Source organism: Oncorhynchus mykiss, chromosome 11 (genome assembly GCF_057628025.1).
Source record: "Oncorhynchus mykiss isolate SJ-2025 chromosome 11, ASM5762802v1, whole genome shotgun sequence".
In the NCBI taxonomy this organism is placed as follows: domain Eukaryota; kingdom Metazoa; phylum Chordata; class Actinopteri; order Salmoniformes; family Salmonidae; genus Oncorhynchus; species Oncorhynchus mykiss.
This window is the reverse complement of record NC_143032.1, coordinates 51,440,091-51,506,452: the sequence shown is the minus strand read 5'-3', so window position 1 is coordinate 51,506,452 and position 66,362 is coordinate 51,440,091. Positions and strand designations below refer to the sequence as shown.

The 66,362-nt window shown below is 42.0% G+C and overlaps 4 protein-coding genes and 1 long non-coding RNA gene across 10 annotated transcripts; 2 read left to right on the top strand and 3 right to left on the bottom strand.

Moving 5' to 3' along the window:
* Positions 1-14,999: 14,999 nt before the first annotated feature.
* Positions 15,000-17,705, bottom strand: LOC110535828 (complexin-4). Its single transcript, XM_021621145.3, has 3 exons — positions 17,511-17,705; positions 16,496-16,583; positions 15,000-15,802 (listed from the first exon to the last, which is right to left on the bottom strand). Exons 1-3 carry the CDS (start codon positions 17,573-17,575, stop codon positions 15,575-15,577), a joined length of 381 nt encoding a protein of 126 aa, XP_021476820.1. The 5' UTR covers positions 17,576-17,705; the 3' UTR covers positions 15,000-15,574.
* A 760-nt stretch (positions 17,706-18,465) lies between these two features.
* Positions 18,466-26,728, top strand: emb (embigin). Of its 2 annotated transcripts, XM_021621144.3 has the most exons (9): positions 18,530-18,814; positions 23,031-23,087; positions 23,370-23,553; positions 24,359-24,444; positions 24,749-24,876; positions 25,084-25,369; positions 25,687-25,720; positions 25,855-25,935; positions 26,280-26,728. In XM_021621144.3, the coding sequence occupies exons 1-8, from the start codon at positions 18,745-18,747 to the stop codon at positions 25,913-25,915; spliced, it is 906 nt and encodes a 301-aa protein (XP_021476819.1). In that variant the 5' UTR covers positions 18,530-18,744; the 3' UTR covers positions 25,916-25,935; positions 26,280-26,728. The 2 variants fall into 2 exon arrangements, with proteins under 2 accessions (XP_021476818.1, XP_021476819.1); XM_021621143.3 differs by having other exon boundaries at positions 18,466-18,814; positions 25,855-26,728.
* On the bottom strand, positions 26,178-29,834 carry LOC110535827 (large ribosomal subunit protein mL65). 3 transcript variants are annotated; one of them, XM_036935649.2, is made up of 3 exons: positions 28,638-29,138; positions 28,235-28,411; positions 26,178-27,953 (listed from the first exon to the last, which is right to left on the bottom strand). In XM_036935649.2, exons 1-3 carry the CDS (start codon positions 28,642-28,644, stop codon positions 27,757-27,759), a joined length of 381 nt encoding a protein of 126 aa, XP_036791544.1. In that variant the 5' UTR covers positions 28,645-29,138; the 3' UTR covers positions 26,178-27,756. The 3 variants fall into 3 exon arrangements, 2 of the variants coding, with proteins under 2 accessions (XP_036791544.1, XP_036791543.1); XR_005034660.2 differs by having other exon boundaries at positions 26,883-27,953; positions 28,667-29,227; XM_036935648.2 differs by lacking the exon at positions 28,638-29,138 and adding an exon at positions 29,691-29,834 and having other exon boundaries at positions 26,883-27,953.
* Positions 29,835-36,850: 7,016 nt separating this feature from the next.
* Positions 36,851-42,652, bottom strand: LOC110535825 (uncharacterized). 2 transcript variants are annotated; one of them, XR_016484528.1, is made up of 3 exons: positions 42,552-42,652; positions 40,309-40,406; positions 36,851-37,953 (listed from the first exon to the last, which is right to left on the bottom strand). It is a non-coding gene; the product is annotated as an uncharacterized LOC110535825 (long non-coding RNA). The 2 variants fall into 2 exon arrangements; XR_002475312.3 differs by lacking the exon at positions 42,552-42,652 and adding an exon at positions 40,705-41,495.
* LOC110535824 (long-chain-fatty-acid--CoA ligase ACSBG2) lies at positions 42,557-58,782 on the top strand. 2 transcript variants are annotated; one of them, XM_021621141.3, is made up of 15 exons: positions 42,557-42,709; positions 45,238-45,312; positions 45,447-45,721; positions 48,370-48,641; positions 49,769-49,857; positions 50,301-50,421; positions 50,999-51,079; positions 51,430-51,579; positions 51,854-52,021; positions 52,218-52,399; positions 52,996-53,229; positions 53,457-53,674; positions 55,041-55,180; positions 55,373-55,616; positions 58,111-58,782. In XM_021621141.3, the coding sequence occupies exons 2-15, from the start codon at positions 45,248-45,250 to the stop codon at positions 58,194-58,196; spliced, it is 2,325 nt and encodes a 774-aa protein (XP_021476816.3). In that variant the 5' UTR covers positions 42,557-42,709; positions 45,238-45,247; the 3' UTR covers positions 58,197-58,782. The 2 variants fall into 2 exon arrangements, with proteins under 2 accessions (XP_021476816.3, XP_090046506.1); XM_090190380.1 differs by having other exon boundaries at positions 42,571-42,709; positions 45,511-45,721.
* The last annotated feature ends 7,580 nt before the right edge of the window (positions 58,783-66,362 follow it).

Sequence of the window (66,362 nt, the reverse complement as noted above, 5' to 3'; positions counted from 1 at the left end):
TAGCAACTATAGTCTAATTGCCAACCCGAAATTCACGACAGTCACTGGATTAGGTTACACATCAAAATATCTTGAATCATGCATTCCTGCTTGAACGTGTTAGATGAAACAACTTATTTCTATCCTCAGTAATATATGTATCATGCTTCATAATAAAGCACTATGAATGCACTATATACAACGTTAAGGATGGAGACTTCATACCTGTAGTGTAAACACTTTTCAAGTTACAGTATTTCCTCCATAACCTTTTTAATAACATCAGTTTAATAACATTAGTTTTCTATAGCTCGTCTCTAACCATTCCCCACATTCTTATGTTAGAAATATTGTTCCAGTATTCACTCTTGAGCGTGTTAAAGTTTCAGCGGGAAAACTGTCTGTGAAACAAATGCACATTCCTATGCACATTTGAAGAGGGAGGGGTCTTCTACCTTAATTTACAAAAGGGTGTAGAGGTGTCATAACCCCTACACCAGTTCCCTCCTCTCCTCTTCTGTGGGTGAGAGGAGGTCTGGTTACTGTTCCTCATAGCCAAACTGATCCGACCCATTCTGATCCTCACATGACAGTCATGACAGTGGCCAGAGGGAAGCCACTCCTCAATAAATGGCACATGACAGCCCGCTTGGAGTTTACCAAAAGGCGCATAAAGGACTGGTCTGATGAAACCAAAATGTAACTCTTTGGCCTGAACGCCAAGCATCACGTCTGGCAGAAATCTGGCACCATCTTTACTACGTGAAGCATGGTGGTGGCAGAATCATGCTGTGGGGATGTTTTTCAGTGGCAGGGACTGGGAGACTAGTCAGGATTGAGGGAAAGATGATCATAGCAAACTACAGCGAGATCCATGAGGAAAACCTGCTCCAGAGTGCTCAGTACCTCAGTCTGGGGGGAAGGTTCACCTCCCAACAGCGACAACTACCCTAATCACACAGCCAAGACAACGCAGAAGTGGCTTCAGGACAAGTTTCTGAATGTCCTTGAGTGGGCCAGCCAGAGCCCGGACTTGAACCCAATCGAACATCTTTGGAAAGACCTGAAAATAGCTGTGCAGCGACATCTCCCCATCCAACCTGACAGAGTTTGAGAGGATATGCAAAGATGAATGGAAGAAACTCCTCAAATACTGTAGTGCCAGGCTTGTAGCGTCATACCTAAGAAGACTCGAGGCTGTAATCACTGCCAAAGGTGCTTCAACAAAGGACTGAGGAAAGGGTCTGAATACTTATGTAAATGTGATATTTAAGTTTTACAGATTTTGCAAACATTGTTTTTGATTTGTCATTATAGGGTATTTTTTGTAGGTTGATTAGGGAAAAAAATGATTTAATGCATTTTTTTAATAAAATGTGGTAAAAGTCAATGGGACTGAATACATTCCGAATGCACTGTATATACACACTGAACAAAAATATAAACAGAACGTGCAAAAATTTCAAAGATTTTACTAAGTTACAGTTCATATAAGGAAATCAGTCAATTGAAATAAATTCAATCGGCCCTAATCTATGGATTTCACATGACTGGGAATACAGACAGGCATCCGTTGGTCTCAGATACCTTAAATAAAAGTGTAGGGGTTTGGATCAGAACCAGTCAGTATCTGGTGTGACCACTATTTGCCCCATGCAGCACAACCCATCTCCTTCACCACCATTGTTCCTGTTCCCAAGAATGACTATCGCCCCGTAGCACTCACTTCCGTCATCATGAAGTGCTTTGAGAGACTAGTCAGTGATCATATCACCTCCACCCTACCTGACACACTAAATCCACTCCAATTTGCTTACCGCCCCAAAAGGTCCGCAGACGACGCAATCGCAATCACACTGCACTAACCTATCTGGACAAGAGGAATACCTATGTAAGAATGCTGGTCATCGATTACAGGTCAGAACACCATAGTACTCTCCAAACTCGTCACTAAGCTCGAGAACCTGGGTCTCGACCCCGCCCTGTGCAACTGGGTCCTGGACTTTCTGACGGGCCGCCCCCAGGTGGTGAGTGTAGGAAACAACATCTCCACCTCGCTGAGCCTCAACACTGGGGTGCGGTCTGCAAATTTCCAAATTCACACTTGTATTAATACACAATTGTACATGAAATAGGACACATATAAGCAGCCACCAAATTTAATTAAATGAAGAGTGATCTTGACACTAGACTTACAAATCAACAGTGGACACAACTGCGTGCTACTATCTCTTCTTTCTGTTAGTAAAGGTGGTGATGGAAGAAATGGCAGCAGTTTTACGGGTGCCCAACCAATTGTGCTATTATGTGGGGGGGGGGGGGTTCGGAATATTTAAAAATTATTTTGTACATAATGTTTCTGCAGCCGTATCTTTTTTTATTTTTTAAATAAAAATGTTACACCCTTTTCTCCCCAATTTCGTGGTATCCAATTGTTAGTAGTTACTATCTTGTCTCATCACTACAACTCCCGTACGGGCTCGGGAGAGACGAAGGTCGAAAGCCATGGGTCCTCCGAAACACAACCCAACCAAGGCACACTGCTTCATAACACAGCGCACATCCAACCCGGAAGCCAGCCGCACCAATGTGTCGGAGGAAACACCATGCACCTGGTTAGCGTGCACTGCGCCCGGCCCGCCACAGGAGTCACTAGTACGCGATGAGACAACGATATCCCTACCGGCCAAACCCTCCCTAACCCAGACGACGCTAGGCCAATTGTGCGTCACCCCATGGACCTCCTGGTCGCGGCCGGCTGCGACAGAGCCTGGGCTCGTTGCAACCGTATTTTACAGCAGAAAAGAGCTTCTGGATATCAGGACAGCGATCACTCACCTCGGATTAGACAAAGACTTTTTCAACAACAAGCAAGACTCACAAGATATTCTCCAAACACCCGGTAGGGCCGACATCCCAGTTATTCGCAAGAGGAAGCGACGCAGGTACGAAGAGCCGGAGGACGAAGAGCCGGATGCCTCGTCAGGACCCGAAGAAGGCGAGTAGGAAAGCTGCCATTACCGTCAATATTACTCGCCAACGTGCAATCATTGGACAATAAATTAGACAAGGTACGATCACGAATATCCTTCCAACGGAACATCAAAAACTGCCGCTTTCAAGGTGTGGGATTCTAACCCGGAAGCTTACAAGAAATCCCGCTATGCCCTGCGACGAACCATCAAACAGGCAAAGCGTTTAAATCATACAACATCGGCTCCGACGCTCATCTGATGTGGCAGGGCTCGAAAACTATTACAGACTACAAAGGGAAGCACAGCTGCGAGCTGCCCAGTGACACGAGCCTACCAGATGAGCTAAATAACTTCTATGCTCACTTCGAGGCAGGCAACACTGAGGCATGCATGAGAGCATCAGCTGTCATCAGAGCATCACGCTCTCCGTAGCTGATGTGAGTAAGACCTTTAAACACGTCAACATACACAAGGTTGCGGGGCCAGACGGATTACCAGGACGTGTGCTCCGGACGTGTGCTCAGGACATGTGCTGACCAACTGGCCGGTGTCTTCATTGACATTTTCAACATGTCCCTGATTAAGTCTGTAATACCAACATGTTTCAAGCAGACCACCATAGTCCCTATGCCCAAGAACACAAAGGCAACCTGCCTAAATGACTACAGACCCGTAGCACTCACGTCCATAGCCATGAAGTGCTTTGAAAGGCTGGTAATGGCTCACATCAACACCATTATCCCAGAAACCCTAGACCCACTCCAATTTGCATACCGCCCAAACATATCCACAGATGATGCAATCTCCATTGCACTCCACACTGCCCTTTCCCACCTGGACAAAAAGAACACCTATGTGAGAATGCTATTAATTGAGTACAGCTCAGCGTTCAACACCATAGTACCCTCAAAGTTCATCACTAAGCTAAGGAACCTGGGACAAAACACCTCCCTCTGCAACTGGATCCTGGACTTCCTGACGGGCCGCCTGCAGGTTGTGAGGGTAGGTAGCAACACATCTGCCACGCTGATCCTCAATACCGGAGCTCCCCAGGGGTGCGTTCTCAGTCCCCACCTGTACTCTCTGTTCACCCACGACTGCATGGCCAGGCAACACTCCAACACCATCATTAAGTTTGCAGACGGCACAACAGTGGTAGGCCTGATCACCGACAATGACAAGACAGCCTATAGGGAGGAGGTCAGAGACCTGGCCGGGTGGTGCCAGAATAACAACCTATCCCTTAACGTAACCAAGACTAAGGAGATGATTGTGGACTACAGGAAAAGGAGCACCGAGCACGCCCCCATTCTCATTGATGGGGCTGTAGTGGAGCAGGTTGAGAGCTTCATGTTCCTTGGTGTCAACAACAAACTAGAATGGTCTAAACACACCAAGACAGTCATGAAGAGGGCACGACAAAGCCTATTCCCCCTCAGGAAACTAAAAAGATTTGGCATGGGTCCTGAGATCCTCAAAAGGTTCTACAGCTGCAACATCGAGAGCATCACTGCCTGGTACGGCATTTGCTTGGCCTCCGACCGCAAGGCACTTCAGAGGATAGTGTGTACGGCCCAGTGCCCCAGCCGTCCAGGATCTCTACACCAGGTGGTGTCAGAGGAAGGCCCTAAAAATTGGCAAAGACCACAGCCACCCTAGTCATAGACTGTTCTCTCTACTACCGCATGGCAAGCGGTACCAGAGTGCCAAGTCTAGAACAAAAAGGCTTCTCAACAGTTTTTAGCCCCAAGCCATAAGACTCCTGAACAGGTAACCAAATGGTTACCCGGACAATTTACATTCATGTACATACTACCTCAATTGGCCCGACCAACCAGTGCTCCCGCACATTGGCTAACCGGGCTATCTTCATTATGTCCACCACCCACCAACTCCTCTTTTACGCTACTGCTACTCTCTGTTCATCATATGTACATAGTCACTTTAACCATACCTACATGTACATACTACATCAATAAGACTGACTAATCGGTGTCTGTATATAGCCTTGCTACTGTTATTTTCAAATGACTTTTTACTGTTGTTTTATTTCTTTACTTACCTACACACACAAATACGTTTTTTTCGCACTATTGTTTAGAGCCTGTAAGTAAGCATTTCACTGTAAGCATTTCACCTGTTGTATTCGGCGCACGTGACAAATAAACTTTATTTGATTTGGTGGGTGGTGGATAATCAAAACCAGGCTCCCACCAGCATGTAAAGGTTTCCTTCTCACGGGGGAGAGATCCCTGGACGCACACACAGGTCACAGACGAACATTAGCCTAGAGACTGAAGAGAAAGCAGGCATCCCACTCCCTCATTTTTTTATGTTTCAATGGAAGTCAACGAACTAAGAAGACCAGACCTAGCTGCTATCACCATGGGAGAGACAGGAAGTAGACAGGAATTAAGTAGACAGGAATTTAAATGTTTTTCCAATAGTAAACAGCCTGAGTGAACTATCTTCATTTATACACCATCTTTGATTAGCCCATGACAATCTACCTGTACCTGGACATAACATGTTGTGGAACATTACAAATGTATGAAAACATATAAACACACCATAATTATACAACAATGGCAACTTAGATTAATACAATGTAATCCCATTGAAGATGTGGAATTCATGAGACAAAACAAGTTATATTTAATAATAATATACATTTACATACACCATTGGCCCCCAAATTACACAAATGACCATAGTGGAGTTTGGAGTGTGACTGTTTGAGGTTGTGGACAGGTGCCATTAATACAGGAAACGAGTGGAGGACAGAGGAGCCTCTTAAAGAAGAAGTTACAGGTCTGTGAGAGCCAGAAATCTTGCTTGTTTGTAGGTGACCAAATATTTATTTTCCACCATAATTTGCAAATAAATTCATTAAAAATCCTACAATGTGATTTTCTGGATTTTTTTTCTCATTTTGTCTGTCATAGTTGAAGTGTACCAATGATGAAAATTACAGGCCTCTCTCATCTTTTTAAGTGGGAGAACTTGCAGAATTGGTGGCTGACTAAATACTTTTTTGCCCCACTGTATATCAAATGAATTAGAGATTAACATCAACGAAATACCATTAACCATAAATCTAAGAAATCCCCCAGGCTTGACATACATACTATGCTTCTCTGTATGTAATCTTATGTGTGTGAGTAAATGTGGCAGTCAATTGGACACAAACTTTGCAAACATATTCTACAGGGCTATATTTCCCCTTTATGTGATCTAAGGAGTTTCACTGCAATAGTACAAGAGAGTGCAGTATTGATAAGGAGGAGGGAGCCTACTCTGTACAATTGGAATGATTTGACAGATTATTAATAACAACTTAATTCACTTACTGAAACATATTTAGTGTTTAGCACTTTTACCCAGAATCTCTCCCGGACAGAAACAACTGAAAGACCAAAAACCAATGACCCAAAACAGTTGATAGAAGAGAGATGTGGCTAACAATGTGATCGCTGCACTCGTAACCACTGTCACCACAAACAATCGCTATGAACTGTGGGTCATCGGAAATACGAAAAATGTCAATACAGGGCAGACAAACACAGTTCATTTACAAGGTTATGTGGCGTTGGTTGCTCAGGGCAACACTGAGGTGGGTTGTGAGCTGGGAGTGTGACCTCATGGAAAGGTACGGAATTTGCTCTTGGAGTTCAATAGAAAATATAGTTTGGAGAAAACAGGGAGAAGGGAAGAGCTGCCGGAAAACGTGTGGTGAGACAACATTTGCCCCAGTACCTTTCAATCTGGTGTGCATTCAAAGAAGGAGCACCGACCAGGCCAGTAACTTCTCAGCGCCCCTACCGGAAGTTGTTTTTATTTTGAGGGGGATGAACAAAACAATTTAAGTAACAGGGATCGGGGGGTTGTGGAGGCCAGGTCATCTGATACAGCACTCCATCACTCTCCTTCTTGGTAAAATAGCCCTTACACAGCCTAGAGGTGTGTTGGGTCATTACTTACTGACTTTATTGTCCCCCATGGGGACATTTTGTTGCAGTGTTGTTTAATGTGGCGTTTAAATACAAAACAAAATTGACAATACAACTTTCATAACAGTTACATACCAATACATTAAAAAAATTTTTTTTTGAAGACTAGCCTGCTGGCCTTACTGAGTCGATGGGAACATTCGCCCAAGCTATTTAGTAGGGACGCACCTGCCACAAATGATTGTCTAGTTCTGTTTTTCCTGCTGAGGGATGCCCTATACCTGCGCCCAGAGGGGAGTAGTTCAAAGTCTGGGTACAGGGGGTGGCTTGGGTCTAAAATGATTGTCCCACCAAGCCCAAACCAGATGGGATGGCGTATCGCTGCAGAATGCTGTGGTAGCCATGCTTGTTAAGTGTTCATTGAATGCTAAATAAATCGCAGACAGTATCACCAGCAAAGCACCCCCACACCATAACACTTCCTCCTCCATGCTTTATGGTGGGAAATACGCATGCGGAGATCATCCATTCACCCACACTGCGTCTCACAAAGACACAGCAGTTGAAACCAAAAACCTCCAATTTGGACCCCAGACCATAGGACAAATTTCCACCGGTCTAATGTCCTTTGCTCGTATTTCTTGGCCCAAGCAAGTCTATTTTTCTTATTTGTGTCCTTTAGTAGTGATTTCTTTGCAGCAATTCGACCATGAAGGCCTGATTCACTCAGACTCCTCTGAACAGTTGATGTTGAGAAGTGTCTGTTACTTGAACTCTGTGAAGCATTTATTTGGGCTGCTATTTCTGAGGCTGGTGCAACTCTCAAAACCTTATCCCTGAGAATTACTGTGTATGTGCATGTAGGCATACTTCACAGCCTAAATTCCTGTCAGAAATGCTCTAGAGAGGAGCAAAATGTTTTCTGTAGGCAAACGTGCCTACCCAGTGAACAAAATTGGTAGGCCTTTTTTAAATGTTTTTACGTAAATTTATGAATACATTTTTTATTCCAAGTGCAAATTACAAATATCAAGCACAATTATACAAATTATCAGCAATCAACATCTTACATTACTGCATCAAACACATCTAACGCGAAACAAAACAGACAGGTAAAAACAAGGAGAGTTGAAATACACACAAAAAAGAAAAATAAAGTGCAATTTTAAATCTCTTAATAATGATTAAAGAGGATGTCATTATTTTTGTTATTAATCGGGGATAATGTCTGAAATTAAATCAGAAATAGCCATTTCCTGTTTCAGAATGACAATACACAAAGACAATACACAAAGAAAGGGTCCATAAAGGGTCCATACAGAAATGGTTTGTCGAAATCGCTGCGTAAGAACTTCACTGGCCTGCACAGAACCCTAACCTCAACCCCATCGAACCCCTTTGGGATGAATTGGAACGCCGACTGCGAGCCCAACATCAGTGAATGACCTCGCTAATGCTCTTGTGGCAGAATGGAAGCAAGTTCCCGCAGCAATGTTCCAACATCTAGTGGGAAAGCTTCCCAGAAGAGTAGAGGCTGTTATCGCAGCAAAGGGGGGGATCAACTTCATATTAATGCACATGATTTCAGAATGAGATGTTCAACAAGCAGGTGTCCACATATTTTTGGTCGGGTAGTGTAGCTTCTGAAAACTCTGATTCCAGCAGAGGGAGTCCTTTACTCACCTCAAGCCAGGTTGCAGAGAATTTTTATTTAACCTTTATTTAACCAGGCAAGTCGGCTAAGAACAAATTCTTATTTTCAATGATGGCCTAGGAATAGTGGGTTAACTGCCTTGTCCAGGGGCAGAATAACAGATTTTTACCTTGTCAGCTCAGGGATTCAATATTGCAACGTTTCAGTTACTCGTCCAACGATCTAACCACTAAGCTGCCGCCCCAGAATGATACATAAGGGATGCAAGATGCAGAAGCTTATGGGCTGAGTTCTAGCAGGTTCGTCTTCATCAAGTTTCTGAAGGAACGTCTTCTGGAGGATGAGAAGATCACTGTGTTGCTGGACAAAGTGGCTGAGGGTATGGAGTAATGGACCAATTATGTATTGGTAAAATAATCATAATTTTGCAAATGTTACTATTTGTGTTCATGGAGTATGCAAGTCAATTAATAATAAAATACACAGATTTGCTCTAGTGCAGTACCATGCAAAGTAAGTAAAAGCTAAACAAAAAATATATATATCCTTTCTTACCCTGTATACAGTACCTCCATTAATTGATTATCATGGCAATAATACCTTGCCTGACAAATCTCTTCTGTGAGAGCCTGAGATAATGTTATTGTGGTGTTGTTTGTTTTATCCAGACATGGGCCAGTTCGACGCCACTAAGGGGAAGCAGGCTCTGGAGATCCGCAGCAGCCTATCAGAGCTCAGGGCTCTTGACTGACCCTATTGTGCCTGATGACAGCTCTGACATGGACCTGGCTCACAACCGTCAGTGGGCCAAGGCTCACAGTCAGTGGGGATTTCAGCATTTAAATCTTGGAGGGGCAAACCATTTTTTTGGGGTGGGGGATGCATGCCAGCAAAGCCACTACACAAAATAGCACAACACAACACAACACTAAACAATACATTAATGGTGCACACAAACTGTTAGGGCCTACATCCCAACAGCAGTCCCAACACCTTACCACTGCTACACCTGGCTATCAGCAGAGCCTTGTCTGGCAGCAAAACAGTTAATTCAGCTTAATTTACTGGATTTTCAAAAAACATGGCTGATATGGCTGATTTGCTTAAACAAATGTGGTTTCTACTGACAATTGAGATGTACAAACTGTGGCATAAGGGGACGACAAGCGGATAAAGGGCAATCCGTATTTTCGATTAAGACATTAATGAGCGAGCTAGGACGAACGTAGTTAATATAACTATTTGTTGAGCACTTTTGAAATGGACAGCGACAGAATTCATAACATGGGCCATTCTTACAGTGTTCTCCCTGTACACCAAGTCAGAACCATATGATAAATAAAGGTGGCATATAAGCAGACAATGAAATCTCTTACAATATTGTCACGTTCTGACCTTTATTTCCTTTGTTTTGTCATTATTTAGTATGGTCAGGGCGTGAGTTGGGGTGGGCAGTCTATGTTTGTTTTTCTATGATTTGGGGATTTCTATGTTTCGGCCTAGTATGGTTCTCAATCAGAGGCAGGTGTCGTTAGTTGTCTCTGATTGAGAATCATACTTAGGTAGCCTGGGTTTCACTGTGTGTTTGTGGGTGTTTGTTTCCGTGTCTGTGTTTTTCACCACGCGGTACTGTTTGGGTTTCGTTCATTCCACGTTTATTGTTTTTGTATTCAGTTGTTCATGTGTACTATTTCTTATTAAAAGAACCATGGACACTTACCACGCCGCATATTGGTCCTCCGATCCTTTTCGCCTCTCCTCTTCGGAAGAAGAGGAGGAAATCCCTCACAAATATTCAATGATTACATTTCTCTAAAACAGGTTATAGGCTACATGTGCACCACCAAGTCAGAACAGTAGGAAAATTAAGAGGGGAAAATAGACCAAATTATTATGGTGAAGCACATGGGCTACTAACATCTTACTACACAACATACACTTAGTATTACTTTCTTAGCTACAATATACATATTTCCCTGGCATATTACATCATTTATGCAGCAGCATACAATACATTTTTGGACTCACCTTGTTGTGCTGTGCTCACTTGAACAGGAAGGTTGTGCGGCGGTCCTCCGTGGGCAAATTTTGTCATCAAACATTCTCTGGATTTATGGTGCTTTTTTTATGGTGCTTTTTCCTGAGTTCCCAGTTGTCTTGAACTCACTGAAGTCAGATTTCCCAGTTCCGAGTTTGCCAGTAGATTGTCGACTTGATTCAAGAGGATGACTGCTAGCTAAGATTTTGAAAGTATAATGTTGACATGATCAGTACAATCAAAGCCACTGTAGATATAACGTAGTTTGACGTCATTTTAGCCTTGAGCCTTCTTGGATGGGCACTTCTAATGTAACTCTATGGCGGCACCCAAGGAGCTTGAATTTTTTAGCTCTACCCTTAGATTTGGCGGAGACGTAGTGTCCCCATGAGTGACAGAAACCTGAGCCAATCACGGTGCAACTAGAGAACATTACCAACCCCTACGCTTTGTATTTTCCACTGGCAGCCCCACCACTACAGAAAGCACTGAGCTAGGCTGAAGCACCTGCATTTTGGAGCTGTCTTACTCAAGAAAGCAAAAAATAGACCATAACTGTGTTCGAATACCCATACTAACATACTGTATACTACATACTTAATGAGTATATACTACATACTATTAGTTCATTTTAGTATACTGTAAACTAACAGTATTGTTACAGTTTTATTGTACTAGCACTTCGCCTGCAGAGTTCTCCAACGTTTTGGTCATCTACACCCACATCATGAAGAAACCAGAGGACACGTCCTTCTGCCAGGCCCACGTCACCAACTTCTCCCTGGTGAGATGCTACAGTCTTTCACCCAGTTCAATTATGCAAACTTGTTCCTTCCCCAAGCTCCTGTCACCAATTTCTCACTGTTTCTTTCCTATCCCCTACCCCTTCAAGTGTTCACAGATCTGAAAAGGTGTAACTAATCCAATAGCCTAATCCAATCCATCCATCGAAGCGTTTCAGATCCATGAACACCAAAGGGATAGGAGGATAGGGAAAGGAATTTAAACGCAATATGCCACTGATGCCATGATGTTTCTTCCCAGCTCTGTTCAATACCAATGAGAGCATTTTCCTTTCTTGGGGTTTACTGAAACAACATTAGGAGCATAGGTGGCATTGTGCAGACTGCAGAGTCTGTCTTTACAGACTCTACAGTGCCTTCAGAAAGTATTCATACCTTTTGACTTATTCCATATTGTTGTGTTAAAGCCTGAATTCAACATGGATTCAATATGTTGTATTTCCTCACCCATCTACACACAATACCCCATAATGACAGAGTGAAAACACATTTTTAGAAATGTTTGCCAATTTATTGAAAATGAAATACAGAAATATCTAATTTACATAAGTATTCACACCCTTGAGTCAGTACATGCTAGAATCACCTTTGGCAGTGATTTAAAACTGTGAGGCTATCTGGGTAAGTCTCTAAGAGCTTTGCACACCTAGATTGTACAATATTTGACCATTATTTTTTTTTTTTTATTCTTCAGGCACTGTCAAATTTTCAGGTCTTGCCATAGATTTTCAAGTAGATTTAAGTCAAAACTGTAACTTGGATACACCCTTCACGGTCTTCTTGGTAAGCAACTCCAGTGTAGATTTGGCCTTGTGTTTTAGGTTATTGTCCTGCCTAAATGTGAATTAGTTTCCCAGTGTCTGGTGGAAAACAAACTGTACCAGGTTTTCCTCTAGGATTTTGCCTGTGCTTAGCTCCATTTTGTTTATTTTTTATACTGAAAAACTCCACAGTCCTTAACAGTTACAAGCAAACTCATAACATGATGCAACCACCACTATGCTTGCTGATATGAAGAGTGGTACTCAGTAATATGTTGTATTGGATTTGCCCAAAACATAACACGTTGTATTCAGGACAAAAAAAAGTGAATTGTTTTGCCACATTACTTTAGTGTCTTGTAGCAAGCAGAATGCACACTATGGAATATTTATATTCTGTACAGGTTTCCGTGCCACTTATTATGGAACTTGTTAAGCAAATTTTTACTCCTGAACTTATTTAGGCTTGCCATAACAAAGGGGTTGAATACATATTGTCTCAAGACACTTTAGCTTTTCATTTTTAATCCATTTGTAAAACAATTTTAATTTAAAAGCGTAATTCCACTTTCACATTATGGGGTATTGTGTGTAGACCAGTGACAAAATCTCAATTTAATACATTTTAAATTCAAGCTCTGACACAACAAAATGTTGAAAAAGTTATCTTTTCCTATATGTTGACCCCAAACCGATGAAAAGGAAGGCACCAGAGGAGACTCACATCTTCCTGCTCTCCAGCAGTCTGCCCCAGCACTGCCTGTACACACGTCTCAGCTCTCTACAGAAGCGTACAATATAATCACCACTCTCTACATTCTCACATTACTACTACTTTATTAAACTGTATTTGCCCCTTTTGTTTGATCTCTTGAAAAAAAAACATTTTAAAACTACATTCCTGTAGGAGCAGCTGGTGTCATCTTAGGGCAGTATTCACCTTGGACAAGAGTTTTGATCTCCATTGTAGCTCTAGTATAAAGACATTAGGTCAAAAAAATATTATTCTACTCCTTCATCTCTGTAGAATCTGCTGGGGTTCACAGGGTGTCTACAGTACTCTTTCAAGGCTGTAGATGAGCTGGGGGACTGGACCACGGACGTCAACATCGGCAAGCCCCTGATCGCCATAGACCTACAGTGCACCATGAGGAACAGCTGTCTACAGACCTGCCCCACAGCCCCTAACACAGCCCCAGAGCCAAGCACCTCCACATCCACCACCCTCACCCCCAAGACCATGGCCTTCTCTCCCCACACTGCTCCAACCTTTACCTGGATGTGTACGAGCGTCTACAGGGAGCTGTGGGAGGCTCATGCTGTGTGAGCTCCAAGCTGTATGACAACTGTAGCTCCTCTTGCTTTACTACTAGTGACTCAGTGTTACTGAACTTCACTAACACAGCCAGCATTCCCATAGAGGCCACGGATGACATCAACGAGCTGCAGACGGTCTTCATGAATAGCCTGCAGCTTCACCACAAGTGACGAGGCCCTCTCTGGGGCATTGGTCGCCTGGTGCAGGATCTGTTTGTGCTGTCTAGCCAACTCCGTTGGTCAACAGATCTGGTACCAGGCTATGGCATTGGGTGATTTTGGGGAGGAAACTGACATTACCTAGTGTAGGCCTGCTCTGTAAATCCTGTTGTATTCTATGGGCCTGGCTTAAATGGATATTATATGTATTTTGTACTTTTGACTACAGATGTAGGATCTTAATCTGAGCACTCTTTTATTGCTGAGAATTTTTCTGCACTACAGGAAATGCAAACTTGTAGGGTATTCAAGGTTTTAAAAGGCTTCTAAAGTTAGTAAATTCGATTTTAAAATGTCAGACTTGATTTGCCCTAATGAAAAATGTATCAACCCCTACAACGAACTTCTATTCATTATGATCCACATTTCCTGTTGCTGCAGAAATACGTCTTAATAATGTCAAACTGTTACATATCTCTTGAAAAGTTTGTGGTTTTTGCAAATATCTTTCATTTTATTAGATAATTCTCATATAATGTGTACTATTGAGCTTTGAATAGCTAAATCGGTCGTACACGGAACCCAAACCGGCTGTGCACGTGCGCCATCGTGCATAAATGTATTTTGTCCCCCCACACCAAACGCAATCACGACACGCAGGTTAGAATATCAAAACAAACTCTGAACCAATTCCATTAATTTGTGGACAGGTCAAAAACCATTAAACATTTATGGCAATTTAGCTAGCTAGCTTGCACTTGCTAGCTAATTTGTCCTATTTAGCTAGCTTGCTGTTGCTACCTGAAATGCACAAGGTCCTCTACTCCGACAATTAATCCACACATAAAACGGTCAACGGAATCGTTTCCAGTCATCTCTCTTCCTTCTAGGCTTTATCTTCTCTTGACTTTATATTGCGATTGGCAACTTTCATAAATTAGGTGCATTACCGCCACTGACCTCATTCGTCTTTCAGTCACCCCTGTGGGTATAACCAATGAGGAGATGGTACGTGGGTACCTGCTTCTATAAACCAATGAGGAGATGGGCGAGGCAGGACTTGCAGCGCGATCTGCATCACAAATAGAACTGACTTCTACTTTAGCCCTTGGCAACGCAGACATTCATTGGAGCGCGCGAGCAGTGTGGGTGCAATAATTGAATAATATAGATTTCTAAATTTATTTTGCAACGCTCGTGCACGCAACGCATGCTATGTAGTCAGCCTGTGAACCAGCCTCTTTCATATTCTATAAAGAGATATATATCCTGAAACTTTAAGAGCAGTTTCAGTAAAATGTAATGATTTTATCCACATGGAGGCATTGTCTCTCATTATATAAACCACAGCTCTGAACATGGATTGTTTTTCATGGGGTTCTTATGAAACATCTCTATATTTATTACAAACGTGCTCAAGTACAAAATCCAATTGTATACGGTCCGTTTTACAAAGGCTTTACCAAAGATTCAGAGGAACGTATTTTTTAACATGAAACAATTCAGAGCATTTATAACCGTGATGACATGACATCCTCTTAATTGTACCTTCTTGCAAAGAAGACATGAGGTTTACTGTATATAAAAAAAAATTAAACCGTATTAACCACAACAACAAAAATACTTTTACTGCCATCCCTGTGATGTTTTTCCTGACCTCCTCCCCACAGCTTTCTGAGAAAGACAGATTAAGAGTCATCTCTCCAGGAGAGAGGGCCCTCTATTTACAGATTAACCCATTTAAGACTGGTTAAATTTAGATTGTGTAGTAGGACTACTGTATGTGTTTCGGATAAATCCAAGCCCACAGTCTAGATTAGAATACTTGAAAGCTAGAATATTTCAGGGAAGTTCAACCTTGGAAGTTCTATCTTTGGTCAAACTTGGTGCTTAGGAACTAATCTCAGATCAACTGAACCAGTGTTTCCTCTCATCACATCACATTACAGAGCACTTCTCCTCTGCTTTAGATTTCATCTCAACCATGGTGGCTGAGGCTTTCTCCTTGATCTGGTCCATGTCCATGTTCTGGAGATTCTGTATCTGGCCCAGGATAGAGTCCTTCTCCTCCTCCTCTGTGGCGTCCTCGTCCACCATTTTGAGTAGTTCTTCAGGCACGTCAATGTCGTCCCCTGCCAACTCCATCAGGTTTGCGTCCTGTTCACTCTAAACACAGCAAGCAATGCACTGGTCAGACTGGCTGAAGAGGAATCACTGTTCAGACTGGCTGAGGAGGACATTATCATGCCCAGGCACAGTATAAATATTATCATGTTTAAATTCTATAGTTTTTCTTCCTGGCCCATTTAAAAAAACATATAATAGGCATTTCCTGACCAGGTAAGATTTTGGGTTGGAAGGCACCTGATCCAGGCACGTGGTCCTAAAACATTGCTGTCTCTAGGTCCACCAGCTAAAGAAAACAGCTTAGCATCACATGTGACCCTCTATGACCCTGACAGGGCTTCTGAGATAGATGACATACACACACACAGGGCATTTCAGGCCTGGGGCTCAAACGCAGGACAGCTGCAGTCACTAGGCTTTTTTTATGCCTTAATCTCTTGGCTCTACTCAGGCCTATCTGACTAGCAGGCCATGTGCTCCTGTAAATGTACTCAGTCACGCACTCTGACACTGACCGACACAGCCTCTGTTTCATCATGTTACTCATTTGTGATAATGTGTTCTCGTTTACTGAGAAATTGCATAAGATTATCACCATACGTCATTCACAGGAAATTACAAATGTGGGTCATTTTGCTATTGAGAGGCATTTTTATCTAAGTATTTATGAGCATTTCTCCTCTTGTTTCATATGACATGAGAATGGAGGAGAATGACAGGAGACTGTCTTACCTTTGGTAGTCTGTATTTGTCTCTTAAGCACGTTCTCAGTGTGGCCCTCTCAGCTTTCTTTACCAAGAACTCGGAATCTCTCTCCATTCTGTTTTCAGACAAGAAAAGAAACCATGTTACCAAACCTATGAAAGCGTATTAATATATTGTCCGGCAGTCGATCATATAACTCTTACAAAATTCTTAAAAGGTAAACAGCTTGTATGTGCATTATTTGTTTTCAGAGATAAAAATCTGTTTCTATGCTTCTGTGCGATGATAATTATTCATGGCCATTGCAGTTTCCATATCAATCAATCATATTTTATAGGCGTCAGCTCTAAATAAGATAATGTAGGAAAACAAAACAATATAAATGACTCAGTTTCTGGGGCAGCAGAGTAATATATATATATATATATATATATTATTAATCTCCAGATTATGGCAGCATTGTCAATCCCACCACTCTCAGCAATTGGAGACAGACAGTAATTCTGAAATAATCTGGGTGTGAAGTAATATAGGACTGCATGGAGGTTAGTCTGCCTACCAGTTTGACTCCCCTACTATTTGGTAAAGCATTCTTCATAAAAATGGTAAAATATGTTTCATTGTATTTTCATCAATGTAATTCTCTTGACTAGAGGTACATTTACAGGTGTAAATTGCCGTTATATCTCCCTTACATCTGTTTGGCTTTTTTACTTCACATAGCTAGGATAATAAAAAATTGCTAACATTTTTCAAAAAAGGGAAAGTTTCAAACTAAATGCTCTGCTCTTGCTTGCTATTGAATACATCTAATCCAAAATGTCAATTTTAATAATTCCTATGAGGTTGGCCTCAGATTCAGGAGCATAATTTATTTTACATTTAATTTTAATTGAATAAGAATTGAATCTCTACTTCTTGTATTTGGCTGAATTGAAATGGAATTGACCCCAACCTTGAAGCATTCCTTTGCAGTTGTTTGATTATCACTTTGTATGACTTTTACAGTACTGTAAAATAAGGGCTAGTAGTAGTGACTTACTTTTCCTCCACCACCTGTTTCTGGTACTCCTCTGCCTCCTCTCTAGACATCCCCTCGGTGGACATGGTGACGTCTCCTTTTCCCCTGGTAGAACACTGCAGTAGAGAGCTGGACTGGACAGTGCTCTACTACTGTAGCTCTTCACCAAACTGCTCGACTACTCACTATCAGCCTCAGCAGGGTGAATATCCTACCAGGGGATTTGCAGACAGCACTTTTGTTTTTTCTGTCAAGTTTTGGTCACTGAGTCCCTGGATTCGATTGGTCTCCAAGCGGGCTAAGCCAAGAGAGGCCTCCGACTGGGGGATGGCGCTGTGAAGGGCATGGCTGATCACTGATGGCCCAGGTGACTAAAATCTGAGGAATTTCTGCCAACGCCATGATCTCGATTAATCCTTTTGGGGAAAGATGGTATAAATTTAAACATTTAATATAAGTAATGAAAGTGAAAGTTCACAGGGACTGCTTTTGAGATGGGTACTATTGTGGTTTAGACTGGGACAGTGTTATATTCTACAGACAGGGCGTGGTGCTATACTCACTACTCGTCTCATGCTACGTGTGTGAATTTGACTTTAATCCCCTTACATCACCAACCATAGCCTGAGTGCCCTGTTGGCAACAGAGTGGAATCTGTATACCACTGAGTAAATCACCAGATCTACACTCAATACATTAAACTATACTGTCTTGTCCGAGGTAAACAACTTTAAAGATATACATTTCATTAGAATATAACAACTGTGAATACAGAAATAGCAATGAATACAGAAGTAAACTCAACCGTTGCTAATATTAGCATAGGTGATGTTTATGGTATAAATCTGATATTGCACATATAATTTGAGGGGAATAATGGACAAGGACTTTGGACAGTGATCTCCAAGATGACAGGCATTCTGTACCATGTGACTTACAGCTGTCCTACATCACATCTTACATGACCTGTATATCTGATACTCACTGTAATGTACTTTTTTTGCACCTTCCATGACAAGGTGGCTGTTGCACCATGGGACAGGACTGTCTGTACCCTCGGACTGTGTCTGTATGAATAATAGAGGAACACCAGCAGGCTGATATCTTTGCTGCGTCACCGATGCTGAGGGGAAGAACAAGGAGGGGAGCGAAGGGGATGAGAGAGAGGAGCAGCAGGCAGCTGATGAGAGGGGGATCTTATAGAAAAACTCTATGCAGCAGATAACGCAGGACTAGCTGACTGACTGAAACAACCATGTTTTCGCCCTGGATCCTTTCCCTTCAGCTCATCCTGTTTCCTCTCTTCTGGAGAGGCATCTATACAAGTAAATACAGATTCTGGATTTTATATGTATCAGCTTTGTAGACAGGTCTTTCTGCTTGGCTGGTTGTGATGTGACCTTGTAGCCAGTGGAACAAGTGTGGCTGAGAGTCTTAGCTGCAGCAGTACATCTGCAAATGTGCATTAGATTTCCACAGTAACTGCATTGGTGTGGTGTATTCAATATGCTTCTAATCCTTCAGTATTATGTATCAGTAGGACATTAGACCAATAATTTGGTCTGTTGTATGGATCACCAGAGATGCCATTTTTTTCGTTACTGAGATAATTTTTCGTTACTGGTGGTGTGCTGCTGGCAATGACTTTGAAGTGTGTATTGTAAGCACCCTGTGCTTTACATGACTACCCTTTGTGGCAGTTAACTGCTTAAATGTCAGTTGTATGTCATATACAGTGGGCTCCAAAATTACTAGCACCCCTGACTGGCAATGCACAAACAATACTTTAAAAAATATAAACAATATATTTATAGAGATAAACTCAAAATACCAACATGTGAGAAATACTGTACTTTATTAATGTTTCAATGGAACCAACCAAAATCATTAAATTATTTAATACAAAATACATTTCACCAAAATCAAGGTTTCATAATTATTGGCACTCCTGATTTAGTACTTATTGCAACCATCTCTGGCGAGGATAACAGCATGGAGTCTTTTCCTGTAATGTTTGACAAGGAACACATTTGGAGGGATTTTGGACCATTCCTCTATGCAGATCCTTTCTAGAGCATTCACATTATTGGGTTTGCGCTTATCAACTGCCCTCTTCCACTCAGCCCACAGGTTTTTGATTGGATTGAGGTCCGGCTGAGATGGCAATGGCAGAACATTGATTTTGTTGTCACAGAACCATTTCTGTGTGGATCTTGAGGTATGTTTCGGGTCATTGTCTTGTTGGAAAGTCCACCTACGGCCAAGTCCCAGCCTTCTGACAGAGGCAACCAGATTGTCAGCCAAAATTGCCTGATACTTGGTAGAATTCATTGTGCCATCAATCTTAACCAGTGCCCCTGGACCTCTGGAATTAAAACAGCCTCAAAACATCCCTGACCCCCATCCATATTTCACCGTGGGTATGAGGTGCCTCTCCTTGTATGGATCTCTGTTTAAACGCCAAACATGCCGATGCTGTATCTGACCAAAACATTACATGTTGGTCTCATCTGACCAGAGCACCTTGTTCCAGTCATAATTTAAATGACATTTGGCTCCAAGCACTTGTGTCTGCGTCTTGGGGTCAGAAAGGGCTTTCTTCTGGCAACCCTTCCAAAGAGCCTGTGGATGTGGAGGTGGCGTCTGATGGTGCGTTTTGAAACCTGGTGACCCCAAGACGCCACCAAAGCCTGCAAATTCTTTCACAGTGATTCTTGGGGATTTTGTTGCTTCTCTCACCATCCTCCTCCCGATCCTGGGGGGCAAAATGCATTTGCATCCTCTACCCGTGAGGTTTTCAACTGTTTTGAATTTTCTAATAATTGCCCTGACAGTGCTCAGTGGTATATTCAATCGTGGATCTTCTTGTAGCCATTATGAGATTTATGAAGGTCTACGACCATCTGTCTCTTTTTGAACTGCTAGTTCTTTTGTTTTCTTCATGGTGTTGGATGACAGTAGGATACTGCATGTGTGTTACCTCATTTTTATACCCTAGTGAAACTGGAAGTGATGTAATGGCTCAATAAGACTTAGATAAACTTAAATAAGTGGAATTTAATTTGTGGTTTCATTCTGGTAGATGTTATTTACAATAATCTTTAAGGGTGCCATTAATTGTGAAACCTGGGTTTGGAGGACCTTGATTTTTAAATAAATCAATAAATTATTTTGGTTGGTTCCATTGAAACATTAATAAAGTACAGTATTTCTCACATGGTAGTTTCTCTCTATAATTGTATTGTTTATATTTGTTTGTGCTTTGCCAGTCAGGGGTGCCAGCAATTCTGGAGCCACTGTACATTACTGGGTCATTCCACCAAATTGAGTACCTTTTGGGTAGTGTAACTTAGTAAAAAGAAATACCACATGTTCAACTTAATAAAAAACATAATAAATCATCTCAACAGGTTAAATTGAAAATGACTATAGTATGTGCCTATAAAGTGCCAAATAAAGGGTGACCGTAACAGGGTTGACGATTGAATCTTAAATCAGCCATGAATCACCTTGTGATAGGGGTAATGGAAGCTTGTTGTGTGCAACAGTGAGTGGCAATGGAATATAAGCTTCACAAAAACATTTTAAATTGCTAAAACGTATCTAGCCTGTTTTTCTATATGTAATAGGGTTGACGTGTTGTGCTCAACGCGCTCAGTTTTCCACCACAAAATGGCCAAAAAGTGATTTCTTTAAACACTATTTCACTATTTGAATGTTTCTTTAGAATTGTCTTTAACTAATGGAATAGCTTCAAAATATTATGAGGGACACTCACCGGTCAGTTTATTAGGTACACCCATCTGGTTCCGGGTCGGACCATGCTTTGCCACCAGAACAGCCTGAATTCTTATGGGGGATGGATTCTACAAGTCGGAGACGCTCGACAGGCATGTTGGTCAAAGCTGACGTGATGGCATCACAAAGTTGCTCCAGATTGGACATCAGTACACCAACGCTACAAGGATGTACCGTTGACACCAGGTAGGATGGGGGTCATGGACACATGCTGCTCATTCCAAATCCTGACTCTGCCCTCAGCATGACACAACCGGAACCGGGATTCATCGGACATGGCAATGTTTTTCCACTCCTTAGTTGTCCTGTGTTGGTGATCGCGTGCCCACTGAAGCCGCTTCTTCTTGTTTTTAGCTGATAGGAGTGGAACCCTGTGTGGTCGTCTGCTGCAATAGCCCATTTATGACAAGGATTGATGTGCATTCCGAGATGCCGTTCTGCTGTTGTACTGCGCCGTTATTTGTCTGTTTGTGGCCCACCTATTAGCTTGCAAGATTCTTGCCATTCTCCTTCGACCTCTTTCATCAACAAGCTGTTTTTGCCCACAGGACTGCCGCTGACGGCATGTTATTATTTTTTGTCACATTATTTTCGGGAAACACTAAGACACAGTCGTGTTTGAAAAGCCCAGGAGGGCGGTCGTTTCTGAGATACTGAATCAAGCATGCCTGGCACTGACGATCATAACACGCTCAAAGTTGCTTAGGTCACTAGTTTTGGCCATTCTAATGTTCAATTGGACAGTAACTGAATGCCTCGATGCCTGTCTGCCTGCTTTATATAGCAATCCACGGCCACGTGACTCACTGCCTGTAGGAGCGATCTATTTTCGGGAATAGGGTGGTGTAACTAATAAATTGGCTGGTGAGTGTGAATGAACCACTAACAAATAAGTAATAATCTTCAGAAATGACTCTGTAAAAGCAACAAAATAACTAATGGCATAACTAGCGCTTTAAAATGATGGTGAAAACTTGGAGAAATGTTGAAGTTAAGTGGGTTAACATCTTCCAAGAAGTCACAGAGGGACATATCAAAATGCAGAATTTTTGGCAATTTAGCGAGCATTTGTTCATATTAAAAATGTGATTTATTGAATTTTATATGTGGTCTATATTAAATGGCAGAATTATAACAGGCTTTTATAATGCAATATTGGTGCAGAATTTCAACTTAAAATATCAAAGGGATGCAAAATGTACTCTATTCGTGGATCAACCCTACCCTTCAGTGTTTAGACTACTGAGCTTTGAAAAAATATGTACATACAGTGCCTTCAGAAAGTATTCACACACCTTAACTATTTCCACATTTTATTGTGTTACAGCCTGCATTTAAAATGTGTGTCTCTGGCCTACACACAATACCCAATAATGTCAAAGTGGAATTGTTTTTATAAATGAATAAAACATGAAAAGCAGACATTGAATATCACTCTGAGCATGGTAAAGTTATTGCACCTTGGATGGTGTATCTGTACACCCAGTCACTACAAAGATATAGGTGTCCTTCATAATTTAGTTGCTGGAGAGGATTGATACCACAGAGTGAAAAGAAGGAAGCCTGTACAGAATAAAACATATTCCAAAACATGCATCCTGTTTGCAACAAGGCACTAAAGTAAAACCGAATTTTATGTCCTGAATAGAAAGCTTTATGTTTGGGACAAATCCAACACAACACATCACTCAGTAACACTCGTCATATCAAACAACATAATGTTTATGTTCATTTCCCTTATAGCAGAAACAAATCCTCCGTTGGCTTTGACGAAAGTCTTTAAGAGTGCAGTCCTGAAAGGTAACTACTAGAGTGTTCTTGTTTAGTCACAAGTTTGTGTCGTTGCTGTACACAATTTCTTTGTGTACAGTCGTGTAGTGTTACATGCTTAATTCATTCTTCACTCAGTCATCTTGTGATACTTTAGAAAAGGTTTTGTCTGAAATTCTGGTATATGTTCATCTGTATGTTTTGTGTAAAGTTTACATATCTATTTTAGCTGTATTATAGGGTTGAACAGATGTCTCATTTTAGCTTCTTTCTTTCTATCTGTTTGAAATCCCACCAAAATTCTAAACACAGGTGACAGTCTGGTTGAAAAAGTTGAAATCTTGAAACCCATCGATTTAGAGCTGGCATGTACCTGGACCGGTAATCCAAACAAATTACCAAACATTACCGGGTACTGGCGAAAAGATGGGAGTGAAATTACTAACTCTCGGCTTACTGTACAATTGGAGAATGAACAATATAATCTCAAAAGAGTGTAAGTATGTATTCATTATTCCATCAGGGATAGAGAATGTAAATCTGAAATGTAACAGCCTGTCATCTACATGTAAATATACAATGGTCTATGGACCCAAATGTTAATTATAGAGGTTGGGAGAATATCTTCAGTATCTACTCTCCAAATTAGGCAGCTATGTATTAGAGGTCTTCTCGGGTCCAAAAACTTGGACTTTGAACTTGTTTATCAGCTAAGCTGCTCTTTAGGTTAACGAATAGGTCTTTATATGTTGGCTAGGCCTTTTATAAGTCAATAAATTCAGCTTATTAGCGTAAAATAAATATGCTATAGGCAATGCAGAGCGGGTCCATTCAGGTCCACTCGAGTTTATCAGCTGTAGTTACATAGACCCAAGATTAGGTCTGGGACCCGATGACAATCAAACAGTGCACGACCCGGACCAGAGGGAAAAGTTTGGGTCCCGGGTCAGGTCTCGACTATTCAGGTTCGGGTGGACCCGTGAAGACCTCTACTACGTATTACTTTGTGCAAATACACTTTTGGTACGTCAGGACTTGGTTATATTTCACTACTGAAGCAGTTAATATTATACCCTTGGCCTCTGTTATATTGTATCCCAGAGTAGTTGGTTCCTTGACTGTAACCAATTCTGGCCCATGGCCAGAGGTCAGATGCCATGCTTTGCCATCATCTTCTAATGGTGTGCCTAATTGACCTTTGACAGTGAATGTTTCTAAGACTGACAAAACAATTATATTTTAGATATATTTTCCCAAGACATGTGTATGTGAAAATGAAGCTATGACTATATATTTTACAGATTCAGAATTACTGGGGATACCCTTGGGAACTACTCATGCATCTTTAGTGATACCGACGAGGCAAAAATTGATTTCAATGTGGCAGGTACAGTATGTTATATGACATAAGTCAATGCATACACCATATTTCACATTCTCTAGTCTCATGCATAGCCATGTATTGCTACAGGCATGTCAAGTTAGGCTACATGTTCTTTGTCATCCAATATTACACGTATGTTTTTATAAAATAAAAAGTATAGTGACATGATCATTCACAACATTACAAGGATGCACAGAAATGGACTAAAACCCCATCTGTGCAAGGCCCTGGCAATTTGTATTGAATAATGAAGTGTGCCTATAGATAGCATTTTGATCTTGATACTGGTCCCTTTCTTTTCCTCCAGCCCCAGAGATGGATGAGAAGAAGGACAAGCCGATTGTTGCGTATGTGGGTGACTCTGTTGCGATGGCCTGTAAAACCAAGCTTCCCCCTAACACTTGGCTTTGGTACAGAGCAAACGGAACCGAGCAGGTGAGAAGGTTGCCCAAATGTAATCCATGTGTAAAGGGAGACGCCATCAACATTAGTTAATAACTACATATTGTAACCTAAGATGTTTTTATTTCATTCAACTTACAGTTGACCATGAATAAATCATGTTATTTCATTTGACAGTTATGACTTATCAATAGTACCACTTCGTGTTAGAGGCTTCGTGCCATTTTCTTTTGGTTTCAGGAACTCATCAATGCAACTACTGACCCCCTTCGTTACAAGATCAGTGTGGATGGAAACACAACCAAGCTCACTGTGATGAACCTGACAGCGGAGGACTCTGGTGTCTATGTCTGCAGTGCCATCTATAACATCAAGGCCAGTGTGAGCCGGGTGGAAGTTCGGGTCATCACCTTCATGGAGCCTCTGAAACCCTTCATAGCCATCGTGGCTGAGGTGATCATCCTGGTCCTCCTCATTCTGCTCTATGAGAGGTGGAGCTCACAGAGGAGCAGTCACTCGCCCACAGGTAATAACATACACACTGCTTTGCATACAGCTCTGTGTAGCACATCGGGATGTGGGGAACTTACTACTCGGCCTGAAGCGTGCCAGCGAACAGCTAGCTTTTCGTGTTTTGCGCGACTGGTAAGACACTTTGGGAGGCGGTCATGTGTCACATGCAAGTCGAATCAGGAGGAAGCGATACTCGCTAAGCAAGCAGCTGTGTATACAGCTTTGCAGTAGCTTTCAGGGCCATTGTTTTATCCTCCATGTACAATGTGTTCTTTATAACATGAAGGTCATCCTTTGTATAAAACTAAACTCACATTTTCTTATTCTCAGAAAATGGGGTGCATGCTGAACCAACACATAAATTGTAAGTATTTTTTAAGCTAATCATACCTTACTCAAGGGAATTGTATTGTTTGACTGATTCTTACAGTGACATTACTTTGCACATGCGGTATCTTTTCAAGACTATGATGTTCTTTTTAACTTCTGCTATTTTAGGACAAGGGAAGGTAATAATGGAATGGATGAGAATACCACAACGAGACAACGAAAGATTTAAACCGATACAGCATCAACAGGGTAAATAAACTATAAGAAATGTTCCTAGTGCTAAGTTTTGTTTTCTGAGTGTCGCTGAAACCATTTCTTATTTATAAATCAATAGCACATTTTAAAAATCAATTCTAAGTAGTTTCATAACCTTACTCAACAAGACAACGTCTTATGGCAAACTGTTGCAGGAACCCATTTTCCACAAAAACAAGGACATCCTCTACCAAAGACAAAATGTCCCCCTTTCTGAATGTGTCAACTGAGACATATTAGTAAAATATTTGTTTTATTTTTGGGTCAATAATTATAATGCAACAATATATTTTTCTGCATTTTGACATAATTTATCTTTATATTTGTCCATGTTTCAGTCAACATCATACTACCAGTACCTATGAGGTTGTGAAAATAGCAGTGATATCTGGGCACAGTGTGTTGCTTGGTTCGGTTGGTGAGATCGCTTGAGAGGCCTTCACTTTTGCCTAACAGGATGTGCGTGCCTATGGTTTGACATAAATGCCAATGTCTTCTTGTTTGAAAAGTCTTCTTATTCTTGCACTCTTCTAGCCTAACTACACTTATCAATTACATATGGTAGTTGGTGTGCAGTGCCTTGTACTTTGACAAACAAGTCAATTCTCTGCTTTGCTGATATAATTAATCCCTTGAAGTCCCCATATGATGCTTATTTTACATTATCTGTCAGTGTTAAAGCAGTGTGCCTTTAATATACATTTTAAAATGCTATATTATTGTTGTCCTAACTCAGATGAAACTTTCCTGTTGTATGTGAATGGTAAATAAAAATCATAATGATGAATCATCTTTGTCAGTGTCCCTGATAAATGGTTATGCCAAATACATTTATAACTAACAAGATCATTCATCTGTGCAGTTTTTCATAGGAGAAAATTAAGCAGAGTGGGCAAAACCAGCAAGGAGGTGGGCAGAGCCAAGGACAAGCTACCGAGATCCTATTTGCGCGTTCTAGCATTTATTTGCATATTTCCGTTAGGGAACTTTGGCAAAGGGTCACATCTACAAAACTTATTGCACTCTGTAACAGATTCTAGTTTTGGGAAAAGATAACTAATTGAGATCGGGCTTTTCTTCTTCTATGAGAAAAATCAGCAGAACGCCAGCCCAGTTCCATCTCGCTCCATACTCTCCCACTGGGCTTCCTCTCCTCACCATATTTGGTGAGGGGTGGAAATTCCAACCAGATGCTTCAGATTTATACATCCGGTAAAACATCAGTCTCCTTGTTCCATCTGTGGTTGTGCTGTTTGTCCACATTGACTAAGCGACACCTAGTGGCAAACAGCAGAACACCAGAAGCAGGGTTTTCAACAATAATCACTGTAGCGGGGTACGAGCCAATCTTTCCCCATTGAAACAGCCTGGTATAGAGGTCCTGGATGGCAGGGAGCTCAACCCGTGATGTACTGGGCCGTAGGCACGCACTACCCTCCACAGCGCCTTGCGGTCAGATGCAGAGCAGTTGCCAAACCAAGAGGTGATGCAGCCAGTCAAGATGCTCACAATGGTGCCGCTGTATAACTGTTTGAATAACTGAGGGGCCCATGCCAAATGTTTTCAGCCTCCTGAGGGGGAAGAGGCATTGTGGCCACATGTTGGTGTGTTTGAACCATGATAGGTCCTTAGTGATGTGGACACCAATCAACCCTGTATGCAACTGTTTTTACTTTCCACATGAATACATTCTGCCAGATCATACCAGAGATACACACACCGTACATACATATACACTGCACATGTTCAGTGTACATGAATTGACATTTGCCACTGTTGAATCCAGATGGAAACAATTCAACAAAAACACTTATTTCACCCTGCATACACCATCTCTCCATGTCCACCTGACCTGCCCAGTAGGAACCAGACCAGGAGCTTGAGGACCCTGTCATCCAGCCCAACCACAACACCATGCTTCATTTCATACAGATGAATACTGTCTGTCCCCCAGCACAAGTTCTTCCTGGGGTTCACAGCATCCGTCTCATGGACAGGGCCAGGGAGTTGAGCTGGTAACAGAAGACAGAGAAGTACTGGCCAATAGTGATCACAGCCTAGGACACAAAGGACCTGGCCACATCCTCATGGCTCCAGAAACCTGATGATGTTTTGTTCAAGTTTACAAAATGTCCTTTAACAACAATTGATGGTATTCACAACTAAAATGTATCAAGAATAAATGTATTCAAGAGCAGGCAGAAAACAGCTGAATGGTAAAATGAATTAAAAGTTACTGATGCTTAGGGTGGTAAGGAGAATAACACCTGATATTCAAGTAATGACTACACACCATGATACATGGCTTGTGCTCCTGTCCATGTGAATAGACTGGCAATGCCATGAGCTCTCAGGTAGACCTCAATCTGGTCAGTCAGATTCAGATAAGCCATTTTGTCCCTGCGATACCTATCAGGCACCAGGTGGAACTGGGTGTGGCCATAACAGCCTGGGTCAGGAAACTTGGCTCCTGGGAAAGCAAAGAGAAAAAAATAACCATGTTGAAATAGACACCGGCACAAAATACTTTGATACTATTACCACCAACACTAGTGGAAACAATGTGTGTTTGGTTGAAACACCCCCTATGAGAATAACAAAGTAAATGACTAAAGCGGAAACAGACTGGTTGCAGGTTGGCGCAAACATATTGATCAATATTACTAGATTAACAACCAAAACTTTGTGACACTCACTTAACATCCAGCTCCAACTCCATTGTTACCTGTTAAGATGTTGTTCTCATACTGTCTCCTGAATATGGGAAGCAGGTCTGGGGTAAACTTTAATTTGGAAACTATTCGCACTCAAATGTAGGTCTTATTCCATGCCCAAAAAACAGTTAGCCAAAACCCAGCTTGACGTCAATGTTTGACATATGATAATAGCTAGCTCTCGAAAACCCTGGGCGGCATTCTGCCTTCTCCCTAGAGTCCCAGCCATTACCTTCGCCCACAACTGGCTAATGTGAACTACGAGCCCGACGTTGTATTTTAACGTTTAGCAACGTCAATAACCATCGCTTGTGACGCGGCTTTCGAAACCTTATGGACCTTATCTTTCGTCAGCGAGAAAGAATCCTTCAAATAACATTATACACTTATTGAAGTAGTTTTGCACAGACCCATGCAGGTTATTGAAATTCGGTCTTAGTATTAACGATATGGTCGCTTCTAAACACAAGTCATTTTTTAAATGAATTAATGACTGTAAAGTCAACATTGCGGGCGCCGCCACCGTAGGTTCTTCTTCTGTGCGTCTCGTCCAACATCCTCAAACGCGGAATATCGCCTCTATGTGGAAGGTGAAATACTATTCGAGTCAAAATAATGTCTGGGCCACTGGAAACGGTATGCTATAAATGGAATGGTTATTCTAATCTAAAAGGTTATGTTACAACATTTTACAACAATCATGTAACGCACGATTCTGAAAATCGAACCGTTTTGAAACAACGTTTCGATTCTTCAATACAACTTTGTCCTCAGGAGCAAAGCATACTTCATATCAGGCTAGACTGCTATTCTCCAAACTGAATTTGCACAGCGTGCACTAATGTATAGCTATGCATTTTCGCAGGCACAGTGTTTCAGGACAAGTGTTTGCCATTCACGCCCTGCATACCGAATTGATGTAGCTATTCTGAGATTAAACCTAATTGTTTTAATCTTAGTCGTCAGCATTTGTTTAATGACGGAGATGATCATGAGCAAATGTGTCCTCCAGGTGGCACAGTAGTGCCTACTCACCAAGTGGTTGGCATTGATGGAATGGTTCATTGACGTTTTGCGCTGTTTTGCGCTGTTCGGCAGACATTTTTATCAAGGCCAGTTCGGGAGCCGAAGTCTACACCACTTCGTCCGTGATTGGTCAAGTGTAGGGAGTCTTTGTTGTCATTCAACGAAAGACGATTCGTTTTCATGCACATGTTTCCCATAGAGAAATAATGCACCAAACATCTTAGTTATATGTACAATTGCGCGCCTAAGATCTCCTCGGCAAAAACGTCAATATTGACAGATTTCTTGAGATGAATTCGGACTATTTTACAAGGTAAATTGACTGAGAACACGTTCTCATTTGCAGCAACGACCTGGGGAATAGTTACAGGGGAGAGGAAGGGGATTAATGAGCCAATTGTGAACTGGGGATTATTTGGTGACCTTGATGGTTTGAGGGCCAGATTGGGAATTTAGACAGGACACGGGGGGTTAACACCCCTACGATAAGTGCCATGGGATCTTTAATGACCTCAGAGAGTCAGGACACCCGTTTAACGTCCCCCTGGGGCATTGGGATATTTTTTTAGACCAGAGGAAAGAGTGCCTCCTACTGGCCCTCCAACACCACTTCCTGTAGCATCTGGTCTCCCATCCAGGAACTAACCAGGACCAACCCTGCTTAGCTTCAGAAGCAAGCCAGCAGTGGTATGCAGGGTGGTATGCTGATTACTGGCTACATGTCTCAACATGGACAAACAGTAAGGTAGTAGGGGTAACTATCCCCCCTAGGAACAATGTCTAATTGCTGAGACAAAACAAGCAACGTTTGGCAAAAAAAATGGTATATGGATGAAGGTCATGCATAGGTAAATAAATTATAAAGGGAAATAAATGTCACCATTAATATCTGCACTATGAGGAGATTCCATGTAAAGTCCCTCTTTTTAACTCACCTGCACATTAATTTTCTTTGTTGTTCCTTTTCCAAACAATACATTATGTACAATTACACAAAATATTATTTGAATGATGCAAGATTTTACATCCCAGCAGTCTATAAGGTGACATTCAGGAGCAAAAGGTTTTCAATGGTTGTTTTTTATTCCCATGGACTATAATATTGGAATAGAATATAACTAATAACATTAAATAACATCAGAAATAACATCTATTAGGAATAACTTAACTAATTACCTCAGTGTGACATTGATTTGGCAACTCTTATGCTCTGCTATTGTGGCCGATGTGAAATGGCTAGCTAGTTAGCGGTGGTGCGCGCTAATAGTGTTTCAGTCGGTGACGTCACTCGCTCTGAGACCTAGAAGTAGTTGTTCCCCTTGCTCTGCAAGGGCCGTGGCTTTTGTGGCGCGATGGGTAATGATGCTTCGTGAGTGACTGTGGTTGATGTGTGCAGAGGGTCCCAGGTTGGGGCGAGGAGAGGGACGGAAGCTATACTGTTACATTGGTGCTATGACCCGGATCACTGGTTGCTGCGGAAAAGGAGGAGGTCAAAAGGGGGGTGAGTGTAACCGATGTGAAGTGGCTAGCTAGTAAGCGGTGGTGCGTGCGAATAGCGTTTCAATCGGTGACGTCACTCGCTCTGAGACCTTGAAGTAGTTGTTCCCCTTGCTCTGCAAGGGCCATGGCTTTTGTGGCATGATGGGTAACGATGCTTCGAGGGTGGCTGTTGTTGATGTGTGCAGAGGGTCCCTGGTTCGAGCCCGGGTCAGGGCAAGGGGACGGACGAAAGTTATACTGTTACATTGATGCTGTTGACCCGGATCACTGGTTGCTGTGGAAAAGGAGGAGGGCAAAAGGGGGCGAGTGATTTGCAAGTAGATTGTTGACTAGAAGACAACTGATAATGACTGCTAGCTAAGATTCAAAAGGGGGGTGAGTGTGGCCGATGTGAAATGGCTAGCTAGTTAGCGGTGGTGCGCGCTAATAGTGTTTCAGTTGGTGCCGTCACTCGCTCTAAGACCTAGAAGTAGAGGTACGAGGAGAGGGGAGGAAGCTATACTGTTACACTATTACACAATTCTAATTTGTACATAGGACACAAATAAAGCTATCCCCAGGAAAATTGGAGCACAATTAATGAGCGACTGGTAGGACTGCCCTCTTGAAGTTTGCCAAAAGGCATCTAAAGACTCTCAGACCATGAGAAACAATATTCTCTGGGCTGATGAAACCAAGATTGAACTATTTTGCCTGAATGTCTGGAGGAAACTTGGAACCATCCCTACGGTGAAGCATGGTGGTGGCAGCATCATGCTATGGGAATGTTTTTCAGCAGCAGGGACTGGGAGACTAGTTAGGATTGAGGGAAAGATGAAAGTAGCAAAGTACAGAGTGATCCTTGATGAAACCTGCTCCAGAGCGCTCAGGACCTCAGACTGGGGTGACGGTTCACCTTCCAACAGGATAACAACCCTAAACACACAGCCAAGACAACACTGGAGTGGCTTCAGGACAAGTCTCTGAATGTCCTTGAGAGGCCCAGCCAGATCCCGGACTTGAACCCGATCTAACATCTCTGGAGAGACCTGAAAATAGCTGTGCATCGACTCTCCCCATCCAACCTGACAAAGATTGAGAGGATCTGCAGAGAAGAATGTGAGAAACTCCCCAAATACAAGTGTGCCGAGTTTGTAGTGCCATACCCAAGAAGACTCGAGGCTGTAATCGCTGCCAAAGGTGCTTCAACAAAGTACTGAGTAAAGGGTCTGAATACTGATGTACAGTGGGAAGAAAAGTATGTGAACCCTTTAGAATTACCTGGATTTCTGCATAAATTGGTCATAAACATGTTATCTGGTCTTCATCTAAGTCACAACAATAGGCATACACAGTCTGCTTAAACTAATAACACACAAACAATTATAATTTTTTGTGTCTTTATTGAACACACCATGGAAACATTCACAGTGCCGGTTGGAAAAAGTATGTGAACTCTTGGATTGAGCATCCAGGTGCGCCGTTTCGGCCCAGGATATCCTGCGCAGGCTCTGCTCACTGTGTCTCTGGTGCGCTGGGACTGGTTAGTTTGTCCTATGCCTGCGCTCCGCCCGTGCCGGTCTAAAGTGGGCATTGAGCCAAATGGAGAGGTGCGAGTGGTAAGCACCAGATCTCCAGTGCTCCCCCACAGCCCGGTTCGACCTGTGCCTGCACTCTGGAGGGGCCGGGCTAAAGTGGGAATTCAGCCTGGAGGAGTGGTGCCAAGGCTGCGCACCAGAGCTCCAGTGCTCCCCCACAGCCTGGTTCATCCGGTGCCTCCTCTACGCACCAGGCCTCCTGTAGGTCTCCCCAGCCTGGTGGGCCCTGTGGCTGCCCCACGCACCAGGCTGTCTCTGCGTCTCCTCCCTCCAGAGTCGCCCTCCAATCCGGACCCTCCAGCGACGCCCTCCATTCCGGAGCCTCCAGTGTCGCCCTCCAGTCCGGTGCCTCCAGAGGCGCCCTTCAGTCTGGAGCTTCCAGCGACGCTCTTCAGTCCGGAGCCTCCAGAGGCGCCCTTCAGTCTGGAGCTTCCAGCGACGCTCTTCAGTCCGGAGCCTCCAGAGGCGCCCTTCAGTCCGGAGCCTCCAGAAGCGCCCTTCAGTCCGGAGCTTCCAGTGACGCTCTCCAGTCCGGAGCCTCCAGTGTCGCCCTCCAGTCCGGAGCCTCCAGAGGCTCCCTTCAGTCCGGAGCTTCCAGCGATGCACATCAGTCTGGAGCTTCCAGCAACGCTCTTCAGTCCGGAGCCTTCAGTGTCGCCCTCCAGTCCGGAGCCTCCAGAGGCGCCCTTCAGTCTGGAGCTTCCAGCGACGCTCTTCAGTCCGGAGCCTTCAGTGTCGCCCTCCAGTCCGGAGCCTCCAGAGGCGCCCTTCAGTCCGGATTCTCCAGAGGCGCCCTTCAGTCCGGAGCTTCCAGTGACGCTCTCCAGTCCGGAGCCTCCAGTGTTGCCCTCCAGTCCGGAGCCTCCAGAGGCACCATTCAGTCTGGAGCTTCCAGCGACGCTCTTCAGTCCGGGGCCTCCAGAGGCGCCCTTCAGTCCGGAGCTTCCAGCGACGCTCTCCAGTGTCGCCCTCCAGTCCAGAGCCTCCAGAGGCGCCCTCCAGTCCGGAGCCTCCAGCGACGCTCTCCAGTCCGGAGCTCCCAACAAGGGTTCCCAGTCCGGGGCCCACAACGAGGGTGCCCAGTCCGGGGCCCACAACGAGGGTGCCCAGTCCGGGGTCCGCTACGAGGGCGCCCAGTCCGGGGCCCACTACGAGGGTCCCTAGTCCAGGGCCCGCTACGAGGATCCCCAGTCCGGGGCCCGCTAAGAGGGTCCCCAGTCCAGGGTCGGCGGCGAGGGTCCCCGCTCTAGAGGGTCTTACGTCCCTCACCAGAGCCGCCACCGCAGAGAAATGCCCACCCAGATCCTCCCCTATAGGTTCAGGTTTTGCTGCCGGAGTCCGCACCTTTGGGGGTGGGGTACTGTCACGCCCTGACCTTAGAGAGCTTTTTATGTCTCTATTATGGTTTGGTCAGGGTGTGATTTGGGTGGGCATTCTATGTTCTTTTTTCTATGTTTTTGTATTTCTTTGTTTTGGCCGGGTATGGTTCTCAATCAGAACAGGTTTCTATCGTTGTCTCTGATTGGGAACCATACTTAGGTATCTTTTTCCCACATGGTTTTTGTGGGTAGTTATTTTCTGTTTAGTGTTTTGTGCACTTGACAGGACTGTTTTGGTTTTGTTTATTTCTCTTTGTTATTTTGTTATAGTGTTCAGTTACAATAAAAAGGCATGAAAACTTAACACGCTGCGCTTTGGTCCGATTCCTCTTCTTCAGACGACGACTCCCGTTACACTTCAACAGTGTTTACCAATCCTGGCCCTGGGACATCAATGGTTACACATTGTAACTATTCAATTGACTAGAAATATGATTTAACTAGTTAAAGGCTAATTTGGAACTCATATATACAGAAACAGAATTTAAATACAGTACACCACACTTCCTATGCATCTTGTAAATACTGTAAAACCGGTTTATCTCAATATCTAATTTCCTTCATTTGCATTGATCTGATAAACACAGGATATGTGTAGTATTTCATCAAATGAGAGACTTAATTTCAATCAGTAGAGAATGTGAAACACTTTCTTGAAAGAATGTAATTATTCAAGTGTTATAAATACATAATACATGCATTATAAATATTATAATTGTAATATTATTAATACAAGTTCAATCTGTACTTCAATGCACATCTGGTCTGCATTATAAAAACAGAGGAAGAAAGAGGATGTGGCGATAGAGCTGTAAAAGACAGAAAGAGAAAGAGGTATGAACAGAGGAGCAGGGAAGGCAGCATATGATTAATGAATCACAGTGCTACCCTAATATTCTCTCAGTTCATCACAATTACATAATAGTGTCTCTAGTGGTGTCTCCTAACCAGCCTTTTGCTCCCAGTCAGTCCAAAGGTTATCTTAAGAGCGGGTAAGGTGGCGATGACAGGACTGGGGTTTGGCATCCTCTCTCACATCAAAACATACCTGCTGACAAGAGACAGATAGAGAGAGATAGCACGTTAAAGCCTTGTTTTTAAAATTTATTCTGACACTGTCAGTCATCATAATTATCAGGAGGTGAAATGCAAAACTGAACTTGGATCATTAACTCTAGGACTACTACATCTCTATCTGTATTTCAATGTAAAGTATCTCTTTAATAATAGTTCCTGTTGACCCGACCAAGTGACCTCTCACCTCTGATCATGTGCCCTCTATGTAGCCAGTTCAGATGCGGGAGGGGTTCATCTAGAGGATTTAGGAAGAAGAGGAGAGAGGGATGAAGTGAAGGAGAGACTTATTGAGAAAAAAAGGTAGTTAAAGAGACATTGTTCAACAGGAATCTATGTGTGTGGCCTCACCTGGTGTCTACACTAAGTGGCTGCAGAGTACTTTATGCGGGAAAACATGCAGACAGATGGAGACAAACAATATAGCATAGTTATAGAAATAATTAAGGGTCTTATATTCTCCATGGTTGGCCCTCTTGCCTATTCTTTGAAGGTGGAAGGAGCCACATTTATACACCTGAGCCTGCTTACTGCACAACACAATCCATCAATCAGATTGATATATGACTGTGTAGGTGTGGGTTATAAGTTGTCTAAGTGTTCTACATTTTTTCAATATGGGTGATGAAAGGGGTTCACCTAGGGGTCATGATAGGGGCTGTACCAAATATTTGATGTATTATAATAATTCATTATGCTTATGTGGAAATTAATAGAAGGCAATGGGTTATAAGAAATGCTGATACAAATCGTGCTGAAGGTGATACTGGTGCATTTCTGGTATCTCTTAATCCCATTGTTTATTCAATTTGTGTGGTTCTTTTCAGGACTCAAGAGGAATGGGAGTATATGCAGACTCACCCACCCTCACTAGCATTCCAGGAACCTCAGGAGTTGTTTCTCCCTTTAGAAGGCCATCCCTGGGATCAAATTGATCCAGGGGATTTGCCTAATCTATTTGATTTCAGAGGAGAATATTATGATTAAAGCTGTGAGACTAATTAGTCTCAAAGGGGGAAATGAAAGAGGTTCATCTAGGGGTCATGATAGGGGCTGTACCAAATGTTTGATGTATTATAATAATTGATTATGCTTAAGTTGTATTAATAGAAGGGGAGGGGTCATAAGACCTCCTTACATTTATAGGGTCCTAGACTACAGATTAACAATATATATATTCATTATAGAGGTTTAGTATTGTTCCACAGTTGTTTTCTAGACTCTGCCTCGTATAAAGAGACCCCTCTGAGAAATGTGTGACTGAGACAGAACTCTGCAGGGGAGTGTAGGAGATAAGAGACCAGTCAGACATTCCACAATAAATCAACTTTGGGGAGTGGACATTTATTGCCTAGGCCTTAGAAACACTGGAACTATTGTATCTCTCTTGCAAGTTTATGTAGCTGTGTATGCGTGGGCATGGTCTGAAGCGTAGAAGGTAATGACGTATACAGTGACATCACAAGGGCTGGACTTCGGGTTTAATAAAATAACTTGGAACCTTTTAAATGTTGCAGAACTTACTCGGAAACATGTGTTATGTTCCTGTTGTCAACTTCTGTCTGCAATTGCATTATTAAAGGTTTTTGAATGATTTAATTAAAGATTGTTATGCACGTGAGTGAGGACCCAAAAGCGGTTTAACAAAAACAGAGTCCTTTAATGTCAAAACACAGGTAAGACATAGATCCTCTTCAAATGTATATGATGGCAAAATAAACAACCCGCAGAGAGGGCGACAAATGAAACAGAAAGTCCTTCTGAAATCACAGAAGAGTTCCCCTTCTAGCAGCAGAGGAGAATAGCTGGGTTAGAGTCCCCTTCTAGCAGCAGAGGAGATTAGCTGGGTTGTAGAGGACAGAGGTACCTGATCACACGTAGCCTCAGATGAACAGGCAGATTCCGACAGGAAGGTTGAAGCAAACAAGACGATAGTTTGGTTCTGGCATGAGAAACTCAAACGAGAATCTGACAAAGACAGAAGCAGGAACAGAGAGAGAAATAGAGACCTAATCAGAGGGAAAAAAGGGAACAGGTGGGAAAAGGGTGAACGAGGTAGTTAGAGAAGATGAGGAACAGCTGGGGGAAGGAGGGGAAGCTAATACGACCAGCAGAGGGAGACGGAGTGAAGAGAAAGAACAGGAACAAGACATAATATGACAATACATGACAAAGATATTGTCAAAATGCTAATTTCACCAATGAGCCAATGATTGACAAGGAATAAGGAAACAAACCCCAACAGGGACTTAAAATAGACTGTTTTGTTTTTGTACAGACATCACACCATTACCTAAACAGTACCCTCACCCGAGAAGCAGAAATCAAACTGGGAAAGAAACTGGGAATTGAATAACTGCAGTTGACATAGCTAAGTAAATGGAAGAGCCTTTGGTTGTGCATAGTGTAGTGTATGGTGTTCCCAGGGAACAGCACCCTCTTCAAAGAAGTAGGAGGTGAAAATCTCCCGCACACAGATTGCCTCTCTTCCTGCGTTGTTGGACACCATCCTTGAAACATCCTGCAGAGCAGCAGACTTCTCCTCTGGCACACGGCGGCGAGCTGCAGATCCCCTCCTGGTCCTCGTGTCCATTCGTATGAAGTTATGCAGGACACAGGTAGCCTTCACACGCCTGAATTCCCCAGGAGGCAGTCCGAGATGGCCCTGGTCACCCAATCTGGCAGTGCTCTACACGGTAACTGTTGGCAATCTTTTTGAAGGGATCTCCAGTTAAAAGGTATCTGTAGGAATATGGAAGATAATGTCATTATTTGACTTTTACATCACTAGGTCATTGTGGATTACTAAAGTATAATATCCCTTATAACAAATCATGATATCATTGGATAGATAGATGCATGTACACACGTGTGTGTAGAGCCCTACCTGTTTTGAGCGCCACACTTTTAGGTTAAAAAAAATACAATATATATATTTTAAAGCCGCATACAAACATGGTCTCTTTTTTGCTTTCTTGAGTAAGGCAGCTCCAAAATGCAGGTATTTCAGCCTAGCTCAGTGCTTTCTGTGGTGGTGGGGCTAGCCAGCAGAAAATAGTAATGATTGACTCAGTTTTCTGTCACTCATGGGACAGTACGTCATCCCCAATTCTAAGGTTAGAGCTTGAAAATAAATTCCCCTTGGGTTCTGTCATGGAGTTATATTAGAAGTGCCCATCCAAGAAGGCTCAAGGTCATTGGCTACAGAATGACATCAAATCACGTTATATCTACAGTAGCTTTGATTGGACTGATCATGTCAACATCTTACTTTCAAAATCTTAGCTAGCAGTCATTATTAGTTGTCTTCTAGTCGACAATCTACTTGCAAATCACTCGCCCTCTTTTGCCCTCCTCCTTTTCTGCAGCAACCAGTGATCCGGGTCAACAGCATCAATGCAACAGTATAGCTTCCGTCCCTCTCCTCACCCCTACCTGGGCTGGAACCATCCACCCTCGAAGCATCGTTACCCATCGCACCACAAAAGCCACTGCCCTTGAAGAGCAAGGGGAACAACTACTTCAAGGTCTCAGATGGAGTGAGGTCACCGATTGAAACACTATTAGCGTGCACCACTAACTAGATAGCCATTTCACATTGGTTACATATGCTGCTACATAAATGATGTACTATGCAAGGGAGAAATGTATACTGTAGCTAAGAAAGTAATACCAAGTGCATGTTGTGTAGTAAGCTGTTGGTAGCCCATGTGCCTCACCCTAATAATTTGATCTATTTTCACATTGTTCGTGGCCGTGGTGTGCTTGTTTGGCAACTTTTTTTTGTACAACTTTGACAGTGCTACTGATAGTAGTTGTGGTGCTTGGCTTGCACGTGCAAATTCAGCACACACAACATTCTATAATATAATTGCTTTATTAAAACAGCTTATTTAATGCATCAAATAGTGTTGTATGATGTTATCTTTTTTGACAAGCAAATACCCAAACGGCGTTCAATGTGCCTCACCCTAATAATTTGGTCTATTTTCCCCTTAATTTCGTCTACTGTTCTAACATGGTGGTGCTCAAATAGCCTATAACCTGTTTTACAGAAACGTAATCATCGATCATTGTCTGTTTATATGCCCCATTTATTTTGACTTGTTGTACAGGGAGAACACTGTAATAACGGGCAATGTTCTGAATTCTGTCGCTGTGTAACGTCTGCTTCCAACTCCCACTCTCAAACAGTAGATTCCCTGCTCACTTTCCAGCCCACTTTCCAGCTCACACCCTCAAAGACATAGATCCCCTGAACACAGCTCACTCTCCAGATCCCAATTACCTGAATTCCGATCACCTGTTCATGATAAATAGTTATGATCACACACTATTTAGTTCAGTTCTTTGCACCTCATCATTGTGAGCTATTGTTTGTTTCTATTCGGAGCGCTGTTTTTCCTGTTATGTAATCCTCCCGTGCATGATTTTTGCCTGTCTCACTAACGACGCCTTTTGCCTATTCCCTGCCTGTACCTTAGCCTTTCGTATTTCCTGTTATTAAGCTATTGCCTGATCTCCCGGACGACGTTACTAGCCTTTTCCCTGCCTGTACTGTTGCCTTTTTGGACCCCCTGTGTATGACCTTCTGCCTGCCCCTGGACCCAGCTACCTCCTCCTGTGGTCCTTTACCAATAAATACCTGCTGCGCCCTGCGCTTCAAACCAGCTCTCTGTCTCCCATCGTGTTCATCACACGCTGTACGTTTCAAAGTGCTGAACAAATAGTTATTGACTACGTCCGTCGGCGCTTTCTCATGAATGTCTTAATCGAAATTATGGATTGCCTCTTATCCGCTTGTCGTCCCCTTATGCTATAGTTTGTACATCTTAGTTGTCATTAGAAACCACATTTATTTAAGCAAGTCAGTCATATCAGCTATGTTTTTATGTGTAGTGGCGTTTCTGGCGTGCATCACAAGTTTGCCCCACCAAGACTTACATGCTAAAATCGCCACTGGTAGCATGTGACAATATCAGGATCATATCAAGGATAGCATCACAAATGAATACATAAATACCACTTGAAGCTTGAAGATGAGTTGATCATTTGAATCAGCTCCTGTCGTGCTATGGCAAAAACAACAATGTGCACCTCTTTGAGTCCCCAGGACTAAGAACCACTGCTCTTCATTGGGACCTCTTCATCTGCAGACAGGCTTTCACAGCTCTCTGTATCTGAGGACCAAAGACCTCACAAGAAACATCATCATATGACTTATGACTTCATCATACTCAAATGAGACCGCACTGAATATTGTTACTATTATCTCCGTCATCACTTCTATGGACTGAAACTACACAAAGTAACTGCCCTATCCAGAATAGCCTACTCTCTCACTTTTACAGCTAGCTAGCTACCTACAAATGCATTTGGAGTTGTTGTTTTTTACAGTGATAAATACATCAAGATACCTAGCTAATATGAAGTTAGGCAGCTGGTGATATTTAATGCATAATTTTTTTTTTTACATTTTCAAAATGTATTTACTTGCTTGAATAGGTTCTCCCAGCCATGTGGACGATTCAGCCATGTGGACGATTGGAAACAGGGCAACAAAGTGTGTTTGTCACCAGAATGTTTTACAGCATATTATTATTTACCTGTGAATAAATTCCTGAAATTGAGAAAGGATTAAACTATTTACCCATTTAATACCCAGACCTTCATACAAACTTGCTATGCTGAATTCTTGACGCACAATCAAACATGCTGCTATATGCTGCCAGCACGCCCACAACCGAGCCACTCTGGGAAATATACCGTGTGCTAGTGAACACGAGCCGTTAGGCTTTTCTCAGAAAGATGAAAGGTGTTCTCCTTTTTAAGTTCATTAACGTCCATTTCAATCTTCTTGACTGTCCCTTTTTAGCTTGTTTGTTTGTTTCTCTATTGTCGCATCTTTTTCGTCACTCATCTTGAGGCTCGCCTACAATTCTTTTATATCTTTACTGACTAGTTCAAGTATTCCCAGTTTGTCATTTATTGATTTTAACAGATTCCCGGTGGTGAAAAGCTTAAGTCGTCTGTATCCATCGAGGACTCACGTTTTCTTTTGGAGATTGGTTCTCCTTGTTTAATCTCCGTCATGTTTGGGTTTTGCTTGTTTTCGTAATATTTGTCGATACATTTCTCTAGCCATATGATTTGTTTTGTGTCGTTATCCAGATTGAATGTTATTACCCACCAGTACTTGAAGTGCTAATATTTAAAGATATTGAATACTACGTTTTTATCTTGAGGTGATCTGCACTGCTGTGTTCAGTCTGCTGTTGATTAATGTAATTGTACAGTTTTCCTGTATGTACTTTTTTTTTTTTAAATAAACAAAAATATTTTGAATGTAATTTTTTTATTTTTTATTAAAGCAACAAAAAAAATAGAGATGTCACAAGCAGGACCCAATTTCATAGACAAGTCTGGCCTATATATAGTTGTTGCTATGTACAATTTTGATATTGTAGCCTTGTTAATATTTCTGGCATATCTCCAGACTTGCTGCGGCAATGATAAGTGAGGGCAGGTGTGGTGTGACTGGTGGTATGACTAAATGACCTTGTTGCCCAGAATAACTGGAGCACGTGGTTGAACTCTCACCTGCATTTACTAAAACACCATGTCCAGCTTCAGATTATTGCAGTTCTCACCTCATACAATCCAACACCCCTCAAGACACAGCATAAGACTGATACTTTGATCTAAAATACAGAATTTAACCACTGGAAATTAAATACGGGTCAATAACAATATATAGTAATCTTAGAAAACAACTTAGTTGACATTCATTTGTTACACTTATTTCAATGCAGAGGTGTTTCACATTACATCAAGTTGTTGTTGCACAATGTTAGTTCCACAGATTAAAGATCTGTGTATGTGGGTCAAAGTCTCTTCTTTTCTCATAAACTTTCAGAAGTTATCTTACTATATCGATTAATGTTACATCCCCATGATTTAGAACTGATAAGGGCTGACACAATAGCTTGCTTTAGTCTAGTCAAAATGACCAGTGTCTTGAGCTAAAGTGATGGTTTTACTTCATATTCTTAGAATCAGAAATATGTTTCTCATGAAATGTGTCTTAAAACTTTTTAACATTCATGTAAACATGCACAGCAATGTCAACACAGGCTTAACTTAGATCCATAGGCTGTAATGTAGTCTGCTACCCCCCACACAACCTCCTTGTCAGTTTCCAGCACCTACTGCTGCAGAAGGTAACCTTTGTTCAAGTCTACTGGTGGATCGTTAACTAGCTATTTGACCCTCAGGTGTGGGGGAAATTACGTAAGAGTGCATACAGACCTGAGTTGGATAGTACTGTTCCCCATACATACCTCTACAGGCTTATCAGCTGCTGTCCTGGGTGACAGTCCCACGTTGTGCACATCACATCGAGGTCCATCCAAGTTTTCCCTGCACTCTCTCCTGTCAAGGTGATGTCATATAGCACCTGCCTCTGTCTATCCCTGTCTGAACAAAGTCTCTGAACAAGGTAGGATATCTGCTCTGTCTTTATTCAATAGAAAGGTATTATAATATTCTGCTGAATATTACTACTCTGGAATTAATTCATACATTTGTTTATGTGTGCTTACAATTCTTTCACGATAGGCTATTTTTTCATATGCCAGACCACCACGTCAATCTACAAATCACAGACAGCTCTAGCGACATGTTCCTACAGTCCTTGCTCACATGTCAGAGTGGGGAACTAGGGTCAATTGTCTGTCTGTCTGTCTGTCTGTCTGTCTGTCTGCCTGTCCGTCTGTCCGTCTGTCCGTCTTGGTATACATTGGTCCGTCTGTCTTGGTTTGTGAAATCAATTTGAAGCAGTTGGACAGTTATTGCATTGTAAACCTTGGTGAATATTTAGGATTATTTATTCCGCATCTACAGCAAATCATTGACTGATACTGGGAGGTGTTAAGTTGCCTGTAATTGCATGTAATTGTCTAACCATTATAACCAAGAGTAACTGTGATTTTGACTTTTAGATTGCTTTCTGGTACTGATACAGTAGCCTTCACGGTATAAATCCAATGTAATGTTTGAATTTCAGGGGCAGAGGCATGTTCAGAGTGAAAAGAATTTGACCGGTAACCTATAATAGCTGCATGTATTGGTTGCCTAATCTATATATAGATATATACATGTGTTCAAAGCAAACAAACAAACATGACCTGGCCTACATCTTAGGACACACATGCAAAAAAACATGTTTGAACTAAACGTAAACAAGCAGGTTCCTCTGGTTTTATTGTTTTGCCAACAGGCTCAGGCTTATTCTTTATTGTCTTGTTAAAGCCAACACAAACAGTGCTAGCCTGGGTCACTCTAGAGCTGATGCAGCTGGAGAGATACACACATACTAAAATCTATTTCAATATTTGAAATGGACAGCTCATTACTTGATGGGTTGAGGCCTTGCTCATGTAGGAACATAGATACAGAATGGTATATTTTTGTGTCAATTTGCTACCTGTTTAGAGGTAATCTGTTAAAGGCCCAGTGCAGTCAAAAACTTGATTTATCTGTGTTTTATATATATTTACACGCTATGAGTTTGGATTAATACAGTGAAATTGTGTAATTGATGAAATGCCCTTTTAGTGTTTGAAAAGACTGCCTGGAATTTCAGCCCGTTTTTGTGGGATAGAGTGTTGACCTGCCTGCCCTGGTGACATCACCAGGCAATAAATAGACCAATAAGAAAGAGTTCCAATCCTCTCTGCTAATAACAGCTAGTTTTTAGTTTCCCCTCCCACTTAGACCATTCACAGACAGTCCTATCAAATTTCTTGCTTGAGAAATTGCTCTTGCTAAGAAGCTATTTTTGTTCATTTTGTTTTACCATTTCTAATTTAAAACAATCACGTTAAGGTGCTTAATTGTTACCCAGAAATGATTTGATATTGAGATTAAAAAAAACGCGTGCATTGATCCTTTAAGAGAGCATAGAGATTCTATCCAATGTATCTTATTTCAGTTCATTTATTTCATGTTTGCAGCATTCTGTGCAAAAGTTCAGTGTTTACTTTGCCACATAACTTAGGCAATTGTTTTGCAATTATGATTAACTTTTGCCGAGAGACATTTTGACCATAGTTATCTGATCTATCTGGACGGATCTTCTTTTCTTTTCTTGTTGAAGTGGTGAAACAAAACAATGTCCTCATGAACCAGAGAAAAATGCTATGTCACTGTTATGAGCTCTGTCTCAATATTGTAACTGCTTGTTTGGAATTTGAAGTGACCGCATCCATTTTTCTCTCTCCATACATGTTCAGCAGCTTCTTGGCAATATGGTATACTCAAGGCATGTCATCATTATGACTGTCATAGCTAAACTAGAGCAGATATGTGGGAAAATTGTCTTCAATTTCAAGATAAAACACAAGATGGCATAATTTCACTGACATGTTTCATCTTAGGCTGATTGACATCATGTCGGAGATAATGATGAGGTATCATGGTCAAGTAACCCAACATGTTACTCTGTGTGCACTACATGCTTTGGGCCTATGTTGTGTTTGAGACATGTTAAAAACCAACACATTTACTATGTGTGCCTGTGGAGATAACTACTGTACAGGACCTTGACTGAGATCTGCCTTTGAAGATAAGACAAAAAAAGGTGTTTTCGGCAGAAATACCCGCTCTTTCTCAGTCACTTTCTAATTTAAAAATCAACCGTCTTGGTGTAACCTGCTATATTTAAGTGAAAGGTCGGAAAAAGCCCTGCAAATGGTTACAGTTTTTTTGGTACAAACCCTTTAATTTCGCCATTCGTTATCAATTGAACTAAGCAGCTATTGACACACTACCCCTGACGCTGTCATGTTGCAATACCACTCATATAAAGATCCAGGAGGTTACACTTTTTCTCTTGAATCAGTAGAATATCAGGAGCCTTTACACAAACTATTTAGAGATTTTATTCATTTGATATGTAAAGCTTGTTCATCATGATCTAGTGGTTTCTGCACGTCCAATGTAGATCATTTACGTCTTTTATTTAAGCAATTACAAGATGTCTGAACAAGAGGATTCCATTGTCCTCAATGGGGTTCCTGTCATAGAGAAGAGTTCTGAGAGGTATGTGGATTTATAGTAAAGTACCAGTACCAGAAGTACCAGTTTATAGTTAAATATTCACCAAATAATGGTACAGTATTTTATGACTGAGTGTTTCTTTAAAGCATATTTTATTTTCATGTGCTTCATTCTAGTTGTGTGAGTGACATTCCTCTTGGCGAAACCGAGCAGTTACCACCAGTCTCCAAACTCCAACAGAACAGAAACCATTCCAGTCCCCTTGTCAATGGAGGAGTAGTAGACCATCCACAGCCAAACTCTGAGTCCGAGTCAGATGGAGAGGGCAAAGACAGCCAGGAGACAGCTGCTGTAGAACCTGCAATGATAACCCCAGCAAGCATACCTGAAGCACCAGCCAAACCACCCAGATCACCCGGACTAGAGGGACCTCAATGGGATCCTCTCTCAGGTAATAGCAGTTTATGGTGATCATAGGTAGAGCTAAGATGCTTTTTTATAGGATATGGACTCAACTTAATTAACTGAAGCAGATCAGATGTTTATCACCTATAAGAGAAACATGATTGTGTTTTGTAGTTAATAATACAGCAGTTATAAAGAAACGTGTGGAACAGGTTGACAGAAATGTGCCTAAAAGCATAATCAGTTCAAGGTTACAGTTATTCTGACCTTCGAGGAAATGTGTTATTTAATCTCTTGAGGAAGAAAATGATTTACCTGTCCCCCATTGCATGATTTTGATCAATCAACCTTTTCTATTTAATCAGAGCCAGTTTCACCACTCACCACCTGATTGGTGGGTAGGCAGGGACATTCCATAGCTTCCTCTATTCTCTGAATCAATATGATACAGGCAGCCCAGCTCTAGTTAAGAGGGTTCAAATGGTTATGCTTCACACTGAGACAGCGATGGAGGGTGGGATAGAGATAGTCCAGTCTGATTCTCAGAAATAGGCACACACCCTGACTTCTGTTTTATTTAACCCTTATTTTACAAAGTAAGTTTACTGAGAACACATTCTCATTCTGTACCTGCCTGCGGTCCACTGGGGACAGGGCAGGGGAATACTAGTCTCTGAGATTACTTCATAAACTACCACTGATGGCAGGAAACTGCTGCCCCTGCTGTCCCCATACTACAAGTGGTCAGATGACATGGATGCTACGCAAAAGGACTGTTATACTAGCACAGACTGGAATATATTCCGGGATATATCCAATGGCATTGAGGAGTATACCACCTTAGTCATTGGCTTCATCAATAAGTGCATCGATGACGTCGACCCCACAGTGACCGTACGTACATTTCCCAACCAGAAGAAATGGATTACAGGCAACATCCACAAGCTAAAGGCTAGAGCTGCCGCTTTCAAGGAGTGGGACACTAATCCAGACGCCTATAAGAAATCCCGCTATGCCCTCAGACGATCCATCAAACAAGCGAAGCGTCAACATAGGAGTGAGATTGAATCCTACTACACCGGCTCTGACGCTCATAAGATATGTCAGGGCAACAGGACAATAGGCAAGCAGCTTGGTGAGAAGGCAACAACTGTTGACGCATCAATGATCATGAGGAAGGTGAGGGATCAGCCTAGAACTACACGGCAGGACCTGGTCAATGACCTGAAGAGAGCTGGGACCACAGTCTCAAAGAAACCATTAGTAACACACTACACCGTCATGGATTAAAATCCTACAGCGCACGAAAGGTCCCCCTGCTCAAGCCAGCGCATGTCCAGGCCCGTCTGAAGTTTGCCAATGACCATCTGGATGATCCAAAGGAGGAATGGGAGAAGGTCATGTTGTCTGATGAGACAAAAATAGAGCTTTTGGTCTAAACTCCACTCGCCGTGTTTGGAGGAAGAAGAAGGATGAAGACAACCACAAGAACACCATCCCAACCGTGAAGCATGGAGGTGGAAGCATCATTCTTTGGGGATGCTCTTCTGCAAAGGGGACAGGACAACTGCACCGTATTGAGGGGAGGATGGATGGAGCCATGTATCGCGAGATCTTGGCCAACAACATCCTTCCCTCAGTAAGAGCATTGAAGATGGGTCGTGGCTGGGTCTTCCAGCATGACAACGACCCGAAACACACAGCCAGGGCAACTAAGGAGTGCCTCCATAAGAAGCATCTCAAGGTCCTGTAGTGGCCTAGCCAGTCTCCAGACCTGAACCCAATAGAACATCTTTGGAGGGAGCTGAAAGTCCGTATTGCCCAGCGGCAGCCAAAATCCCTGCTGCAGTGTGTGCAAACTTGGTCAAGAACTACAGGAAACGTATGATCTCTGTATTTGCAAACAAAGGTTTCTGTACCAAATATTAAGTTCTGCTTTTCTGATGTATCAAATACTTATGTCATGCAATAAAATGCAAATGAATTACTTAAAAACCATACAATGTGATTTTCTGGATTTTTGTTTTAGATTCCGTCTCTCACAGTTGAAGTGTACCTATGATAAAAATTACAGACCTCTACATGCTTTGTAAGTAGGAAAACCTGCAAAATCGGCAGTGTATCAAATACTTGTTCTCCCCACTGTATATAATAGGCGGTGTCAGAGGAAATCCCATAAAATTGTCATAGACTCCAGTCACCCAAGTCATAGACTGTTTTCTCTGCTTCCGCACGGCAAGCGGTACTGGAGCGCCAAGTGTAGGACCAAAAGACTCCTTTACAGCTTCTACCCCCAAGCCATAAGACTGCTGAACAATTAATCAAATGGCCACCGGACTATTTACATTGACCCCTCGCCCCTCCTCCATTTGTTTTGTACACTGCTGCTACTCGCTGTTTATTGTCTATGCATAGTCACTTCACCCCTGCCTACATGTACAAATGACCTCTAACCTGTACCCCTGCACACTGACTCGGTACCGGTACCCCTTGTATATAGCCTCATTATTGTTATGTTATTGTGTTACTTTTTATTATTTTTACTTTAGTTTATTTGGTAAATATTTTCTTAACTCTTCTTGACCTGTACTGTTGGTTAAGGGCTTGTAAGTCAGCATTTCACACTAAGGTCTACACTTGTTGCATTCGACGCATGTGACTAATTACGTTTGATTTGATTTGATTTCACTACAGGTGCCTCGGTGCCCCTGAAGCTGTTGGATGTGTCTCTGGCCCCAGCGGAGCAGCTCTGGTGCTCCTTTAGGGATCAGGCGGTCAAGCTGAGGATGACTGAGACAGGGCTGGGCTGCAAGGCCCCCATGACCGTCCACCAGATGTTCCTGGAGACGGTGGAGCACTACGGAGACCTGCCTGCACTGGCATCTAAGAAAGAGGGGCAGTGGGTCACCCTGACCTGGAGGGAGTATTTCCAGCAGTGCCGAGTGGCGGCCAAGAGCTTCCTCAAGGTCTGTTTATTGGTGTAGTTGTTGTGTCAGTGTCTGTGCTCTTTAGTTGTTCTCTGTTCTATGCTTGCATGGAATTTAATGGAAAAGGATCTCTCAAAGTTCCAAGTTATGATGTACTTTTACCAGGATGTGTTCTGCATTTTTTAGTGTCTGTATCAATACAGAGGCGTACGAGTATTTTTGAACTTTGCCAGTGAATTCTAATGAAGATCTGTTAACATCACTGAAAACTGGCAAATTTGAGCCAGATTTGGCCAGCGGGTGGTTTTATTTGGCCCCCCAAATTTTCTAAGCTAAAAAATATATATGTAGATTAGTATTACATGTCTTTTTTCATTGTTGGAAATAAGCCCTAAGTGAAATTAACTAAAGAAATCTCCCACAGATAATAGAGAGATGCGTGATCGTATACAAATGTAAGCAAGGTTTGAAATTATGATGTTTTAGTCAAACATATCTTTTTGGGCTTCTTGCAGTCAATCTGCGGTCTACAAATTATTTTTAATTTTTAATTTTTTAAATTTGACATTTTAGTCATTTAGCAGACGCTCTTATCCAGAGCCACTTACATTAGTGAGTGCATACGTTTTCATACTTTTCATTATAAATGGGTGGTTTGAGCTCTGAATGCTGATTGGCTGACAGCCGTGCTATATCACGGGTGTTACAAAATATGTATTTTTACTGCTCTAATTACGTTGGTAACCAGTTTATGATAGCCATAAGGCACTTCAGGGGGTTGTTTTATATGTCCAATATACCACGCCTAAGGGCCTTATTGCTTAATTAAAAAATTGTCTCAAGGCTGAATCTTGTTGATGGGCTATGGACTATTTAGAATTTTACCTCCAGAGAAAGGGGATAATGAATGTTTACACAGCAGAAATAATTTCCTTTTTCTTCTCATTGCCATGTCTGTCTCCTTGTAAGAATGGTGCTGGTGAAAACCAACACTTGGGTGTGTTAGATTCAATGCTTAAGTTACGTCTCCAGTGTCAAGGAGAGGCTATAAACTGGAGTACTTTTCAAAGCATCACGTAGGTCAACAGTAAATGAGGCAGTGTGCCACATTCTTATTGGTTATAAATGTTTCTTTCGGACTCTTTCTCTTCCTCTCTCTACTGTAGTTGGGGCTGGAGCGTTACCATGGTGTCGGTATTCTGGGCTTTAACTCTCCAGAGTGGTTCATCTCAGACATTGGCTGTATCCTGGCTGGGTAATAATAACATTTGACTTCTGCTTTTAACCCCATCTGAAAGACACACATACTGTACATACACATGTTTTTGGAGAGATGCGGGGTGCCACACTGGGTGCCCGGGGAGATGTTGTTGTGGGGGGTTAAGTGCCTTGCTCAAGGGAACAACGGCAGGCCAAATATTTTCCCGTCAGACCCGGAATTCGAACTGGCAAACCTCCGGTTACTGGCTCACCTCTCTAACCAGTAGACTACCTGCCGCCCCTATTATTATACATCTAGCATGCACTATCTTACCATGCACTATCTTACCATGCACTACCCTATACTATTGTTCATACTGTAAATGATGTGTGACTTGGACAACCAGCTGCTTCCTCATAGAAAGTATTTATCGCACACAGCAATCACAGTCTAAACCGCCTCAATAAGAAAGTTGTTTGATGTGTGTTGTGTGCCAGGGGTTTTGCTGCAGGCATCTACACCACCAACTCCCCCGAGGCATGTCAGTATGTAGCAGACAACTGTGAGGCCAATGTCCTTGTGGTGGAGAACCACAAACAGCTCCTCAAAATCCTCCAGGTGAGACCCCATAACACGTACTGAACTATACGGTTCCCCTGGTCTTGTCTGCCAATAAAATAAAAAAAGAAATGTACACAACTCTAGTATACTCCCATTGTGATTTTATTAGACGCAGAAAAAAATATGTTTCGATCTGAGTTGGATCTTCGTCAGGTGATACACCACTGTGAAAAACACCTACTTAAATAACCTCTAGAGGCATGTACATCCGGTCAGTTGAATACATATGACACATTAACATCACAATAAATGACACAGTAGACATAAGGAAAACATGAATACATGTTGGTTTGTTTATCCTTGTCAAGTAATATACAGTAGGTGTGCAATAGATTTTAAAAACGGGTGAGACAAATGCGTCAATTATTTTGTATACAATAATATATGGAGAAAACTGAAAAATACCAATAGCCATAAAACCTATGCACAGAATTATGCAAATAATTTACATATAAAATAACGAATTAATCCATTACTGTGCTGTTTTATTTGTAAGTAGATCAAGTGAAAATGTTTTTTGTTTTTGTGCCAAAATGATTCATTCTAAAATTCCTACTTTGTCCATTCCTTTCAGATTAAGGACAAGCTTCCACACTTGAAAGCTATTGTTCAGTACAAGGATGAACTGCAACAGAAGCTGCCAAACTTGTACACTGTAAGTTTTTATCAAAAGAATATCTATAAACAAGATCAAGTTTAGCCAGCTGGAAAAAAAACATGATTTATTTGCCTAATAGATAGAAATGTTAGTAGCACACATTATTTCCTAGAATATTTCCTTTCCTACACTGTAACTGTGAGACTGTTAATCCATTCACATTACTGAGCAAACAGAGCCAAGTCGAGCTGCACTGGGCTGGCTTTGTTAACACAGCCACCATAGTTGTTGGAACCCTTCTGAAAAGGATAATGTGAATAGAAAATATCTAAGCCAGCACAGTACGATTCGGATTGGCTCTATAATGTGAATCAGGTGTTACCGACTCAACCTCTGTCCTCCTACAGTGGGCTGAGTTTATGAAGCTGGGTGAGGCGGTGTCTGATGAACAGCTGAATGCTGTGGTGGACAGTCAGAGGGCTAACCAGTGTTGTACGCTCATCTACACCTCTGGAACTACAGGCAACCCCAAAGGGGTCATGCTGAGTCATGACAATGTGAGTATTCCTATTGAGGAAAAAGCTCTATATTTACATGTACATTTACTGTACTGCAGTAACCAGCTGGCCTTCCCCTCATCCTCACAGAATGTGTTGGCTCCCTCAGACACATTACAGTAGTACTATATGGTTGAGATAGCTCTGTGGCCACTGTGCTCTGGATACAGTATGTGAAAAAGTCACAATTTTGTCCATGTATTTTTCACGGTAAGGACAAACAAAAAAGTAGCGTATAGTTTTTCCTCTAAGTGGTGACCGACTCTCTCCTCAGATCACCTGGACTTCAAATGCGGTGGGCACCATGCCAGATCTGAAACATGGTGAGGAGGTGGTGGTGAGCTACCTGCCCCTGAGCCATGTAGCTGCCCAGGTCAACGACATGTGGATCGCCATGAGATTCGCAGCGGTGACGTATTTCGCAGAACCAGACGCCCTGAAGGTCAGAATCCATAACTATTATATAACAGAAATTGATGATGTGCATTACTTTCCATTCAAAATGCTATTTACATTGGGAACAATTGATTGAATTGTGGTGGTTTAGTTTTGACTTGGTTGGGAAGGGTGGGACTGGAGTAACTTGGACTGGAGTAACTTGATATGACTTGATAACCAGCAACTTTATGATTTCATAGGGCTCTTTGGGGACTACTCTGAAAGAGGTGCGCCCCACCAGTTTCCTGGGAGTTCCCCGTGTGTGGGAGAAGATGCAGGAGAAGATGAAAGCCATTGGTGCCAAGTCCTCTGGTATGAGGAAAAGAGTGGCAGACTGGGCTAAATCCATCGGATTGCAAGCCAGCTACAGTGCCATGAATGGGTAAGGATTTAGCTCAGGTTCTTGTTGTTCAATCAAACTCGTACTTCAGAAATAATGCAGATTTTCAGTGCATCAAATTTCACCCATAGACATGATCTTATCAATAACAATAAAAAACATACATCCTCACTCATGCCCAAATAGCATTTTGTTGTATTCTAAACTAAATTAAATTCCAGCCAAGTTTGGCGACTAGTAAATATTTTTTAATCCTCCCGCTTTGGGCTGGATATGTCAATTTGTTTAGTTCATACATGCATAATCTATGAGCAGAATTACTGTCTTACCTCAATTAGCCAGCAAACCCCTAGTTTGTTCACTGGAAGCTTTGCAGCTCTATTTTCCCTACATTTTCCTGTGGGCCAGGCCCCTAGCAATTTGAGTTTCAGCCAATCAGCCTCTCAGCTAGCAAGATGCACACACAGCAAAACGAGAGACAGCGAGCAATGACGTGGTGCACAATTTTCGGGGACGGCTTTTGGCTCGTGAGTGCCACTATCAGAACTTCTGCTTAAAAAGTATACAAAGGTAACAGAGAATCTCTTTAATCTTTTACACCATGTGTGGCATTCCTCATTGTTTGTTGTGGATTCCAGTGAGAACCTGTTGCCCTGGGGCTTCATGCTGGCAAACAACCTGGTTTTTAAGAAGGTTCACTGGGCCATGGGCCTGGACCGCTGCAGGAACTGCTTAACAGGGGCCGCACCCATCACCAGGGAGACCCTGGAGTATTTCATGAGCCTTCGCCTCCCCTTGTATGAGCTGTATGGGATGAGTGAAAGCACCGGCCCTCACACCATCTCCTGGGAGAATAACTTCAAGATCATGAGGTCAGCAACTGGAAAACTAGGATGTCCACTGACAATTTTTAATGACCGTTTACATTCATTAATTTGCAGTTGACAAAGCTAGCACTGTGATAGCAAAACATGAATTGATACCGATAAGCCATCAGATATAAAAGTGACATTTAATACATTCTTGCTTTGTGGACTGACCATATAAAGAGTTGACAGCAAACTGTCAACAACAAAGAATATCTTGATGTTGTCCTCAGCTGTGGAAAGGTGGTGAATGGCTGCCAGACAAAGTTGGACAAGCCAGACGAGGATGGGAATGGTGAGATCTGTTTCTGGGGGCGTCATGTGTTCATGGGCTACCTGAACGAGCCAGAAAAGACTGAGGAGGCCTTGGACCAGGAGGGCTGGCTGCACTCTGGAGACCTGGGCAAGCACGACAAGGACAACTTCCTGTTCATCACAGGGAGGATAAAGGGTATAGTACTTAGAGTAGTGATGCTAGGCGGGCAGGTGCTGCCCGCACCTGCCCGCCTAGAATCACTACTCTGGACGGTTCTGACTTAGAATATGTGGACAACAATAAATACCTAGGTGTCTGGCTATACTGTAAACTCTCCTTACAGATTCATATTAAGCATCTCCAATCCAAAATTAAATCTAGAATCGGCTTCCTATTTCGCAACAAAGCCTCCTTCACTCATGCTGCCAAACATACCCTTGTAAAACTGACTATCCTGCCGATCCTTGACTTCGGCGATGTAATTTACAAAATAGCCTCCAACACTCTACTCAGCAAATTGGATGCAGTCTATCACAGTGCCATCCGTTTTGTCACCAAAGCCTCATATACTATCCACCATTGCGAACTGCATGTTCTCGTTGGCTGGTCCTCGCTACATACTCGTTGCCTAACCCACTGGCTCCTGGTCATCTATAAGTCTTTACTAGGTAAATCTTCGCCTTATCTCAGCTCCCTGGTCACCATAGCAACACCCACCCGTAGCACGTGCTCCAGCAGGTATATTTCACTGGTCATCCCCAAAGTCAACACCTCCTTTGGCCACGTTTCCTTCCAGTACTCTGCTGCCAATGACTGGAACAAATTGCAAAAATCACTGAAGTTGGAGACTTACTGTATATCTCCCTCACTAACTTTAAGCATCAGCTGTCATAGCAGCTTACCAATCGCTGCAGCTGTACACAGCCCATCTGTAAATAACCCATCCAACCAATTATCTACCTCATCCTCATATTTATTTATTTTTCTGGTCTTTTGCACACCAGTATTTCTACTTGCACATCCTCATCTGCACATCTATCACTCTAGTGTTAATTGATACATTGTAATTACTTCACTATTATGGCCTATTTATTGCCTTACCTCATTACTTCCTTTGCACACACTGTTCACAGATTTTCTATTGCGTTATTGACTGTACGTTTGTTTATCCCATGTGTAACTCTGTGTTGTTGTTTTTGTCACACTGCTTTGCTTTATCTTGGCCAGGTCGCAGTTGTAAATGAGAACTTGTTCTCAACTGGCCTACCTGGTTAAATAAAGGTGAAATAAAAAATAAATAAAAAAATAGTTTATTTTCTAGATGTACTGTATATAGCCATTACACAACATGCCTGCCAGTGTTCTGTTTTGATATGAATAAGATGCTGTTTCCTCAAGACACTGATCTAAGGTCGATTTTGTGTACCTTCCCCTGATCCTAAGTCTGTGCCTAAGGGTATCTCCTACCTTGAGCCTGGATATACAAGATAATCATCATTGAACATCGTGTAGACATCATGATCTAAATATCTAGCTAAGTATGACATATCTTGTCCTGCAGAGCTGATCATAACAGCAGGAGGAGAGAATATTCCACCTGTGCCCATTGAGGATGCAGTGAAAGCAGAGACCGCCATCATCAGCAACGCCATGTTGCTCGGAGACAAGCTCAAATTCCTCTCTATGATGCTCACACTCAAAGTAAGGCCTCAAACATTAGATGTGGACTGTATTGCCAACTCCTATGTTCATTTGGCATACTTTAGAATTATTGCTTAAGAATTGTTAAGCAATTAAAATAGAATAACACAGCACAAACAGATCTGGAACCAGGCTCTGTTCAGAAAGACTCCTGGATCACTTCTAACCTTTGACCCCACTCTCCTTCCGTAGTGTGTAGTCGACGACAACGGCGATCCAACGGACGAGTTGACCCCAGAGGCCTTGGCGTTCTGCCAGCAGCGTGGCGTCATGGCAACCAAGGCCTCTGAGATTATAGCCAGTGAGGAGCCAGCTATTTACAAGGCCATCCAGGAGGGCATAGAGCGAGTAAATGCTAAGGCCAACTCCAACGCCCAGAGGGTCCAGAAGTGGGTCATTTTGGACAGAGACTTCTCCATATCCGGGGGAGAACTGGGTGAGTCAGTCAGTGTGAGAAATATATACAGTACCAGTCAAAAGTTTGGACACACCCACTCATTCAAGGATTTGTATTTTTTGGGGCTATTTTCTACATTATAGAATAATAGTGAAGACATCAAAACTATGAAATCACACATATGGAATCATGTAGTAACCAAAAAAGTTTTAAACAAATCACTTTATATTTTAGAATCATCAAAGTAGCCACCCTTTGCCTTGATGACAGCTTTGCACACTCTTGGCATTCTCTCAACTAGCTTCATGAAGAATGCTTTTCCAACAGTCTTGAAGGAGTTCCCACATATGCTGAGCACTTGTTGGCTGTTTTTTCTTCACTCTGCTGTCCAACTCATCTCAATTGGATTGAGGTTGGGTGATTGTGGAGGCCAGGTCATCTGATGCAGCACTCCATCACTCTCCTTATTGGTCAAATAGCCCTTACACAGCCTGGAGGTGTGTTTTGGCTCAATGTCCTGTTGAAAAACTAATGATAGTCCCGCTAAGCGCAAACAAGCTGGGATGGCGTATCGCTGCAGAATGATGTGGTAGCCATGCTGGTTAAGTGTGCCTTGAATTCTAAATAAGTCACTGACAGTGTCACCAGCAAAGCACCATCACACCTCCCTATCCATGCTTCACGGTGGGAACCACACATGCAGAGATCATCCCTTCAGCTATTCTGCGTCTCACAAAGACACTGCGGTTGGATCCAAAAATCTCAAATTTGTACTCATCAGACCAAAGGACTGATTTCCACCAGTCTGATGTCCATTGCTCATGTTTCTTGGCCCAAGCAAGTCTCCTCTTCTTATTGGTGTCCTTTAGTTGTGGTTTCTTTGCAGCAATTCGACCATCGGGCTCCCGAGTGACGCTGTAAGGAAGTCTGTGTGTAGCTGGTGTAAACGTATTTTACTCAACATATAATAAATGCAATACAAAAACAGAGGCCACAATAACGGACCTTCCTACATAGAAACAATCACAAACATGGGGGAACAGAGGGTTAAATAATGAACAGGTAATTGGGGAATTGAAACCAGGTGTGTAAGTCAAAGACAAAACAAATGGAAAATGAAAAGTGGATCGGCGATGGCTAGAAGGCCGGTGACGTCAACCGCCGAACGCCGCCCGAACAAGGAGAGGGACCGACTTCGGCGGAAGTCGTGACAGGTGAAGTGGTCTAAGGCACTGCATCTCAGTGCTAGAGGCATCACTACAGACCCTGGTTTTATTCCAGGCTGTATTACATCAGGCCGTCATTGAGAGTCCCATAGGCTTAGCATCGTCCTGGCCTGGGTAGGCCGTCATTGTAAATACAAATTTGCTCTTAACTGACTTGCCTAGTTAAATGAAGGTTAATTAAATAAAGGTCTGATTCAAACAGTCTCCTCTGAACAGTTGATGTTGAGATGTGTCTCTTACTTGAACTCTGAAGCATTTATTTGGGCCACAATCTGAGGTGCAGTTAACTCTAATGAACTTATCCTCAGCAGCAGAGGTAACTCTGGGTCTTCCTTTCATGTGGCAGTCCTTATGAGAGCCAGTTTCATCATAGCGCTTGATTGTTTTTGTAATTGCACTTCAAGAAACTTTCAAAGTTCTTGAAATTTTCCAGATTGACTGACCTTCATGTCTTCAAGTAATGATGGACTGTCATTTCCCCTTGCTTATTTGAGCTGTTCTTACCATAATATGGACTTGGTCTTTTACCAAAGGGCTATTCTGGATACCACCCCTACCTTGTCACAACACAACTGATTGGCTCAAACGCATTAAGATTAATTTTTAACAAGGCTACTTGTTAATTGAAATGAATTCCAGGTTGCTACCTCATGAAGCTGGTTGAGAGAATGCCAAGAGTGTGCAAAGCTGTAATCAAGGCAAAGGGTGGCTATTTTGAAGTATTTCAAATATAAAATATATTTTGATTTGTCTAAGACGTTTTTGGTTACTACATGATTCCATATGTTTTATTTCATAGTGTTGATGTCTTCACTATTATTCTACAATGTAGAAGATAGTAAAAATAAAGATAAAACCTTGAATGAGTAGGTGTGTCCAAACTTTTGATAGTACTGTATATTAAACTAACTTAGATTGTTAAACTAAAGCTAGTCTTGTGATGTTACTGTATGTAATTTTCAATAGATAATTCGCTTTTTCAGAATTTGACACACTTTTACAAAGAACGTCGAGAGAGAAGTAAATGTTTTGCCAGTAATGTTTATCACGCACAATATCTGAAGTTAATCACATACTGAAATGAATGTTTTACCAGTCATGTTTATCACGTACCGTATCTGACGAGGCAGTCGTGTGACTGTTTCAAACTAAACAACATTCCTCTGGATACCATTGCATGATATAATCTTTCTTCCAAGCTGTTGAGTACATCAAATGTGATTGGAGCACAGGAAAGAGGGGACACTCATTTTGAGAGCCCAGTAAGTCTGGTTGAATACCCTTTCTTTCTTCAATATTCTCTCCAGGACCTACCATGAAGCTAAAGAGGGGGGTTGTTGTCAAAATGTTCCAGGAGAAAATCAATGCTATTTATGGAATGGCACAAGAGTAACAGAGGCACTCAAACAGGACTGGAGAACATTGGACTGTTGTAGTTATTGACCTATCAAATGTATCTGCTCTATGTCAATATTTAAGCTGTTTTAATGCACATAAGATTACACAGCAACGATATTAGCACTTTTTTGTAAATAAACCATATAATAATCATTGCCAAATCTAGTGTCCACAACTGGGCAAGCAGTTTGTGCTTCTGGTTTTTAAAAAAAACTGTAATTGCAACCGTAGCAATACTTTCAAAGTCGTATCACTGTCATAGACTTTTATTTTATTATTTGTAAAATATATGTTTGCAAAAAAACACTTATTTTCTCTCAAGGAGACTCTAAGGACATACCAAGGACAATCATTTAGCACTGCAATATAATACACATCACTTTAAGTAAAGGACAATGATACTGAAACATATTATTTTACCATTAATGTTATGTTTTTGATTCCATAAAAATACTATGAATCACAACAATTGTTTGGAATTTTACCCAATGCTTTTCTGTGTACATGAAGAAATATTGAAATGTAAATGTTTATGTGTTAAATGAACTTGATCAATAAAATCAGAAACGATTTCAAGCCAACAAGCTCTTCTGGACAAAAAAAGTAACTTTGGTAGTATCTCACACACACCTTGCTGCTGTCCAATTTAGTGTCTGTTTTTTCACTGGAACAGCAATTAAAAATCTCCTCATCAGGGAAAGGTGCCAGTGATGTGATAGCTATGACTTGATAGAAACCATTTGTGAAGAGGCTTTATACTAGCTACATGCAGTAAATTTGGAAAGTATTCAGACCCCTTGAGTTTTTCCACATTTTGTTACGTTACAGCCTTATTCGAAAATGTATTGAATTGTCTTTCTCATCAATCTACACACAATACCCTATAATGACAAAGCAAAATTCAGGTTTTTATAAATTTTTGCAAATTTAGATTAAAAAAAAAACGGAAATATCTCATTTACATAAGTATTCAGACCCTTTGCTCAGTACTTTGTTGAAGCACCTTTGGTAGAGTATTCAGACCCCTTCCCTCTTTCCTAATTTTGTTACATTACAGCCTTATTCTAAAATGGATTAAATACAAATAATTCCTTATTCATCTACACACAATACCCCACAATGACAAAGTGAAAACAGGTTTTTAGACATTGTTGCAAGTTTTAAAAAAATAAAAACAAATCTTATCTACATAAATATTTATACCCTTTGCAATAAGACTCAAAATTGAACTCATGTGCATCCTGTTTCCATTGATCATCCTTTAGATGTTTCTAAAATTGTATTGGTACATTCAATTGATTGGACATGATTTGGAAAGGCACACACTTGTCTATACAGTTGACAGTGCATGTCAGAGCTAACAACAAGCCATGAGCTCCAAGACAGTATTGTGTCGAGGCACAGATCTGGGGAAGGGTAGCAAAAATATTCTAAGGCATTGGAGGTCACTCTGACAGAGCTCCAGAGCTCCTCTGTGGAGATGTGAGAACCAACCAGAAGGACAACCATCCCTGCAGCACTCCACCAATCAGGCCTTTATGGTAGAGTGGCCAGACGGAAGCCACTCCTCACTAAAAGGCACATGACAGCCCACTTGGAGTTTGCCAAAAGGCAACTAAAGACTCTTAGACCATGAGAAACAAGATTCTCTGGTCTGATGAAACCAAGATTGAACTCTTTGGCCTGAATGCCAAACGTCAGGTCTGGAGGAAACCTGGCACCATCCCTATGGTGAAGGGCGGTGGTGGCAGCATCATGCTGTGGGGATGTTTTTCAGCGGCAGGAACTGTGAGACTAGTCAGAATCGAGGGAAAGATGAAAGGAGCAAAGTACAGAGAGATCCTGGGGTGGCAGGTAGCATAGTGGTTAGAGCGTTGGGCCAGTGACCGAAAGGTTGCTAGATTGAATCCCTTAGCTGACAAGGTGAAATTCTGTTGTTCTGCCAAGGCAGTTAACCCACTGTTAACAAGGCAGTAAACCCACTGTTCCTAGGCCGTCATTTAAATAAGATTTTTTTTTTAAACTGACTTGCCTAGTTAAATAAAGGTTAAATATAATGACAAAAAATACAAGCTTGGCACACCTGTATTTGGGGAGTTTCTCCCATTCTTCTCTGCAGAGCCTCTCAAGCTCTGTCAGGTTGGATGTGGTGTGTCGTTGCACAACTATTTTCAGGTCTCTTCAGAGATGTTCGATCGGGTTCAAGTCTGGGCTCTGGCTGGGCCACTCAAGGACATTCAGAGACTTGCCCCGAAGCCACTCCTGCGTTGTCTTGACTGTGTGATTAAGGTCGTTGTCATGTTGGGAGGTGAACCTTCACCCCCAGTCTGAGGTCCTGAGCGCTGTCATGACGTTGCCCTCTTTGGGTACAGCAAGCCCCATCCCCCTCTCCCTGTCTCCTACACCCAGGCTGATGTGGTCAGAGAGAGGTCGTAAATTCCTGGAGGAGATTATCTCCTCATGGCCACAGTATAGAGACAGAGTGAATTTTCATAGAGAACAAAGGAATTTCTTCCACCTCACAGAACTGGAGAACCGGACAACATTTATGTTCTGGAGAAGGTATAAAAGATCGGTGAAGAATCCAGCTACGAACTGGTCCATTTGGTACAATTTTGTGAAACTCATGGGAGACATTACCATAACGCTCTTCATATAATAGCCTCAGATATGAGGTGTACATCTAATTGTTGTATAAGATGAATGAGTGAGGATGATACCATTTGTAAAATTGTGTAATGTGATTTTGAACTGTTTAATGAAGGGAACTCCAATTTCCTAAAAAGTTTCACTAAGTCCTTGGCCTCCAGGGGCACAGACAGGACCAGGCGTCATGAGACAGTCCTTTTCAATGTTCCGAATAAAAACCCCACTTTGAGAATTTCTCAACAGACCATATTTCCCTCAGTTACGAGAGGACAAAGGTTGCTGACCAGCTTACCTTGATAACGAGAGGGCCAAGGTTTGAGTAGATGGCTGAATCTTTTAACCATACCACGTGGTTAAACTCTTAGACTATCGATGCCGACAGAATAAGAACAAGTCTTTGATATTAATTACTAGTCTGCAGCTACGAATTCGGTATCATTGAACGCGAAGACCGACAACTGCCGAAACATCTATCCATAACGACATGAATGAATGTCGCTCTGAACTATCCATTCTAACCACACGACAGAGAGAGAGAGAGGATGGACACTCTCCAACAGAAACACATTTTTTAACAGAGACCCCAAAGACACACTGAGCGTAAATATATATATTGATTGCAATTGTTCCCGAATGAGTCAGCGTTCGTGTGCAAAGGATTAGCATTTCAATTGTTATAATTATCAACTCTGTTGTGACTTCTCAGCTGACCCCCACTCCCCTTTTGTACACCAAGCCACGTTGCCGGTTTATCCCACTAGGGAAACTCTGTTATCATTTCCTTGTAACTATCTACTGTTTGTTTATGCATTTCTGTGAATTACTTAGTTAGTAAATAAACGATTTTATGACAATTGATGTATGGATCACTCATAGTTAAGACTGGATTCGTGCAGATAGAATGAGGAATGAGACTAACGTGAGGTAAAGAATAATTAATTAATCAGAAAACTATTGATCAGATATGAAAATATCTGAAAAGTTATATTAGGAAAATTCGAACTTTGTAATCTGAATATTTTCCTTGGTGCCCTGACTTCCTAGTTAATTACAGTTACATGATTAATCAGTTTAATCGCGTAATAATAATTACAGAGTCATTTGATGAAGGTTAAGCTTCAGTTTAATGATAGTAAAGACACGACAGCGCTCTGGAGCAGGTTTTCATCAAGGATTTAATTTTTTACATTTTAATTGAACTTTAACTAGGCAAGTCAGTAAAGAACAAATTCTTATTTACAATGACGGCCTACTGGGGAACAGTGGCTTAACTGCCTTGTTCAGGGACAGAACAACATATTTTTAACTTGTCAGCTCAGGGATTCGATCCAGCAACCTTTCAAATAATGTCCCAATGCTCTAATCACTAGGCTACCTGCCACCCCGTAGCTTGAAGAAGACTCAAGTCTGAAATACCTGACAAAGGTACTTCAACAAAGTACTGAGTAAAGGCTCTGAATACTTATGTAAATTCTAAAAACCTGTTTTTGTTTTGTCGTTATGGGTTATTGTGTGTGGATTGAGGGGGAAATTAGCAATTTCATCCATTTTAGAATAAGGCTGTAACGTAACAAAATGTGGAAAAAGTCAAGGAGTCTGAATACTTTCTGAATGCACACAGTGCAAACAGTGACACCAACCACTGGTTGGTCTTCTTCGGGTACTGTATCTGAACCTATTGATGTCACCAAACTACAGGAACCCACGGCAAAGTTCCTAATTCTAAGAACTGAAGCCATAAACGTGGAGGTTCCACACAAATAGGTCTCAAATTCTTAACACTAGAATTACCATCAAATGATCACTAGTTTTTAAAATGACCACTTTTCCCCTCAAAGATCCAACAGGATTGGGTAGGTAAGTAATATGTAGGTTGTTCCACCAATTTGGTGCCTTTTGAGATGTGTAACTTTGTGAAAAGAAACTTGATTTCACCTAATTTTTTTAATTATTTCATATAGAGCACATGATCAACTTAATATAAACAAGTTTTGCCATCTCAAGAAAAAATGGACTATAGTAAGTGCCTTTTAAGTACCAAATAAAGTAACAGGGTTGGCAAACAGGGTTGGCGATTTCACCTTAAATCAGCCATAAATCCCCTTGTGTCAGTGGAAATGGACATTTCTTGCGTGCAACAGGGAGGGGCAATTGAAAGTAAGCTTCACAATTTTGTTCTATTCATATACAGTTTACACCTATCCACTCCTTTCAGAACCTAACTACAGTGGGAAGAAAAGCTTAGGGGGTAACGACTGTCAGTGGTGTGTGTGACAGACAGTAAGGGCCAGTTGAGATTTGAAGGAATGTCCTCTAAAAGCCCTCCAGGCCACTAGCCCGGTCAACCAGACTGACTGCTGTTCTCATGTTTGGTTTCAACACAGTGTCCTTGTAGTTTATGAGGCGTCAAGGCCAATGTAGGACAAAGAGAATTTGGCCAATTGTCAAACAACATTTTAACAGACAAATTGATCAAATCAACGACTGGTCAAAGTAATTTAGCATTTTATTTGTGGGGAAAGATGACTGATGGCTGCATACTGATTGTACGGAGTTAAATCCCTTATGTGCTTACAGCAAGATAGGCAACTGCCATTTCTGAGGTTGAATATAAGCCAAATCCCCAAAGAGATGATTTTATGTAATGGGTCAATCAAATGATCCATCGATAGAGCAGTGAGCTCCTTATTGGCCAACATTCACACCTGCACCGGGAACCCATTGTCAATGACGCACAGCAGAATGCTGACCTACTTCGGTTAACTTCGGTTATTCAGGGGGTGATACAATCTTCGGCAAAATCATTCGCAAGGAGATTCCTGCAAAAATATTATTTGAAGATGTTCATTATTATGTTCAAAATGTGTTTACGTATTACAGTATTCAATTAATTATTGAATCAATAATATCTGACTATCATTAATGAATAACTACAAAATGGAACATTTCTTTTTACACCATATGAAAAAGTTATACACACACATTAGTTACAGTTGATGATACTGTAATGCCCCCATGTGGCAACAATCACTGATCCAATTAAGAATAATATGCTGATGAACACCCATTTTTTTTGAAGAGGTGCTGACTAAAGCAACTAAACTGTATTAAAATAATTATAAATCTGAAGAAGGCACTGCGTGGTTATACCCATTAAATTGTTGGGAACATATTTAGAGTGTGCAACTTTATTTTTGTAACAATCATTTATGACAGTTTTGGATTGATTGATTCGTATGTTTGACACCCTAGCCCTATACCTTCAATGACTCATTCTACCATTTTAAATGTTTGCTTAATTCAAGTCACCCAAATGTAGCTTGTGTCTTTATAGGGTAAAATAAACCATCCATGCTGCACATCTCCACATCACACATTTTGTGTGAATTAAAACATTGAAACATTTGGTTGAATCCAGTGTAAATACATTTAGGTAACATGGAGTAACTAGTAACAGCTCATTACTTTATTTGCCTTTAATTTCTCATGTTGCATTGTCAATGTCCCTGGGTTCCCGACAATGGCAGTGACCCTGCTGTAGAGCCTGGTTCACCAGATACTGCCCTGTCTGTCCAGTGGATCCAAAAACAGCATGCCACTTTGCAAAATACATATTTATTGAGGAAATGGATGTGAGAACAAGGATTCATTGGGGACATGAGACTCGGTATGATATGGTTCATCATCATGCAGACGTCATTAGGCTGAGATGATGAAATGACTTGTTTGGTCAGGTTTAAGTAGGGTGGTAGTGGAGATTAAGGAGAGTGAAAACAGGTGTGGAAGCTAATTAGCAGTTAGTAGCAGCTGGAGCATGTTTGAGGAGTTACATTCAAGGCAACTAAACTCAGAAAAAAAAGAAACGTCCTCTCACTGTCTACTGCGTTTATATTCAGCAAACTTAACATGTGTAAATATTTGTATGAACTGAACAAGACTCAACAACTGAAACATAAACTGAACAAGTTCCACAGACGTGACTAACAAAAATTTAATAATGTATCCCTGAACAAAGGGGGGTCAAAATCAAAAGTAACAGTCAGTATCTGTTGTGGCCACCAGCTGCATTAAGAACTGCAGTGCATCTCCTCCTCGAGGACTGCACCAGATTTGACAGTTCTTGCTGTGAGATGTTACCCCACTCTTCCACCAAGGCACCTGCAAGTTCCCGGACAATTCTCTGGCCCTCACCCTCTGGTCCAACAGGTCCCAGATGTGCTCAATGCGATTGAGATCCGGGCTCTTCGCTGGCCTTGGCAGAACACTGACATTCCTGACTTGCAGGACATCACACACAGAACGAGCAGTATGGCTGGTGGCATTGTCATGCTGGAGGATCATGTCAGGATGAGCCTGCAGGAAGGGTAGCACATGAGTGAGGAGGATGTCTTCCCTGTAAAGCACAGCATTGAGATTGCCTGCAATGACAACAAGCTCGGTCCGATGATGCTGTGACACACCGCCCCAGACCATGACGGACCCGCCACCTCCAAATCAATCCAGAGTACAGGCCTCGGTGTAACGCTCATTCCTTCGACGATAAACACAAATCCGATCATCACCGCTGGCGAGACAAAACCGCGACTCGTCAGTGAACAGCGCCTTTTGCCAGTCCTGTCTTGTCCTGCAACGGTGGGTTTGTGCCCATGGACGACGTTGTTGCCAGTGATGTCTGGTGAGGACCTATCTTACAACAGGCCTACAAGCCCTCAGTCCAGCCTTTCTCAGTCTGATCACTGATGGAGGGATTGTGCATTCCTTGTGTAACTCAGGCAGTTGCTGCCATCCTGTACCTGTCCCGCAGGTGTGATGTTCGGATGTACCGATCCTGCGCAGGTGTTGTTACACGTGGTCTGCCACTGTGAGTACGATCAGCTGTCCGTCCTGTCTCCCTGTAGCGCTGTCTTGGGAATCTCACAGTATAGACATTGCAATTTATTGCCCTGGCCACATCTGCAGTCCTCATGCCTCCTTGCAGCTTGCATAAGGCACGTTCACGCTGATGAGCAGGGGCCCTGGGCATCTTGTTTTTGTGTTTTTGAGTCAGTAGTAAGGCCTCTTTAGTGTCCTAAGTTTTCATAACTGTGACCTTAATTGCCTACTGTCTGTAAGCTGTTAGTTTCTTAACGACTGTTCCACAGGTGCATGTTCATTAATTGTTTATGGTTCATTGAACAAGCATGGGAAACAGTGTTTAAACCCTTTGCAATGAAGATCTGTGAAGTTATTTGGATTTTACGAATTGTTTTTTTATTTATTTTTATTTTTATGTTTCAATACGACTTTTAGTAACACTGCTAGTTTATTTTAGGTTAACTGTTTTGAACTCCAATGTCACGTTCTGACCTGTATTTCCTTTGTTTTGTATTTATTTAGTATGGTCAGGGCGTGATTTGGGGGGGCAGTCTATGTTTGTTTTTCTATGTTTTGGGGGATTTCTATGTTTCGGCCTAGTATGGTTCTCAATCAGAGGCAGGTGTCATTAGTTGTCTCTGATTGAGAATCATACTTA

Excerpts from the sequence above, each read along its gene's own strand:
- emb (XM_021621143.3), top strand. The coding sequence starts at position 18,745 with ATGTTTTCGCCCTGGATCCTTTCCCTTCAGCTCATCCTGTTTCCTCTC. Across the intron at positions 18,815-23,030 it reads CTGGAGAGGCATCTATACAA|CAGAAACAAATCCTCCGTTG; the intron begins GTAAATACAGAT and ends TTTCCCTTATAG. Across the intron at positions 23,554-24,358 it reads CAATATAATCTCAAAAGAGT|ATTCAGAATTACTGGGGATA; the intron begins GTAAGTATGTAT and ends TATATTTTACAG.
- LOC110535828 (XM_021621145.3), bottom strand. The coding sequence starts at position 17,575 with ATGTCCACCGAGGGGATGTCTAGAGAGGAGGCAGAGGAGTACCAGAAA. Across the intron at positions 16,584-17,510 it reads AAACAGGTGGTGGAGGAAAA|AATGGAGAGAGATTCCGAGT; the intron begins GTAAGTCACTAC and ends GTCTGAAAACAG. Across the intron at positions 15,803-16,495 it reads ACAAATACAGACTACCAAAG|AGTGAACAGGACGCAAACCT; the intron begins GTAAGACAGTCT and ends TGCTGTGTTTAG.
- LOC110535824 (XM_021621141.3), top strand. The coding sequence starts at position 45,248 with ATGTCTGAACAAGAGGATTCCATTGTCCTCAATGGGGTTCCTGTCATA. Across the intron at positions 52,400-52,995 it reads AGCTACAGTGCCATGAATGG|TGAGAACCTGTTGCCCTGGG; the intron begins GTAAGGATTTAG and ends TGTGGATTCCAG. Across the intron at positions 55,181-55,372 it reads CTATGATGCTCACACTCAAA|TGTGTAGTCGACGACAACGG; the intron begins GTAAGGCCTCAA and ends CTCCTTCCGTAG.
- LOC110535827 (XM_036935648.2), bottom strand. The coding sequence starts at position 29,757 with ATGTCTGCCGAACAGCGCAAAACAGCGCAAAACGTCAATGAACCATTC. Across the intron at positions 28,412-29,690 it reads CCATCAATGCCAACCACTTG|GAGCCAAGTTTCCTGACCCA; the intron begins GTGAGTAGGCAC and ends TTGCTTTCCCAG. Across the intron at positions 27,954-28,234 it reads AGCACAAGCCATGTATCATG|CTCAACTCCCTGGCCCTGTC; the intron begins GTGTGTAGTCAT and ends TTCTGTTACCAG.